Source organism: Netta rufina (genome assembly GCF_964035555.1).
Source record: "Netta rufina genome assembly, chromosome: 23".
NCBI classification, from domain to species: Eukaryota; Metazoa; Chordata; class Aves; order Anseriformes; family Anatidae; genus Netta; species Netta rufina.
The window spans coordinates 3,168,746-3,238,413 of NC_140147.1; the positions used below are offsets into that span (position 1 = coordinate 3,168,746).

At 53.0% G+C, this 69,668-nt stretch overlaps 3 protein-coding genes across 6 annotated transcripts; 1 reads left to right on the plus strand and 2 right to left on the minus strand.

Annotated features, from left to right (window-relative positions):
- Positions 1-3,262: 3,262 nt before the first annotated feature.
- On the minus strand, positions 3,263-31,420 carry FHL3 (four and a half LIM domains 3). 4 transcript variants are annotated; one of them, XM_084300540.1, is made up of 6 exons: positions 31,289-31,420; positions 6,745-6,929; positions 6,490-6,664; positions 5,712-5,881; positions 5,204-5,390; positions 3,263-4,834 (listed from the first exon to the last, which is right to left on the minus strand). In XM_084300540.1, exons 2-6 carry the CDS (start codon positions 6,898-6,900, stop codon positions 4,683-4,685), a joined length of 840 nt encoding a protein of 279 aa, XP_084156666.1. In that variant the 5' UTR covers positions 6,901-6,929; positions 31,289-31,420; the 3' UTR covers positions 3,263-4,682. The 4 variants fall into 4 exon arrangements, with proteins under 4 accessions (XP_084156666.1, XP_084156667.1, XP_084156665.1 ...); XM_084300541.1 differs by having other exon boundaries at positions 6,745-6,926; positions 31,289-31,398; XM_084300539.1 differs by lacking the exon at positions 31,289-31,420 and adding an exon at positions 18,301-18,467 and having other exon boundaries at positions 6,745-6,926.
- A 722-nt stretch (positions 31,421-32,142) lies between these two features.
- On the plus strand, positions 32,143-36,672 carry UTP11 (UTP11 small subunit processome component). Its single transcript, XM_084300463.1, has 8 exons — positions 32,143-32,280; positions 32,382-32,443; positions 32,877-32,979; positions 33,119-33,232; positions 33,946-34,039; positions 34,326-34,456; positions 35,698-35,808; positions 36,400-36,672. Exons 1-8 carry the CDS (start codon positions 32,218-32,220, stop codon positions 36,481-36,483), a joined length of 762 nt encoding a protein of 253 aa, XP_084156589.1. The 5' UTR covers positions 32,143-32,217; the 3' UTR covers positions 36,484-36,672.
- A 23,255-nt stretch (positions 36,673-59,927) lies between these two features.
- On the minus strand, positions 59,928-61,097 carry POU3F1 (POU class 3 homeobox 1; the record flags this gene model as incomplete). The annotated part of the gene is made up of 1 exon (XM_084300701.1): positions 59,928-61,097. One exon carries the CDS (start codon positions 61,095-61,097, stop codon positions 59,928-59,930), a length of 1,170 nt encoding a protein of 389 aa, XP_084156827.1.
- Positions 61,098-69,668: the final 8,571 nt, after the last annotated feature.

Below are 69,668 nucleotides of genomic sequence, written 5' to 3' on the forward strand. Positions count from 1 at the left end.
AGCTTCGTAGCCCTTCTCTGGACGTACTCCAGGGCCTTGATGGCCTTCTTGTACTGTAATGTAGTGAACCCCTTCTTGTAGGGGTTCAAAGCTGAACACAGTGCTTGAGGGAGGGCTGAGCACCAAAAAATCCTGCCCCAAATGCTGCCAGCAGGGCTGCTTTCCTCGTATTGTGCACACAGGTGCAGCCTTGAAGCCTCTTAGAAGCTCAGCACAGGTGTAAGCACCATGTCCACCCTGGCAGGACACCTGCACGAAGTCCCTTTGACCAGAGACACCCACTGCTGAGCCCGCTGGTGTCCCCACACGAAGAGGCAGCACACACAGCCCCCATCCCTGAGCCCACCCAACATCTCCGCCACCACAGCATCTGTCAGCCCCACATCCACGCACTGCCCTCTACGTATCCACCCTGCCACCATGCTGTGGAGCCCACGCCACAGAGAAGGCAGGAAAGAGCACTTGGAGAAGTCATGGCTTGAATTACCCTCCTCAAAATCACTGTGAGTGCTCCGAAGCTCTGCCCCTGCCTGTCTCTGGAGGCAGGAGGCAGCTCCTGGGCAGCGTCAGGGCTCGCCTGGGGATGGGATGAGCACCATGGGTGCCCCCAGGCAGGTGCAAGCCAATCCCTGCCCGCGGCCGGGACGAAAGCCTCCAACCTGAGAGCAGCTGGGGCAGCGTTACACAGCTGTGAATCACAGTCCGAACGAGAACAGGCCTGAAGGAATGAAACGTGTCCGGTCCGGTATGCAGCCTCCCTCCCCATCTGCTTTGGGTCACAGTTCTTTCTCTTACTACCTGGCGAACACGGGCTTGTAAGCCCGGCAGGCTTTCAGCAGCGTGACTGCACCCAAGTGACATGATCCTGGAGGAAGTTCTCCCATAGAGGCCTCGGCTGTGACCTTCCACTTTTACTTGGATTTTAATTACCCCCTTCAGATCCACCCTAAATGCCAAGGAGAGAGCATGCCAGTGCTTTGTCCCCACTGCCAAATGCAAAGTTATAATTAAATTTTAACTTATAAATAAATTATTCATATTTTTTTCTACCATGCATAATAAATTACTTTAAGCCAAAAGAAACAACAAAAAATCGGGCTTAATTATGACAGACAAACATGATCCTGCCCTGGGAACAGTCAATTCGCTGAGGCGAGAATGATCCTGGTGGTAGGAATATTGTCTTTAATTACTCTCTTGCACTACAGGCTGCCCCTAAGTACGTCACTTCTTCCTCATGAATGCCTATCTAAAAATAAAAACGGAGATAAGATTCCGAACTTAGAGTTCTTCCCTTTCCCTTTGCATGAAACTTCATTCCGGGAAAGGTAAGGAGCTGAAATCTAGAAAGATTCCCCCCAGCCACATGGGTCTTTGTCGGGGGCTGTTGCACTGGGTGGGAGGGTGCAGAGATGCCTGGCCCCTTCTCCTTGACCCTCAGTAGCAGCACCCTTGGGAGAAGGCAGGCTCTGGGATGAGCTGTGCTGGTGCTGGGAAGGCAGAGTCAGAGCAGCCGCTGCGCCTGGCGCTGATGGGGGGACAGAGCAGGGGCGATTTTCCTGCAAGGAGAGGTGGGACGGCGGGAGCAAACCTGGCTCTGCAAGCTCCTGCTGCCTCCCTACCTCCCCAGCCCTGCGCTGCGTGCCTGGAAGAAGGGATGGGAGCTGGGGAAGCACGCAGGATGCCTGCAGGGTCCAGCCCCACTGCAGCCACATCCCCACCCTCCAGCAACAGAGACAAAGGAGACCGAGACCAGCTCGCCCTTTAGCACCAGCTCTGCTGCTACCCCAGGACCTGCAGCAGTGGTGAGGCCGTGCTGGCGCCATGACCCGACGCTGCCCGAACATGCACGAGGCTGGGAGAGGGGTGAACGCCAGCAGGCAGCCGGGAGCCGAAAAGTCTGCTTGGAAAGGGAGAGAACCAGCCCAAGGGCAGGGAAAAATGAAGCTTGCAGCGAGCCTGAGCGGGAACACGGAGCAGGAGCCGCTGTGTGCCTCTCTGGGGTGGCTGTGCCCATCAGGATGGTGCAGGAAAGCCCAGCTCCGGCACATGGTTGGTGCCAGGGGCACCTCCTGCACCCCCAGCGCTGCCTTGGGTTCCCAGCGAGGTTCCCTGCTCCCCCCCACAGCCCCAGCACTGCTCGCCTGGCTGAATAATATTTTCATGCCTGTTTCAGACCCGCGCTCTGGGCGTCCCGGGGGACGTTTGTGCATGACATCACCCTCCCCCTCCCGTAAATCAGGCACGGGGCCGTGCACAGCCATGACCCATTCATGACAGGGATAAAATCCAGATGTTCCAGCGCTACGTGCAGCTGGGTCATTTCCTTTTTTGGCTAAAAACGTGAGGCTCTTGAGGCTGACTGAAAGAGGAGCCCGGGGGCCCTTTGTACAGAAACCTTTTGTGGTTAATCCCTGGAAACAGCGCTGCAGAAACAAGGAGTTGCGGTGCTGCTGCTGCAGGACAGGCTCAGCTGGAAACCTCCAGGGCCTGAGCTGCTCGCTCCTTGTTTGAGGCCGAGCGGCAGCAAAACCAGAGCCCGGCGCAGGTCGCAGGGCAGCAACAGCTACAAAAATCTTACGTGAAAAAAAAAAAAAAATTAAAAAAAAAAACAACACAAGCTGCCAGAGGTGATGTTTGCAGGAGCCAGGAGAACGCACACGCAGAACCAGTGCTGTGGTCCCGTTGCAGCACCCATGGGAGCTGCCGGCGCTGTGCTGGGGGATGGAGAGGGGTACAGGGGGCCATTGAGTGCGGAGGAAGCTGTGGCAGCTGTTAGTAAATGAAAAGGAATCTGCGGAAAATAGTTTCAGATGTTCGGGGAATAACTGGCTCCCCAGCTGATAAAAAGTGAGTAATGAGCACACAGCGCTGCGGGGCAGGCTGCCAGGAGGAGACCGCTCACCCCAGCTGGAGACCGCAGCCACATCCCCAGCAAAGCCCCCCCTGAACCGGGAGCGTGGGGCGCGGGATGGGGAAGCTGCTCGGTGTAGTGGGGTACGAGCCCGTGTCCTGGCTGCTGCTGAGCCCCAAAGCCAGCCCCAAAACAGGACAGCCTGCCTGGACAGACAGACAGGCACCCCAGCGGGGTGAGGGAGCTGCCATTCCTCTGTCCTGGCCCCAAAGGACCCGTACAGCCAATGTGTTTTGGGGAAGGGGAAGCAGGAGGATGGGGAGGAAGCAGCCCCGTCCCTCTGTGGGGTTTGGGATAAGGACAAGGCCGTCAGGCGGCCCTGCCGCTCGAGAAACACACGGGAGCGAGTGTCACTAAAACAGTTTATTATAGAAAGCCGTAGGAAACGTACAGGAGGCTGAGGTTGAGGACACTTCCTTCTAGAGACTGCTCCAAGCACCTCAAAATAGCAAACACACAAACTCTGATTTGCCTGCATCAAAGCTTTCAAACGAGGGTTCAACGGGGATCAGAATACACTTTATAGAGTTAATAACACTTCAACATGCATAACTTCTTTTTTTTTTACTCCTACGTGAATCCTGGGCAGGGGGGCTAGCCCCTTCATCCCGCAGCTGGTTACAAAATGACAGATATTCATGACAAAAGAGTACAAAAGGAGAAAAAAAAAAAAAAAACACAAAGAAAAACACAAGAAGATGCCTTCAGAGAAGCATGTGGCGGTCTAAGCAGAAAAGCAGGGCTGGGACAAATACCCCGAGCAGGACAGAGCGGAGGGGATGGAGACAAGGCAGGCACAAGCACCCCCCTGCAGAGGGGCTCTGGGGGGGCCCAGGGCCAGCCCAGCACCAGGCAAGGATGGCAGAAGCCCTTGGGTGAGCTCAGGGCGTCCTGTTGTATGCAGTTAGGACGAAGCAGGGCCTTGGAGACGCAAAGCCCCTCGCCAGGAGCCCCATGCACACCACGGATGCTCAGTACTGGCAGGAACAGGCTGGGGACACCGGGACAGAGCCCTGAGGGTCCCTGGGGCTCGGGACAGAGTGCTCCAGACCTGTGAGCACTGCCAGCTCCCTCTCTGCTCCTAAATGAGCGCTCTACCACTGAGCCATGCTGAGAAAAGGGCCTGGCACGCAGGCAGCGAGGTGGCTAGGGACATCCGGAGGTGGATTTCATCGGGTGACATGCTCTGCTCCTGGCCATGCTCCAGCCTTGGTGTCCCCAAACCTCCCAAAATAGGGCAGAGAGCCCTGCATGCATGGGCCGTGCAGGGGTGAGGGGAAGGCCGTGCTGCAAAGCCACCCAGGGCACGGGCTGAAGGGCCAAGCTGTGTGGACAGGGAGCTGCAGCCTTACAGCACGCAGAGCGAGGGGAGCACCCGGGGAAAAGAGAAGGCTCGGTGCTGTGCCAAGGGGAGCGAATGCATGCTGCCAGCGTGCAGACCCAGCAGCCCAGCGCTGAAGCTGCTGCTACCGCCCTTTGCTCAGCTCGTGCCCGGTCAGACAGGAAGCAAAAGGAAAGAGTAAATAATGGGGGGATCTCGAAGCTCCTTTTTATCGACTTTATTTAGCTTTGGCTCCGCACAGAGCCTTAGCGTAGCATACTCTAGCCTTCAGGGAGGGGCACAAGGAACCTCCTGAACACACCGCGGTTCGGGGGCAGCCCTCATCTCCTACGCCTCGTGCCCGGCCCTTGAAATGCTGTCAGGGGGATCTGGCACAAAGACCCTGAAGAATAGAGAAAGCCCCTGCCCCACGGTGTCGTCAGAGGCTCATAGGTCGCTGCTGCAGTCGCGGCACAGGATCTCATCATTGTCAGGGATAAAGCCCTTCCCGACCAGCGAGGTGTTACAGCGGGCGCAGTTAAAGCAATTATGGTGCCAGTGACGGTCCTCGAAGGAGACGTATTTACCTCCACCGAAGCCTGTGGGAAGGACAGAGCACAGCGTTAAAACCCCTGGGACACTCGGACAAGCTGTCTGCACAGACGTGGGGTTTGGTTCATCTCCAGGCCAGCTGCCAGGGTACCAAACACCCTGCAGAACTGAACACATCTGAAATACGGATCTCCACTCTCAGAAGGTGAAAAGGAGCGAAATGATTTTACTGCAGATTCTGCTGGGCTGCAGAAGCGCCTAGAAGCACTTGAACAAGCTTGTGGGGTGGAGATGGGTGAGCATCACATGGACCCGGGTGAGCTGCAGAGGGCAGCTTCGCCCCGAGGAGTTTCCCTGGGAACTCGACCACGTCCTGCCTGGAGGAAGCGCCCTGTCACCAGGGCCGTCCCGCTCACCTGTGATGGGCTTTGTGCAGGCACTGCACTTCTTGGCATAGAGGTTTCCAAAGCACTTGATGCAGTAGGGGTTGTCATCCTGGGAGGTGAACTGCTGGCCAGCCAGGGGGGTCTTGCAGCCCGTGCAGACGAAGCACTCTTTGTGCCACGGCTCGTCCCGGTAGGTCACCCCTCCCTTGGTCAGGGTCTGCAGGAAGAGAGAGCACACGGGTGACACACGGGCATGGCCATGCAGGAGGTGCTGTCACCCAGGGTTATGGCACCCAAATCTTTTTCTGATGGGGCTTGGAGAGGGCTGGAGCACAGCCCGCACGTCCCTGGCACTGTTGGAGCAGAGCAGCCACTGACAGGCAGCAGCTGCGCCATCCATGAATCCCCTGTCCTCTCCTCCCAGCCAGGGGTGATGGGGGCCCACCCCAGCACCATCCCACCACCCCTTCGTGGCAGGAGCAGGGAACGCAGCCCTGGACCACGGGACGAGGGTTTCGGGCTGCCAGGCCAGCCGTACCTTTTTGCAGCGAGTGCAGCGAGGAGCAAACTTGCTCTCGTAGCAGGGGACACAGTAATAATCCTTCTGGTCTGGGATGAAGGACCGCGACCCGATGGGCTGCTGGCAGCTGCTGCATATGAAGCAGTGCTCGTGCCAGGTTTGTCCGTTGTACTCCAGCTTGCGGGACCCTGCGAGAAGAGCTGTGCTTCAGAGAGGCAGGAGGGGGCACACGCACTCACACAGGAGGCTGTGCAGGACAAAACGGGGTCCTGCACACCGTGGCACGGGCAAACGGGGCCACGCAGATGGCTGGGGAGGAGTCCCCAGGTCCAGCTGGCAGCCACGAGCAGAGGGAGGGCTGTGGCAACATGCCCCCTGCACCAGCACAGGCCACGGCAGAGAAGCCTGTTGTAACCCATAGCTGAAGAGGGTGCCAAAATGGCCAAGCAAAGACACTCCTTTGCCTCGGGCTATCGGCAGAGACGCACCTTCAGCCATTCCTTCCTTTCTTGTCAGCACACATCAGAAAATGCCCAGGAAACCCTTTGTTATTTCCTCCCCGGCTCACTTCCCCCCAAAAAAAAAAAAGGGTAACAGACAGACAGGGCTGTGCTGATCGCATCTCGGCATCCTGCTGTCCTGCCAGACGGCGCTCAGCCCGTGCTGTGCTCTGACAGTGCAGCAGGAGGGCAGAAATCCACCTCTCCCTTGCTGCCCCAGCGCTGGAGCCTGCAGCCCCGTCCAGTGCTGCCGGAACCGGGAGCAAACCGCAGCCCTGGCACCTTCCTGCTCCTACCTGGCATGACCGTCTTCTCGCAGGCGATGCACTTGGAGGAGAACTCGCTGCAGTAGCAGTCGTTGCACAGCAGCTCCTCATCCTGGCAGGTGAAGGGCTCGTCGGCCAGCGAGCGGTCGCAGCGGAAGCAGCGGAAGCAGTGCTCGTGGTAGTGGCGATCCTCGTAGTACAGCTCCTGGGGAGGACAGCGAGGTGAGGGGGGGTTGGGGACGAGCACCCGGAGCCCGCGATGCTCAGCACGGGGCCTGTACTCACTCTGCAGTCGTGGCCGATGAGCTCTTTGCACTCGTCGCAGGTGTTGGCGAAGTGGGCGTCGTAGCAGGGGATGCAGTACGGGCCGTTGTCCATCTGGATGTACTTGCGCCCGTACAGGGACTCCTTGCAGTTGTCGCAGTCGAAGCACTCCGTCATGGTGCCGGTCTGGGGGCCTCCTTCACCTGCTGGGAGAAGGAGCAGAGGCGCTCGCTCAGCACCGCCTCACCCTGCCGAGATAAGCCCTGATATCCCTACGGGACAAGGACCTCAAACCCTGCTTGTGGCTGACGACCGGCCGCTGTCGGGACAGGTCAGAGGCATTTCCAAAAACGCCCGCAGGCGGTCAGGGCTGAGGCTGAATCTGGCCCCAGTTTTCCGCTCGCACTCGGCACCCGGAGCACGTAGGCACCCAGGCACCGCCCGGAGAAACCCAGACACGTGGGCATGGGGTGAGCTTCCCGCTGCCCCGCTCCTTGCTGGGAAGCACAGGGTAAAGGATGACTGAAACCAGAAGAATTTTTCTGCAGAAGTTCTGATTTAGCACCCGGAACGGCCCCATGTACACGCCAGGCACCGCTGTCACACCCGAGCCAGGCACCGTGAGGGAGAGCCGCCTCCCGGCCCCCTTTGGAGACCCCCGTGAGCTGCCAACACGGCCCCGCACCACGAGCAGGATTCCTGGGGATGGCTCGTGGGCCGATGCTCCGCCTGATCCAGCTGTCAGCGTTTCCAGTGCTGGAACTTCTCCAGGACTTTTTACAGCTGCTCCGTGGGGAAGCAGAAATCGGGCACCCCGTGCCGTGCCCGGCTACAAAGCCACGTCCCAGCAAAGCTCTTTGCACGTGTTGCTCCAGCTACAAACGCTCTTCAGGGAGCAGGCACTGAGGAGGACGGGTGGTTTATGAGCCGGGGAGGTGCTCGGGCTTTGCCGGCAGCTCAGACCCCGCGTGCTGCCCCTCTCTCCCCCTCGGATGAGCGGCACACAGAACAACCACACGCTCCTCGGAACCCCGATTCCGGAGCGCGAGCACCTTCCTGCTGCTTGCTTTAACCTGGTTATTCCTAAATATGGAATTCTCCGCTTGCAAATTCACACCCTTCTGCAATACCAGCTCGCTGTCAAGTGTAGACAAGCCCAGGGAATTACATCTGAGCAGTCAGCGGCGGAGCCGCACGCTGCAGCTTCCTCCAGGACCCCCCCTGCTCCAGGAGGAGCTGCATGGCCCCGTCTGCAGCCCCGAGCTCGGTGGGGCCGGCAGCTCCCCACCACCCCGTGGCCCCCTCCCCAAGGTCTCCCCCGTGGCAGCGGCCGTCCCTTGATGCTGGGAGGCCCCCGCGGGGCAGGAGCTGATCCAGACAGCTCTGACTCAGGCAGCGAGCTCCCCAGCGCTATTCTTGGGCAAGTTCCACGGCTCCCAGCTGTTGTCAAGCCTGGTATGTGCTGATAGCGCTGCCGGGGAATAAATCGAGTGTTCCCACATGGCTACGTGACCGGCGGACGGGGAACAAAGTCCCCCTTCAGATGCTCTCGCTGCCCAGCTGCCGCCTGCCGTGGGAGCAGCTCCACGGCCCCCAGCCCACCCGGGCAGCTCCCAGTTTGGGACTGGGGACGGGGCAGGCGCTCGGGGAGGTTTTCCCGAAGGAGCCCGGTGAGTGCCGGTGCCGGGGGTGGCCCCGTTGTCCCAGCTCTGCCCTCCCAGCACCCTCCCATCACAGTGCCCACGGTGCCTGCGCCCCCCATCCACGTCTCACCGCCGCCCCGCTTGCCTTGGCTCCCTGCAGCCACCCGGGACCTCTCTTTGCTGGCGAAGAATGAAAACTGAATTACCACCCTCCTCCTCCCAGCCCTTCCGAGGAGAGGAACTTTCCAAGGTGTGTCTGTAATAAAAGGGCCTCTAATAAGCACTCCTGCCCTGGGAGCCACGATACCGTCGAGGCTAGGAGGTACCGTGTTTGCTCAATGGGCTGTGCTATCTCCGTGGTCCTAAAACACGGGGGCAGAGGGCAGCAAAAAACACACGGGGAGGAAAAACAACTGGGTGGGAGAAGCCTTGGGTTCTACTGGTGAGATCGACTCAGCCCCTGAGCGCTGCTGTCCCCAACCTGGAGGCTGCCCTTCCCCGTCCCCAACCTCAAAGCAAGGCACAGCATTTTGCTAAGGGCAGCGGGGGCTCCCCCAGCCCCGACCCGCTGTGCTGAGGCAGGTGCTGCTGCCCCAAAAGTGTCCTGGCCCCCAGCCCCACACGTACCCTCAGCACCCAGTGCCACCCAGTGCCACCCAGCAAGCCCCAGGCGAGCAGCGGGTGCACCAACAGCGGCCCTGCAGCACGACCCCGTTCCCCCCTGGCAGCTGAGCGAGTGCTGTGACCAAAAGAGGGCTTAAAAACAAAAGTGACAGGACAGGAACATTTCAATCCCAAATGCTGTTTGTCATCCCGGCTGCTCTCAGTGCCAGCCCCTGCTCTGCCACCGCCAGCTGGCACCCACCACGAGCACTGGGGCAGCACCGTGGGTGCCACCGGGTGCTGCCTTTGCTGCAGGGTACCGAGCAGACATAGAGGATTGAGAGAAAACCAGACGAACCCTCTGAAAATGATATTCCTGGTTAGCCCCTAAAGCATTGTCTGAAGCCACACCGTGCTGGCAGGACGCCTGCTGAAGCCCCTGAACTGGGAGAACTGGGTGCACTGGGAGCAAAGGGCTGCTCCGCAGGGTATTGCTGCCATCCAGCTCCTCCTGGGCTGTGCTCGCCCCTGCTTTGAGCGGATTTTCCCCCAAATCAGACTGTCCCTGTCGGTCCCAGCTGGCCCAGCCCCAGAGCCTGAGCAGGCTGCGGGTGCAGGGACTGTCACGAGCCAGCACTGAGCATCTCGTGGCTGGGGCTGCCGTGAGAGCACACAGGATCGGACTTCACGATGCCCTTTCCAGAGAATAAAGACCAGCCCCAGGAAGTTTGATTGGAGTTATTTGCATTAGATAAGCTGCGAGGAAGCAATCTGTTTGCTCCCTTTGTTCTGGTTGCGCATGCACTGTCAAACCCCTGCCCCACGCCAAAGCAAACTGCATCTTCACCCCCGCAGGCACAGCACCGTGGGGACCAAGTTCATGGCGAAGGGGAGAGGAAAGAAAGAGAGCAAAGGAGTTGTAAAAAGCCCATAATTCTTACGAATTGGGGACTTGGAAATTGTCTCCTTTCACGAAGAAAAGAGGTGGAGTTTTTAAAACTGTCGTTTAAAAACAAAAACTTTAATTGATGCTCAGATTTAGCAGGCACTTCTAAATATAGGCAGTCACTATGCGTGCTAATTAGCGTGTGCTCATACTCTGCAGCCTGCACCACCCTGTAAACACCAGGAGCTAGGCTGACTACGTGATGCCTTCCACTGCTAGCCAAGGAGTTGCCCGAAACGAGGGGATTCCAGCTGCAAAGGGAGCTTTTGTTCGCCCGTCGCAGGACAAGCGCGGTGCCTGCAGGACCAGGTCCGTCACAAGCAGGGACGGTGGAGCTGGACACGGGGTGTTCTCGCAGCTGTCTCACTGTCCAAGGGCAAAAATACCACCAAATATCTGCTTGCCAGCTGCCTGCCCGTTCCTCCTGACCGATATAGCCGTGCTCACGGAGGGAAGGAAGTTCGGTTCCTCTCCTGTGCCCAGGAACAAACAGCTTTGGCAACAAGAGCTCCTCTCGCAAACAACATTCAGAGTGCTCCGGGATGCAAACCTGATCAGTCTGGAACAGGGCTCAGAATAACTTCACGTCTGAGAAAGGTCAGCGATCCGCCAAGGACACGCAGCAGAGGCCACTTTCTAATTAGAGAGCAGCGTGCCCGTAACGCCGCGGCGGGACAGCAGTGGCTTAGCGACAGCCCCGGGATATCGTGACATTAAAATCTACGAACCGGGGTCCTGTTATGCAAAGAATAGGGCCAGGGCCAGGCTTTCTGCAAACCCTTCAGAGTTTGATCAGCCTTCGGAGGCAGTTCCCACTACCAGGAGCTCCTTCAGCCCGAAGGCTCCTGCGGTCGGCAAAGCGAGCGCCCCGCGGTCGCTGTCAGGTCACGTCCACGAAGCCACCCGAGCGCACGAGGCTATTCCAAAGGAAACACTTAATCTTTCCAGGGCACAGGAATAGACCTGTCTTTGGCTCTGCGTGCCAGGCTCCTGCCTATCCTCGCCTCCCCCTTGTGCAGTCTCACTTCACACCTAAACAGACACGCGGCCGGCGAGGCGCGGCGCTGCGGGCCAGGCTCCCCATGTAAGGACGAAACTGTCCAGGGAGGAGGCTTTGAAAGACGGTCCTGGGCGTGCTTCAAGGTCAGAAGAGGGGAAGAACGCTTTTTGTTCCTGCTGGCTTTCCAGAACCATTCCGGGTCCTGGAATCCGTGCGAAATTGTTTCTGCCTCTCGCCGGCCCTAAAAGGGAAACCAGCTGCTCGCTCAGGGGAGCGGCGCTGGCCCCTGCGTTCTGCTGCGAACCAAAAACCTTCCCCTGCCCTGACACCGCTTCTGCCGCTTTATGGGGCCGCGTGGGGCCAGCTCCCCTGCCCCTCCTCACACTACAACCTCCCCATTTGCCCCCTCGCCCTGCTCCCAACCCCACGAGCTGCAAGCCTGGCACGGCAGGCACAGCATCCCCGCCTGCAGCTTTCAGGTGAGAGGTTGGGGGAAGCTTGCCAGGACGCTGCCGAGCGTTTTGCCAGGGTAAGGCAGCCGGATCCAGCCTGCCCGTTGGCAGTGCTGTTGCACCAAGCCTTCCCCGCCTGCTCCGAGCACCCCTGAGTCATTTCCTGCCTGCGGCTGCACCTCCGAGCTCCCTTCCAGCCCCACAGACAGCCCAAGGGCACGGCGGCGAGGAGCAGCGTGCCTGCAGGGAGGCAGGAGACAAAAGGCTCAGCCGGGCGTATGGCACACGGCTGTGCCCTGGTGCGTGTCTGTGCCAGACAGAGCTGCAGTGTCGTCGCTTCCCCTGGCACGGGGGGGACCCATCGCCTGCCCTGGGCTCTCGTGGGCTGCTCTGGGCTCTGCTGCAGGTCGATGGAGACGGCTGCACCCTGTGCTGCACGTGGAAAAGTGTTGGCAGAATCCTTTGCTCGGCACGGCACGCAGCTTCTGAGACTTGGAGAGGAAGCAGCAGCAGAAACTGCGAAGGCAGCTGAGAAGGCACGAGGCTGGCTTCAATTGTTGCGTTTTACTACAGCCTTAGGAGGGCAAACTGAGGTTTCTGAGCGTTCAGAAAATATCTGAGGTGCCCTCCATTCAAAGTGCCAAACCACAGCCCACGGGCTCGCTCCAACACATCGAGATACAGATTAAGATAAGAGCTAGAAGCAAAACCATCCCCAACCCAGTTTGATCTTACCAGAAACTCTCAGGCACCAGCAGCCCCCACTGCCCAGAGGATCCCACTGCACAGCCGTGGCTGGGACATCGCGCCCAGCCCCAGCTCAGCAGTGGCAATGACCCCATGGTGCAGGGGACGGCCACCACCGCTGTGCCACGCTGCCTACAGGCAGCAGGAGGGTGCCAGGAGGGTGCACGGGGCCTGATCCTGCCTAAACACAGCCTCCCAAAAAGACAGGAGGCTGAAAAGAGTGAGGTTAGGCATGCAATGTGAGGAGCAGACCTTGGAGAGTGAAAGCCCGATGCTGGTAGACACAACAAGAGGTGCCCCTGCCTCCAACACCAGAAAGGAAGCACCTGTGTCATTTTACACGTTACTGACGTGGCACGCTGTGCATGCCAATTTTTATGGTCCTTATCAGCATCGTTCCACGGAAGCGGAGGAGAAGGGACACAGGAGGTCACCTCGCAGCCAGCTACAGCAGAGGCATCTCCGCAGCTTGCAGGAGCTTGGCACTGTCTCCAGGAGGCCAGGCTCCCTCCTGTGTTTTTACACTTTCTTGCAACACCAGCCAGAAGCAAATTCTGGGAGCAAAATGACCTGTCTAAGTATTTGCCAGTATCTGCCCAACCAGATACACTCAAAAGACCTGGAAAGCAGCAATGATTTCTTAAAGTTTACATTAAATTTCTGAATTGCCCAGTCAACAAACTTTAGAGAGACTGCACGCCGAGTCAGCAACCTGCACACTGGGATAGTTTTGGCCCTGAGGTGCTTCCAGACTTTCCAGTAGACCTGGCCAGGTCTGCCAAAACCTCGGTACCCCCAGAAGCGAGCTGCCGTGCCCATGGATGGGATGTGGTGGGGCTGTCAGGAAGAGCAGGGTCCTAAGGAACTCCAAAACTCTTGTTTCAAAACACTGACGAGTTCGTAGACCTTTATCCCCTGGTAGTAAATTCCTCGTTCTTTCTCCAAAGATAAGGACACAGAAAACAAAACTTTTCCTGTGTGAAAGGAAACCTGCTGCTAGCAAGTCAGGCTCTCACAAAGCAGCATCCCCATACAAGGTAATGGGACAAAGCTCCGAGCTAGTGTTTGTACACACTGGGACATTTGTCCTTTAAAGAAAGAACCTCTTTAACGAGGCCACATTTGCAAGGGATTCCAACTTTCCATACCACGGTGGAAAAGCAGGCGGGATTGCCCATCTGAGATTCAAACTAATTTCTCAGGGCCGGGACCTTGTTTTGCACTTGTTTTTGAGCTACTTCTGTCCCTCTCCTCCCCAGCTCGTTCCTATCAGCGCAGATCCACTCAGCCCAGCCACGAGGGGAAGCAACCACAGGGCTGAGCACGGAGACCTGGGCTTTGGGGTCAGGGAAAGAGAAGATCCATCCCAGTGAGAAACACCAGGCTTCCCGGGGGTGCCCACCCTCACTGTCCCTACCCACCTTCCAAAACCTGAGCAGGGAGAGCAGAGCAGGCTGACGAGGCGACAGGTAACACCCCGTTCAGCCTTTCCTCCAGGCTTATTTTCTTCAGGGGAAGTTAATTCTACCAGGGTTGAAGAGGCTTGAGAGTGCCTTTTACACAACCAGAAAATGAGAAATTCTGCCCAGGAAGAAAGAAGAGAACAATTTCAGAGCTAGAAGTGTATTACTAAACACCTGTAAGGATTAATTAATGGTCATTAATAGTTAATTAATCCTTACAGGTGTTTAGTAGTACAGTTCTAATTGTATTAGAACAAACTAATGGCCCTGAAAATGGTCCTGAACAAAATCCTGCCTCTTCAGATGGTTTGGGCTGAGGGCACAGCTACCAGAGCAGAGCTGTTGGGCTGCGTTCACAACAATCATGCCGTGTCACTCTGCTGACATGAAGACTGAGTTTTGTTTAAGAGATTGGCTGTTAATTTGATTTAAAGTCATATACAAAGTAAGCAAATTCTGCACAGGCAGCAGGAAGTCAGGAGTGGAAAGCACTTGGGCAGCTCGGACCCGTCGCGCTTCAGGCTGGCCACTTCACTCCAGGAAAGGAGTCCAAGAGCAGAGGAGCTTGATAGGAACACAAACTTCTCCCCAGCCAAATCGAGTCTCGTTTACTAGATGGTGGCTTCAGAAAGTGCCAGAAGAGATTCTGGCAGGTCTCCCAAGAGGTGTGAGAGATGAGAGCCTGGCCCGAGCTCCCCGCCGCAGGTACCTTCCCCTGCCCTGCGCAACGCCGACCGAGCAGGAGGAGCTGCTGGCAGCAGCAGCTTGTAACAAACCAAACACCGCTGCTGAAGCTGGTGACCGGCTGCAGGGCAGCAGCTGCAGACATGGCCAGGGTGACCATAATTGGAAGAAAGGTGCCGGAGCCAAGTTTTAGGGAGCGTGACCGAGCGCGGGAGCTTTGGTGCGGTCAGAGCAGCGCAGACTCGTGCCCTGGGGAAGTGGCAGCGGCTCGCAGCAGGTCTTCAAACGGAGCAAGGAGCAAGCGTGCAACTGGTTTCAGCACTCCTGCTCCCTTCTCCCCTCGTTGCATTTAAGGGAAGGATATGTTACGGTAACTGATATCAAAAATGTGCATATTGAGCTTTGGGATTTCCTTGTTTGTGGCACAGCCGGTGCACATCGCACCAGCTCAGCAGCAGCACTGCCAGCATTGGGCTTCATCATGCAAAAAAATTCCCAGCACAGGAGCAGTCACAACTCCTATCTGCCCGGGGAGCCTCAGCCTCAACAGCACCAGCAAAAACACCATCAGCAAGAGGGTGCCTGACAAATCCCATCTGCAGTCTGCCAGTGGCAAATCCACAAGTTTCCTTGTTTTCCCTTTTTCAACTAGAAAGCCGGACGAGAGTAAGGAACGCGTTTATTGCGCAGGGCTGAATAAACCTTCCAGATATATTGAGGACACCATACGTTCATAGCCATCATCCTACTGGCAACAAACAGTAATGCAAGGAAGCAAACAAACCCTAAAGATAGCCATCGACCATACAAAACAAATTAATGGGCAGTGGCTGGCCTCCAGGGCCCAGGTTTCATACCAGGTCTCGGCAGGAGCTAATCTGGAAAGTGCGTGTTGCTTAGAGGTGGATTAGTTTATCTGTGAACCTTCTTTGCCCTTGTCACTAGAAAGTGATGGACAAGAAAAGGTGGTGGGAAGGGACCGTAACTGGATGAGGGTTCACCAAGAAAGTCATGAAGGGAGTATATATAAGTGCACGTGAAACTGCAAGCTGTGTGCACGGGGCCTCATGTTACCGCCCTGCTGCAGCGTGTTGTTCTTGCTCTGTGCTCTGCAGCCTCATCCCACCGCACATCGCCGTGATTACAGCCCTGCACGAGGAACAGGGCCCCCTCCACAAAGCAACCCTATAACAAACGTGCCCACAAAGAGCAAACAGGAAAACACGCTCACGCCACAAACCCCAGAGCGCTGCGCTGCTCGGAGCCCAGGACGTCCTAAATCTTCCAAATGCGGCAACCCGGGGAGATCTGTGCAATGCCCTGGCTGTGACAGAAACAAAAAGGGAGTCCCGGAGAGCAGGCATGTTGTTAGGATTATTATCTAAGCAATGAAAGTTTAATTTTGGACTGAGCTGATTTATGCCCAGAAACCCCAGCACTTGGTCTATGGCCGTACAAATGCCTGACGGCTCAGCCAGCTGCACGAGCCGAGGGCTCCGGCAATAAGGTTTCAAAATCCCTTTTCGCCCCATGAAATAAAGGTCATAGCCAGTACACGAGAATTCAAACATGAAAGCTTGGCAGGAAATGACTAAGTGCGCGCTGCAGCCAATTTACCTTCGTCTTAGATCTGCCCAGCACACAAGGATCTTGCAATTCAAACAGACATCGCAGCCTCCACGCAGAAAAAAGAATCTGACTGCTCGAGTTGCTAGCTTTGAGAGTCAGTGCATCTCAGCACAGATATCACTACGAAATAAAAGAATCCTGCTTTCTTTCCCTGAAGTTCTTACAATTCTAGCCTCATGCTGTAGTTTTTCCTTTTGCTTCCCTCAGAGACAGCTGCCTTTTTTTTTTTTTTTTTTTTAAATTGAGGCTTAAGCCACTGTTATTTCTGAGCAGATAAATCATTTAAATTGGTGTTCACAAAGCCGTTTGTAGTGCCTGACTAAAAGGTACTTACAGGATTACACCTCTGTTTTGCACACAGAGGCAATCGAGGGGCTGCTTCGAGCTTGCTTCTAAGCAAACACACTCAGGGGCTTGTGGACAGACTGCACGGGACACGTGCAGTCACGGTGCACACACACTGAAAAGCAAACTTGTGTGTGCTGAGCCCCATCCCCTATTAAGTGCCTCCTCCAGAAAGCCTGGCAGCTCTTTTCTTGATTAAGGGTCAGCTCAATTTCAATTTGTTTTGTGCTTTTTTTTTCTTGTTTTAGTAACAGAGTAACTTCGGCTTACAGGAGCAGGAAAAGACACGTAAAACAGACACGTTTTATTTAATGAGTGCCTATTACTTAAAGGGCAGTGTGAATTTTTTCACCAAATTTGGTCAAAATGTTCCCTTTTTCAGTCAAATCCTTGTCTCCCAAACCCCAGCATTTGTAGTTAACATCAGAGGAAGGTAGCCTGCACCGTGACCCCTGCAGTTTTGCCCTTTCAGGGCTCTCCACCTGCATGCAAAATCAACAGAGCGAAGCCAAAGTCAGCAAGGTGCCCGGGAGACATTGCCATGTCACTCGTGTGCCACGCAGCTGCCTTCCCGCTGTCTGATCACCAACCGTGGGCCCCTTTGCCTCTGCAGGATATTGTAATAAGAAATAAGGGCAGCCTCTGCCTGGAGCCCTTTTTACAGCTGCTGGTGTCCCTTGCAAAGCAAAGGCAATTACAGCCCTGTAACCCGCAGCATGTGAGCGCTTCTAAATCTGGGGAAGGACTGAATCCTGGCAAAGGCAAATTGTCTCAGGTTACCGTCCCGAGAACTGCTCGCTCGTGGCCCGAAACACAACTAGGATCCCCTGTTGCCTGGGAGATGCTGCGTGAGCCAGCTGCAGCCGTCCAGCAAAAAGGCAGAGCTCTCCAAGGACAGCAGCTGAGCCCTCAAGAGAGGAGTCAGGCAGGGGCCATAGGAAGAGGAAGATCTCGTTGAGCCACTGTCTTGCCAACGCAGACGTGAACCAAGTTTCTGTCTTCTGGGGCTAACGACTTCTCTGCTAGGTGATCTGCTCCTCGGGTGCCACTTGGGTTTAGCACACAGCCCTGGTCATGCAATCAAGTCTCCTTGGTAAATTCTCGCTGAAACCTTTACAAATTTCTCTTAATTATTGCACATCTTAAATTACAGAAACCATCGCTTGTAATTATCATGTATTTTACATAAAATCTCCAAGGAACGTGTCATTGCACGCACCAGAAGGAAATCTGCAGAAAGCAACAAGCTTTCCAGCTTCTGCCCTGCTGCAATAGTTGGAGGTACAGATGAAAGGGAAAACTTGCCACGTCCAGAAGACTTTGTGGGCACAAATGCTCACAAAATCAGGTGTGAGTGCCTTTGTGTCACGCAGCTAAACACCGAGTGTCCAATATCTGGATGACCCCAACTCAGAACTAGTGCCCACCACACTGGCTTCAGCCTGCACAACCCTGAGCACTGCTGCTGGCAAGTGGCAGGGCAAAGCACACGTGCTGACCACCCGAAAACTCAAGAAGAGATGAGGAGTGCTCCTTCACACACAAAAGCACCCATGAACAGTAAATAACAACAGCAGAAAGCCCCTGCTCCAGGCCTGTGGCTCATTCACAGAACCTCATCCTCCAATTTAAGTCTGAGATATATGAGGAGAACAAGGTGGAACAGATCTGCCACAGATAACAACAGAACAGAAAGGTCAGAAGTGTAACTCTCAGAAGCCCCTCTCACCAAGAATTTCATGCAAAGACCAAGAAGAGTTGTTTCAGCCCCTGAAGCAGAGGACACGAAGCAACTCCCCATTTCTTAGCTGCAGAGGCGATGCCCCACACTCATTCACCGAAGGAAGCAACAGCAAACCTCTGCCTAGATTTAAGGAGTTTCCAAAGCTCTTTGCACATTCCTACAGCTTGGAGATCCCGGGCTTCCCTGCAACAAGAAAACACCAACACGCAAACACCCCTCCTCTGCTCCCCCAACCCACCAGACCCAACCCGATCTATTCACCAACTATTTGCCCCAAACTGGCGAACGCAGGGAAGCGAATCCTCAGAGCGGTTCTGTTACCTTGCATTGCTGGCCGCGATGGATCAGCCCAAATCCCAGCCCAGGAGGAGCAGCAGCAGCGTGAGGGCGGCTCTGCGGCTGACTCCCACCGCAGACAGCCAGAGCAGGTGCGGCGAGCGAGGGGCTCTCGCTAGTAAATCAGCGCTTCGCCAGCAAAACGCTCGAGTGCTTGCCCAGAAACAAAAGCAGTCACATCATAAACCAGAGGGTGACATCAGCACAGGGATTGCATTTCCTACGCGGGTTCAAATTTCATTGCTTGTGACTGGAAATTGGACTCTTACGATCTGAGTTACTCCAACTTTTCACGAGAGGCGCAGGAATCCCTGATTCCAGTTTGTTGGATAAAACTCACTTCCAAACTCTCTTTATTTCTCAATGACCTGACAACAGAAAAGAACAACCAAGCAACACTCCTAACAGAAAGTCAAATGCTAACAAACACCATTATTAGCCTGATTTCCCAAGCCAGGTGCTAACGAAGCGAGCAGCCAAACTTCCACTGGAAAGGGTCGGTGTTATTCCAACAGCCCAGTCTGGGGCACAATTATTCAAAACGTCTAAACTGCCCTTTTCCCTACTTATTCAGAGTTCTGCTCTGCCTCTTCTTCTAAAATTAAAGCTATCAAGGATTTGAAAACACACATTTCATCATTCCTTGGTTGAGTCATTGTTTCGGAGCATGAAGCACGATGCATTCTGCTTACGGTCCGACTCCTTCCCCAACCTGAAGTGCGTTTGTGATTTTCCTCATACAGCTCTTCAGGCTCTCCAAAAGCAACACATCCAAGCCTTCTATACATGCCCAATGGGCCAGAATTAATCTTCCCGTGAGTTACACCATGTTTGCACGGGGTTGAGAAATACTAGAAATAAAAGTTCCCTTGGCTGAGTTAGATGCAACACCGCGTACTTTCTGCTACTAATGACTCTTTAGTAAGTACCTCTATTACCCCACACAGTCCAGATCCCTCTGATTTAGCCATCACAGCAATGTTCTTGGTAGAAAAGTGTTTACTGAGTTAAAGGTAGCCACTGACATGCCTTAAAATTTAATAGCTTCCATTTCTCTCTGAAAATTTCTACGTGCTTGGAAAAGAGGCAGGTAATAAATAATACTCACCCAGGACACGAACTGAAGATTAGCTTGCTTTCTTTAGAAAGTACTTTAGCTCCTTGACTCCCTATTGCCAACAACACAAATATATATATGATGATCCAGTGCAAGACCATAAACATAGAGTGTTCAGTTTCCACAGACCTGACATCCCGTACATCTCACAGGATTTTTGCTTCATCGATTCCCTAACAGCTGCCACCAGCAGAAACACTACTTACCCTTACAACACCTGCAGGGCAGGGAGTTATTTCATCTCCCTCCTGGGATTTGCACCTTGGAGGATTTTGGCACAGGGCAAACCTGGCAGAGCTAAAAATGGAACCAAGATCCGTGTCCCTGGCCAGCACTGAAGCCAGAAAGCTTCTTTCTCCTTCTGAGATGCAGCAGCCTGGAAACTTTGACGCCCACTCATGCATGCTACAGCCCTATGTCCAAACAGATCTCACAAACTGAACCCTTTGTGAGAAGCTGGGGAGAAAGAAAAGAAGAGGCGGACAGACCCAGTACTGTGCAGTTGCAATGTACAGTTCATCTGGACCCTAGATCTTTTGCCCAAGTAACACCGTGCCTTTGCTAGTTGCTCCTGGTGTTGAAACTTCGGGCTTTCGAGGTGAAAAGCTGGAGGGCAACACTGCAGTGGAGCACCCAGAGCTACGTCCCAGTTCAAATTGTTAATTCTTAAGAACAGAAAAAGCCATTTCTGCCTTAAATGAGGGCAGTGGAATTCCAAGGAAGTCAAAAGGCTGGCAAAAGCCAGCAGTTTAAGCTAGTACTTGGGATCACGACTCTGACAACAGTGCTTGGTCACAGAGACAGTTCAGGATCTGCTGCTGCTTGATTTTTCACCATCCTCACACCCTAAGCACTGTCTAGGAATACTGCCATCAGCTGCAGACCTCAAAGAGGAATTTTTTGCCGTCAGCCATGCTGGTTATGCCTTCCAGATAGACATTTGTATTATTATACAATTTCTTTTGTTTCATTAGAAGAGCTAAAACAAAACCGACATTTATCCCCAGCAGTACTGAGTTAGTACATACACCATTTTCGTGGAAAAGGGCATGATTTGCAGCCACCATCTGAACAGCAGCAGAAATTACCTAACCTCTAATATACTCACACGAGGGAAATCCTGTGAGATTGGATCACTCGAGAAATAAGGTTGCCTTAGAGTTACAGGAACAACACATGTCCAGAGTGGGCTACAATCTGGTAAAATACGGTTTGAAAAATCAACTGCTAATTGTTTCTACAATTTGCATTTTATGTTAAAAATTCTCCCAGAGACTTCTGGAGCCAGAGCTCAGTCTGGAAAGGATTTTTACGGTCACACTGTAAACCCACAGAAGCAGGGATCTAGAACGGAAACAGGTCATTACAGCTAAAATACTGATCCTGGGTTCTGCCTGAGACAGCTGGGATGATTTCTCCAGTTAAGCAAATTACTGTAACTAAAACCCACTCTGATATTTAAAGACATTTGGAGAGATGCTGAGTAGCCACTCTTCTTCCCGGATAACAAGATAAGAACCATATTAATTGAGGAGTTTCTAAGTAAGCACTTGAAATTTAGGTAAGCAAATTCAAAATATCAAGACCATATTTACATTCCAGGGTAATAATTAAATATTTAATATCTTGTGGTTCCAGTATTCTAGGTTTTTCTATGCACCAAAATATTTAGTCATGTAAAAAACATCTGTAGCAGCTGGAAGACATTCGTTTGGCCTGCTAAGATTCATTAGTTTAAAAACACATAAATAAAGTGCTCATTTTATTTCCAAAACTCTAACACTGCTTCTTTCAGTTCTCTTAGGGTGCTTGGTGAATAATGCTTAAGCAATCTTCTCTGCAGGAGGTATTAGATACCAGTTTCACAAATGCATAGAAATATCTGTTAAGTAAAACAAGTCTTGAATTTAGGTTAATGCTATTCTGTATTGACTAACCCAAGTCATTCAGAGCAATATGAAAACCAGCTTGCAAATAGCTTAATCCCTACTTTTATATATTTTTTTCTCCTAGGCTCCTAAGTTTCCAGTGCCGAAATCTACTTTTAAAAATCACCGATGAAAGGAAACTTCTCTTCAGAACTGGAATTCAGATACCCGTGTTATGGAATTACAGGACACAAGCCTTCATGCATGCCTTTTCTCCCCAAAAAGCTCCCGCATAATCTTAATGCTTTAAAAAAAAAAAATCAAGTAAACAAGGGCACTGCTGAGATCTTAAAAGAGAGATGAATTCGGCTTAGTACACACAGGGATCACTTTTCTGGGCAACAGTTTGCAAAGGGTTATGTATTGGCCAGCCAAGTTTCTTTTGCTGGAAGATGCTGAGGTTTTAGTGAAGTTTCTGCAGAGTATGCAACAGTATTCAGCATTTGCTCAGCTAATGAGTTAAATCATTGCAGCTCTCCGATGACTTGAAGATTATGGGTGTAGGAAAGGGTACTGCTCAGCGAGGGGAACTTTCAGCAACCACCACCAAACTGCGGTTAAAACAGACACCAATGACTCTATTCAGCTCCCAAACCTCAGACAGTTTCCATTTTCTCAATAACAAAGCATTTTTGTGGAGTGAGGTAAGAGGCCTCCATCTGCCAGGTCTAACTCCGCTAAGATTGCTTCAGAGCCCGGCCGAGCGAGGGCTGGCCGGCATGCAGAAGGCGGGCGTCCCTCACACCAGGACAAAGGGACAGCAGGACAGACGTGGAGAGCAGCCTCCTCGGGTCCGTCCCACAAATTCTGCTGGGATTTGGTATCAAAAGGAGCCTCAAGTGAGCTCCTAGCAGCACACAGCTGGCGAGTTCAAGAGGCTGAGGAAAGAGCAAGGCTTTTCACTGAGGATGGGCTGAAAGAGGCAGGAGGGAGCCGAAGACAAACGGCTGCTGGTGTTTTAGTGCTCGGCAATCCATCACAAAGTGTCAGAAGCATAGAGAATTGGGATTTAGAAGCGAACGCAGGCCTCTGAGCACGCAGTGCAGGACGTGGCCTCCCCACGGGATAGCACAGCCTGAGGGCCCGTCCACACCTGAGCGACTGCTTGTCCAAGCCAGAGCACTTAAAGCTTCAGAACAGAGGTCAGGAGGCATTTGGGGTTTGTTGTTGTCTTGTTTTGGTATTTGGCAGCCTGTGGGTGTCTTGGCATCTCAGCTGCAGGAACACCAAGCACCTTTTGTTTGAAAGTCAGCTCTCAGCTCCTCTGAAAATCGGACCATTTATGTAGACGCAGATAAAGACACTGCCTCCTGCCAGGACCCCCCCAGCTCTCCCCTCTCTTGAATTGGCCACTTGTTAGTCATCTTCATTGCCATTTTGAGACTCAGCTCCAGGTTCAGCACATCCCAACCTCCCGCCCTGCCAAAGGATGAGAGAAAGAGAACACCACAGCCTCGGGCTCCCTCATGCAATAAAGGTAAAGCCCTTGGGACAGCACAGAGGTGAGGCCAGCTGGAAAGAGCTTGGAGAAGTGGCTACACAGCACGTAACATCAGGAAGGGATCCTCACGGAGCATGTGAATCTTCTGATCCGTTTTTTGTCCCTGCATAACAAAGCCTTTAAAAAGCAATGCTGGAAATTCTGCCAGACACGACAGCAACTGGTGCGAATGGACGACCTGTGACTTGGGCAGGTCAGAACATCCAGGACCCAACTGAGCTTCAACTTTGGTAAACAGCACTGCCAAAGGCTGTTATTCACACCTCTCGGAGCCCTCATTCTGCCATTGTGACAGAATGCATACAAGTTTTAAGAATCATAGTTCAGAGGGATTAGGAAACGCAGAGAATCCATTCCAATTGCATTATTTTAGTCTGGTACATCAGGTTTTATATTTATGAGGACAATAGTAAAGATTCCCAAGCAGAAACTGCCCCAGAGCCATTTTGCACAAATTTAATTGAAATTTGCAACCTCCAGATCTGTGCTATTACTGCAATACCGAACAAGAATCACTGGGGATAGAAACAAGCAACAAACATAAAAACACATGGAGCAACTGCAACTATTCTCTCAGCTCACCTGCAACCCAAATTGAGCAATGTGCTAACTTGAGAAATTTCACTCCCAAAGATGCCAATTTTCTAACCATTAAAGCTTATTTCTGCAGATCAGACACAGCCTCCCAGCCACGCACTGACACAAACCAAGGAGGAGCTTTTTAATGCCAGAAGATACGGTGCATGCTTCCAGCTCCGCTGCTACTTTCCTGACTGGCTCTGCAAAACTTCCTTCCCCCCTAGACGTCCAAGTTTTCTCACCATCTAAAGCAAAGAATACAACAGTTCAGTTGGAAGGGACCTTCAAGGATCATCCAGCCAACTGCAAAAAGGCAGTTCTTCAGTTGGTTTTGTGAAGAACTTTGCATTCCTGTAGCTGTTTCTCCTGTAGTTTTGAAAACATTAACGTTTATCTCCTCACTATCTAGTTTAATGCCAGGTACCCAGCTGGATACCTGGAGAGCCCAGCTGGCAAGCAGCACACCATCCTTTCCCAGCCGTGACAAAACATCTCCCAAGCCAGCTTTCTTCCTACGAAGAATGCTGATGTCACATCTCAAAAATCCACACTGCTAATGCGAGCCCCAGCGCAAGGTCAGCCAAAGAGGACTTCCATCAGAGATGAGCTCTGCTGGAGAAGGCTCCCTGGAGATCGTAAGAATAGCAACTCAAACCCAGATGGCAACAACGCGCAGTGCACGTCTCCAGCAGACGCAGGCACGGGGCAGAGGACTACACAAACCGACCAAAGGCCACCCCAATTTCTGCCATCTGCTAGCTAGATGCAGAAGCCTGGGCTGAAGGCCTTTGGGAAAGGTCAGGATAGGCTTAAAGGCTCTCAAGATATTGCTTTTGTTCTCACTATTAGCTTCTCAATTCCTTTGTTAAAAGATACGAATCTCTCTGTAAGGCGGTTATTTGGAGCCAAGAGTTTAGATATTATTGCAAAACACATGCTTAAAAGAGACTGGAAATGATGTTGGCAGTGTTACAGAGGGGAGTGAAGCGCAGCTTTGGGTCAAAACAAAAAAAAATAAATCTAAGCTAGTAAGCAATTCCCATGTGATAGTTTGGAAGAGCCAGCAAAAGCTTCTTCTAGAAAAAAAACAATACTGTGAGAACGAAGCTAACAAGAGCTGGCTCTTGGAAAAATAAAAAGGCCAGTAATAAGCCCGAGTATTGCCAACAGCACATATTCAAGAGAATCTTTCTGGGAAACCAGCTCAAGTCATTACGCTGGAAAGCCCTTAGGGACTAGGGACCTTGAGGCTAAATGCTGGCAAATTGCTTCATCAGTTAAGCTGGTCCCAGTGTTTTCTACTGCGTAAGAATAATTTGTTTTAGCCTACAGGTCTCTACAGAGCAACGGGTAAATTCAGGCTGCTTCCTCTGGGAAGGGAAACTAAGCACTCAGCGAAGCCCTGCCCATGCAGGCCGTTTTTAGGTTTCCCACCATCACTGACATCCCTTCAGCCCAACAGCCGACCCAACACACGCAGGCTGTTGGCTTTGCTTTAGTCCCTGCGCCCTTTGGTGACACTTACCTGGGGGGAAAATCACCTGAGCTGCTCCTGCCAGCTCGCCACCAGTGAGCTGTCGCCACAAAAATGCGATGACTGTGCCTCCACAAAAGCATCTTCTGGAGACTCATTCACCCAAAATGGATGTTGTCAGAGCGATTATTCTGATGTAGCTTGTTTTCCAGAGGAATAAGGAGACCTTGCTTTATCTCTCCATTTCAGAGAGAGATTAGTTAATACATCAGGAAAGAGATACACTGATGCAGAGAGATAAAGGCAAGGCTTTTGTTTGAGGTCTTCTATTTCCAGCCCAGTTACTCACAGTTGCAGGAGCATACAGAGAGCACGGAAGACAACAAATGCGATCTCTAACACCAGCAGAGAAAAATCCTGCATTGGCAGGGGAAGTCAAGGCACTACCTAATGACCTCCCTCCTTTTCCAACCCCTTTTCTGATTCACATTGCCATCTTCCTTCCAATTGACCTAAATAACATGTTCAGGCAGCACTGGAAGTATTTCCGCCCCAGACTTCAATAGCAGCAAGATCTCCACATCTGGAAAGGGTATTTCTCAGGAAAGTCACCCCACAGGTGGCTTAGGAGTGCTTTTCCCAGGAGAGGAAAAGAAGCACCCTGGCTGCTCTCATTTCAGCAGTAAGACTTCCTTGCTGCAGGAGAACAAAGGTTGCCCAGGAGCACAGCAAACACACACTGTGCCTGTGCCCAAGCCCCAGCTAATCTGAACAATGTGGGCAGAGGATTCAATTACCTCATTTCCAGGTGTGCTGTCAGCATGAGCCATGACTGGCTTGGGATGAAAGAGGAAAAGCTGCTCCTAGCTCTGGACTTGTCTGCATCATTTACGGTAATTATTGCCCAGCAGCCTGTAATCCTTTAATGTCATATCACTCTCACAGCCCTCAGTCTCTCTAGAACCTTTTGATCACCACTGCAGAAGAGGCTGAAGGCCAGAGCACGGGGCCCACCACAGCAGAAGGCATGCCAACCCAGGCCGCAGAAAGAGGAAGGCAAAGAAAAGCCATGGAAAAAGGACTTGGGTGATTCAGTCAGCTTCAGACACAAAGCGATTACGTATGCTAGCAGCATCCAAGCACTTAAAACAGATGCATGTCCAAACAATTAGTCTACCTGTCCAGCTGTTCACTTCAGCACACCACCTTTGGTAACATCACAGAGCATTCAACAGGAATCACAGGAATTCAACGGGGGAGAATCCAACCCCTAGCACTACATGGCTGTTTCACACAGAGAGGTTTTTTTGATCCTCTCCAAAACTCATTCTTTATCACAAGTTCAGGCACTTGTGATAGCCACGCAGATACCTCACCTCTTTGCAGCCCCCCCCGCAGACTACTAATCTCAATGTTATCTCACAGCAATGGCCCCCACAGGCTGTGCACCGAGTAAATGAACAAGTAAAAAGTCAATTGAAAATGGACTCGTTGTCAACAAAGAAATGTACTGTGGGGGAATACAAAAAAGGGCTCCCAAGCTGGACGGACTGCCCCACAGATCCTTGGCAGCCTGAGAGATTGCTTTCTTCTTTAAAGCATACGCATACGTACTGTTCTTCTATACAGGAGGTTGTACTTGATCTGCACAACCTCATTTTCAGGTAATTGAGCTTCAAAAGCTAAAGTAGAAAACAAGCAAGAAAAACCCACATGCCTTTGTGCTACAGCACGACTGTTTAGTCCATAACAGCTAGTCTGTATCTGTTATCTCTACATTTTTTATTAGCTCATGTTTACCTTGGCTGCACATCCAAGCAGTCATTTAGCCAGGGTGAGAGAGGAAAATCTTGGACTCTCAACAATGGCCAAGCAGTTTAATCTGCCACTGGGGACAATGACTTGACTCCTATTGGTGTTTAGCACTGGCAGGGTCAAGTGTAACATGTGGTGAAGGAAGCACTAGGGAAGCAGATCTACGGCCATTCCATCAACACTGAGCGTTTCCTTGAGCTATTCAGAGGTCCCTTTCCCCCCCGAGAGCAGAGTATGGCTCCAGCTGCCCAGTCACCTGCACCAGCTTCTCCCCTTGCTGGATTTATGACTTCAGGGGCTGCCAACAGCTCCAGGTTGGATGCAGCACATTCCCCTGGCTTACGGCTTAGATGCTCAAGACTCAATTAAGAAGCAGTTAAGATTACGTCCTTGGCATTGGCCACCAGGCTGGTGCTAGGAGCTGATTTATGTTCCTGAACAGAACTGACACTGGTCAGGCTGGGCACAAACATCACCCAACTTCTGTCCAGCGATGATTCCAATCAGAAAGGGCTAGAGTTAATATTTATCCATGGTGCTGATTTAAGATTTTTTTTTTTTAATTTGTATTTGAGAAGTTCAAAATACTTTATATATGAGAACTCTGTAATTTGCAAACCTGGAACCATCTACAGTAATATATTCAGAGCCATATCAGAAATGATAGGAGTTAACAGTCAGATTAACCCAGGCTAAATAAAGTCTAAGTGAGATTGCACTAAGCACAAGAACATAAAATCCAAGATCTTTATTGCATTGCTACTTGGATTCCGTGTTAAAACATTTTTAAATAACTCTTGATTAAGAGTTTAAACACGATTAGCTTAATCCTAACAGCCATGTCTTTCTGTTTCCTCCCAGAGTAACACTATCATCTCAACAGGCTCCTGTTGAGTAAGGGCAGAATCATTAGTTAAGACTGTTCTCCATTTAGCAACAGACACCAACAGACACCAAGTGAGTCACTCGGCAGAGGCAATTCTGCTAGGATGAAATACAGGAAGGTGGAAGCCATGTGGCATTCTTCAGTTTCCCCTTTCCTTTCACAACCAGACCCTTGATATTTTCTTCGACAGGAAAACTGACACTCCCCCTCCCTGTAAACTGCTGACAATCGCATTTTACACCTGGCAAAACCAGTGCAAAACGGAAGGAAGAGAAAAAACAAAGAGCAAGGACTTTCCTCAGCAGCTGCATCTCCCCAGAATGGCACATTTTTCTTTCCAACAGTAGCCAAAGACACACTCCTTCTTAATGGACAAAGTCTAGTAACTACATATCACATCAGTCATCGCAAGAAATGCCACTATCAAACTGTTCTATAACAAACTACAGGACGGAGTATGCTGCAGAGCTGCCAAATCTGGCTGTGGCAAGATCCCAACGGAACCAGCACAGCCCGTGCAGCTGAACCCCTTCGCTTGCAAACTCTCAGCACTCGCATTTGAATGTCCTGTCCTTTAAAAGCAATCCTAAACTTCTGGCAGTAATCTGAAGATTAAATACTGGTAAAGTTTCTCTGCCCCCCAACAATCGGCCTTTTCCCTTTCCTGGCTGCAGCTGGTAGCTATTGTTATAGCTGTTCTTTCTTTGTTGTCTTTTACATTTGTTCTGATGACTTCAACAGGCAAAACATGAAGATCACTCTTCATTTTTCCAGTTTGGGCCTCAAAATCGCACCTACATCAGCAGAAATAGTCAAAGTCCTGTAAGGAATGAGGGGACACGAGCTGCAGGTAGCAGCTCGCACCCTGGGCTGGAAAGCTGAGCACAAGAGCCAGTGCCACCCAAACTGCTTTCTTGCCCGACCACGCTGGGTGCTTGATAGTGGGCACAGGCAGGAGCAGTGGATGTTGACCAGGGATACCAAACACCGGAGGAGAAGTGGCTTCCTTATATGAGCAATTACCAGAAATTATGAAACTGTTTGTCCAGTTAAGAAGTTTGGCTTCTATTCAGACCAGGCAGCCAGTCAGTCCCCGGTTTTCTGTAAATATATATACTTGTCTATGGAAACTTTCTGACATGAAAGGTGAGGCAGAGGCAAAAAGGTTTACACTCACGTCTCTCCGGAGGCTCCTGATGCAATTAGGGTTCTTCAAGCATGACCTCATGCAAGCTGAGCACAGCAAAAATCCCGCAGACACGAGCAAGAACCCCAGCAGGCCACCATGAAAACCTTGTGCATCACTGCTGTGATTACCGTAAAAGTCCTCTTCTGGGGAGAGGGGAGCAGGAACCACTTGAGCACTAAGAATAACCAATTTATTCCATTTTCCTGCTGGTGCTGCAGAAAACAGCAGGCCGTGTAACGGCATCAGCCGAGCTACAACTGGGAACCCAGCAGAAAGCATCTCGCCTCATAGCACAAGCAATAGCGCGAGTCCTGGCTGTGAACTGAACCAAGTGCTCCCGAAAGTGGTGCGCTGGGAACTCCAGAAACTTGCCCACTGAGGAAATTTTCCTAACTCCATCATTTAATGTTTTAGACCTGGCAAAAGCAAACCCTATAAGAACATCACTGAGCTTGCTCCCCTCAGAAATCTATTGCCTATTGAACACTGTCCTCAGCCACACGAGGCTGTTACTCTACAGGAAAAAAAAAAAAAAAAGTGTGTGTGAGCAGGGCAACTGCAATGACATGGGCTAGGAAGGAGACTCCTGCCTTCCTTCCCCACAAGGACCTGGGAGAGCTGAGCCCCCCAGCTGCCGGCTGTGTCCTCAGCCAGCGTGGCTGCTTCAGAGCCTGTTCTAAAACGAACTGCAGTGTAAACAGGAAGCCGAGCTGACAGCAGACGTGCTGCAGATGGCTGCAAATCCTGCAGAGGGAACGGCAGTGACCTCCCATCCTCCCCAAGACCAAGGAACCAGCCTGATCCTTGCTGCACGAGTCACTGCTCAGCTCTCCGAGTGGTATTTCAAGGCAAGGGAGGTGCCCAGGTTTTCCATCGAGAGGCACCTCAAAAACATCCAGTATGGAGCAACGGTGGTGCCCCAGCAGCTGGGGCCATGGGACTGTTCACAGGGCATCCCAAATTCCATAGCAGAATATTTCCGAGCACCACCCTGCCTTCAGTTGTGGCAAGGCTATGTCACCAGCCTTAAAAGTATATAAAATTACAGTCCTAGCTGGGTAAGAACTAAAGTACAATTCTGTGCCTATTAAAAAACTTCTAAGGAAGAAGCTAGCAAGAGAAGGAGGAAACCCTGTGGTCTGCATCCTTGGAGCAATGGAAAAAATGGCACAAAAATAGGACAGAAGAAGTGGCAGACTTCCCCTTTTCTGCCATCCTGCTGATGGCCTGCCCATCAGGAAATAAAACCACATTTTGATAAAGCAAACTGGGGCAATTAAGCAGATTCAATGCCTTTGTGAACATCATAAAAATATTACTTGTTTCAAAAGGCAGATTTTTAAATTCTGGAGACTCCCGAGGAAATATCCAAGAAAATCCTTCTCAAAAGTGAACAGTAAGGGATCATTTGACAATCACACATTCACGGCAGCCGGGAGAGCTACAGATTTCTACCACCTAGTAGAGGGGTCAGAGAAGTACCTGTAAAAGCTATCTTACACAACTTCTAAAATGTCCACGGGTGGCCGGTGCTGCCACCAGGTCATCAGACCTAAGGTCTGGTCCAGAGTGGCCTTCCCTATGCTTCTGTGATAGGTTTTCTGATTTGGAAACATTTCTTTATGGTTTTCAAAACAGAAACAGTGAATGTATTGAATTCAAATCCAAGTAGAGCAATCTCAGTATCAAAGCCTGCGCTAAGGAGATAAGTAACCGCCAGCATATGCCATCTATTTCAGCTTTGAGTCGGCGCAGAGCAATTCCTCCCAACAGGCTTTAACCAGGCGAACTGTGAAGTACCTCCAGCATTTCCATGCATTCTCATGAAAGAGACAAAGCAATTAATGTAACCGCAGGTGCAAAATACCTACAAAGCTCAAAACCAAAAGAGAAAACCTTACCTGCAAGAGAGCACAGAGCCATCTGAAACCAAACTGCGTTCAGTAAAACACATTTTGCAGCGATGCTGAGCTATTTTTCAAAGCCACAAGATGCCAGCTGTGACGTTTGAGCTTTTGTTTAAGAAGAAAAAAAGCAAAGGCTGGAGGAGCCTTACCCCATACCTACCCTGGGACTCCCTGGACACACAGCAACCCGCTAGGGCGTGCTGAACGCTTCTCTGCACTAAGTTTGCGCATTTGGTTTAACTTTACTTCAGAGTTTATTGGGCGGGTAAAGTTTCAGAGCTTTAATAAAACACAGCTTAAGCACTGCAGCTTCACAGTCTGGGAAAGAGGCACGGCAGAAAGGCAGAAAAATGTTTTTTTTTTTTTTTTTTTTTTTCTTTCTTTAATTTCTTTTAGGAAACGACACTCGCTGCGCTTCCTCGAGCAAAACCCGGTGAAGATCTCCGAGCAGGACCCACCTCGGGCAGGGGCAAACCCAGCGGGGGTCCCGCGGGGATGCTCGGTCCCCCTCTTACCCCCCAGCCCTCCCCCGGTGCCCCGGAGCCCCTCGGAGCCCCCCAGTCCCGGTTCTCCCCACCTGCTCGGCGCCCCGGGGCCGCGCTCGCTGCTCGCCCCGGCGATGGGCAGGCTGGGCACGGCTCGGCACAGCTCGGCACGGCTCCGTATGCCTCGGCACGGCTCGGCACCGCTCCCCAACCGGCGGCGGAGCCCAGCACGGCCCCGCCTGGCTCGGGGCGGAGCGGAGCCGAGGGGCGGTGAGCCGAGCCGAGCCGAGCCGTGCTGGGGGGCGGTGGGCTCAGCAGCACGGAGCCGCCCTGCCCCCGGTTGAAACCGGCGGGGAGCACCCATGGGTGCGCCCTACGGAACCTATAGGAGCCCCCCGGGGAGGCAGAGGATGGGGAGAGCACGGGAGGTCCCAGCACCGGGGGGATGCCCCGCGGAGCCCCCCCCCTGCCCCGGGCCAGGCTCGGCTCCTCCACGGGGGTCGCCCCCATGGCACCGATCGCCTGCGGGGCACCGGGGATGGCGGCGGCGGTGATGAGTGGGGAAGCAAAGCTCGGTGCCCTGGCAGCGGGGAGTTAGAACCGGGGGGGCTGCGGCCATCACAGCCCGAGGGCGAGGAGTTCAGGACGGGCAATAAACGAGCCCCGGGACCGGGCTGGGCCGGGGAAGTGGTGGAGTCACCATCCCTGGGGGTCTTTAAAAGACGTTTAGGTGTAGAGCTTAGGGATATGGTTTAGTGGGGACTGTTAGCGTTAGGTCAGAGGTTGGACTCGATGAGCTTGAGGTCTCTTCCAACCTAGAAATTCTGTGATTCTGTGAGGCCGCGGGGCCCGGGCAGGCGCCGCTGTCTCCATGGAGACGGCGCCAGCGGCCGCCATTACGTGACGCGTGGAGCCTACGGCCTAGGCCCTGCCCCGCCCGCTCCGGCTCCGGTTCCTCACGCGGCCGCCACCGCCACCAACACCACCGTCCCCCCGGTACCGTCCCCGTCCCCTCTCCGCCATGTCGGCCGCCTTCAAGAAGGCCGCCAAGTCCCGGCAGCGGCAGCACCGCGAGCGGGCCCAGGTGAGCGCCATCCCCCCGCTGCGGGCCGCCGGGCCCCGGTGCGGCCCCTCCGGCCTCGCTGCCGGCGGCTCCTTCACCTTCTGCCCTGTTTTTCCCCGCAGCCCGCCTCTCGGAAGAAGCTGGGGCTGCTGGAGAAGAAGAAGGACTACAAGCTGCGAGCGGAGTGAGTCGGGGAGAGCCGGGAGGGAGCCCCCCAGGGTAGCAGCCCCCCGTGGGCTGCACGGTGGCCGGAGCCTCCACACAGTCAGTGAGACGTGTGGCAAGTCCTCACGTCGTTATCCCTGCAAATGATAAAGGAATTACAAGTTTTGTCTTCTGTTTTTAATGGCTGACCCCACAGAAGGCCCAGGAGGGCTAAGCTGGACAGTTGGGCAGCATGTGCTCTTGTTATTCCCCCACCACTTGCTGCTCAACACCATTTGTCTCCAGCTTTGTTGAGGAATAAGTTGTGAGGTTGAAGGCTGTTGGTGTCCAGCTTGGTACAGGGAGCCTTTTCTGCTGTATCACAGTGCTGAGCATTGCTCTGAGGGACTCAGCATCTCCTCAGGGAACGTGGACATGGGGAAACACTGAACTGCTCTTGCTTTTTTTTCCAGGGACTATCACAAGAAGCAAAATGCCCTCAGAGCGCTTCAGAAGAAAGCTCTGGACAAGAATCCTGATGAGTTTTATTTTAAGATGATAAACACACGGCTCAAGGTAAGAAAGTACCTTCAGGTGGGATTACACTGTGGCTCCAAGGGACAAGTTATGTTTTTTAAATTACAAATTAGTAAACAAAATACAGACTTACCTTGGTGCCATGGAAGTTTAAGTACTGTGTTCCATTTGTTTTTAGGATGGAGTTCATGTAATTAAGCAGCCAAAGGATGAAGTGACTCCTGAACAGGCAAAATTGATGAAGACACAGGATATTAAGTATGTGGAAATGAAAAGAGTGGCAGAAGCCAAGGTAATACTTCACTTTTTCAATGTTTTCAATTTTGCCCAGAATTGTTTTCACTATTTTTTCCTTCCTTTGGGGAGGGGTTGCTGATGGTGATATATATTGTGTTTATGTTCAGAGAAATCTGGGTTATGTAATACTTGAAATTATAGATGGAAATGTCAGTGGAGCTTGGTGTGTAGAACCTACAGAAAACTACTAAGAACTATACTGTAAGTTATTATAAAACATGGCATTTTTTATGTAAATTTCAGACACTAAACATGTACCTTGCTTCTCATCTATATAGAGCTGAGGATTATTGTTGCTGAAGTGGGTAAACAGTAGAAATCTGACTTCTGTTTCATGCTCTAATGTTGATTCATACACTATCACTACAAATAAAGAATGAAAGTCAGCTTGGGATATTCCTTCATATCTTCTCTAGTAATTTCAAAGTAATCCTTGAATTGAAAACCTTTCAATTTTGTCTGCCATGCAGATAACATACTGTTGTTTTGAAAATTGGTGTGTACATATTTGGTTGGGCAATATCAGAAATTACCTTGACTTGAAAAGAGGACATGTATATAATTTTTTTTTAAATGCATCTTGTTTAAGTATTAAAGTATTCAGATGCTCATAAACTTGAGAAGCAAACAGGAATTCACTTCAAGGAGACATCATTCACCTTGTTACAAATGTTTGGCAAAACTGAGGTTACCTTTTCTTTCCTGCAGAAAATCGAAAGGCTGAAGTCCGAGCTCCATCTGCTGGATGCTGAGGGGAAGCAGCCCAACAAGCACGTGTTCTTTTTTGATACTAAAAAAGAAGGTAAGATTTAAATAGGCTCTATTGGATTTTTGTTTGTTTCAGGCTGTGTAAAAAGTATAAAGCAGTAAGGTGCTTTCTTTATGCTATTATTATAAAAGATTTTTTTATTTCAGGATTAATATTTCAGGTGCTCTGTAAATTGATACCTAGAGAAGACCTCAGTTCTGCAGGAGCTATGTTGCTGGGGTTCTCTCTGCTGCTGACTGTACATATGCTACATGCTGGGAAGGTTTGCTGAGCATCAGTCCAAAAAGTGTTGAGTTTATTCCTTTTTTATTATTTATAGTTGAAGAGTTTGATATTGCAACTCATCTGAACACTGTTCCAGAACTAGTAGATAGAGTCTACAACCGACCGACCATTGCAACATTGCAGAAAGAGACACTGAAAGGAGCTACTGATCCTGTCCATTTAAAGGTAGTTTGTACTACCCACTATTTTACTGTAGACATCTTACTTTTTTTTTTAATATATACAATAAGCACTAAGAAGGGTTCTTTGGACCACTGTGCAAGAGAAAAAAACATGTTGTCTTTCACCAATTTTTATTGGTGAAACAAGGCTGTAGTGGACATCACTTAACCATCAAGTACCTGGTGACTGCAGTCGAATCTTCTCTTGGACCAACATGGAGAACTTGTTCAGTTGTATCCCAGCTCACTGTGGATTATAAGTCAAGAGTTGCGAAGGTTGGGCCAGAACAGCATGGTATATGCCTGATGAGGTAGTTCCCTACCTCCTGCTTACACAATCAGCTTTGGTTTTAATGTTTTAATATCACAGCACCTCTGTCCTAGAAGTAGCTAAGCTTGGCTTTAACACCATAAATACATCTTAATTAGTTTAGATATTGGGCAGTTCTGTAAGCTGAAGTCAGTGTGTGTAAGGTAAAAATAAACTTGTCTTAAACTGCCGATTGGTAAATTTGTAACCTGTTGTTTTCTGAATCAGATGTCAGATAACAAACACCCTGTGGTCCCTTCCATTTTGCCAACTTTCTTGGTTTGGCTTGTCAGTAAAGCAGTTGGACGAGTTGTAGGCTGACGAGTTTTCTCTTCTAAATGTCTGAGTCATATTGTAAGCATGTTGGGATCTGTTCTCCTTAATTTAATTACTTAAATCACACCTGCAATAATACCATTTTTTGTGCTGGGAAAACCATCAGCTCTTAGTAGGTAAACATGATCAAACAAGCTGCATTTTGGGAGGCCTCTGTGCAATTTCTAAGCACTTCAGGAATTGGTCTCTGGTCTTTTTTTCCTCTGAATAAACATTTGTGGCTTTTCCTTATGGAGCTAAGTGCTGTCTTGCACTCAACACTGAAATTAAGAGGAGTTATGAAACTGAAATTCCAGCTGCTTACTAAACAGAGTTCCAAAGCTAAGTTAAAAGATGTGTGGTGGGTTTTCTTTGCTTGCTTTTTTCTTTAGTTTGGACTTAGGAGATTAAAAGAAGTATGAAGAATGAAGTCCTAACTAGAAAACATCTAGTATGAGAATCAAGATGTTACATGGTTTGCTGAAATCTGACCACAGAACTAAAGCAGAATTGTTTTATATGGCTGAAATGTAAAAAATGTTTGTGAGGTCTCAGAATAGGTCAGCTGTAAACTGTAGCGTCTTGTTCCTCTCTCTTAAAAATGCTTTTTTCTTCTCCAGAAATTAGACCAGCAAAGGAAGAACCAGTACGACCTCCTGAAGCAGCGCATTGAGCGAGAAAAGAGCATGTTCGTTATTGCACAGAAAATCCAGACGCGTAAAGATCTTTTGGTGAGGGATTTAACTGGTTCTTTGGATCTTTTGTTAAAGTTGCTAGGTCTAGCTCTATACCTGAGTTTCTTTTATTTATACTGACACTTTTAGGTAACTCCTAAAAATAAGCAATCTTCTTTTAGCATGGAGAAAGCAAGGAGATGATTCCATGAAGCATTCCAGTTGTGACATGTCTGATGTATTTGCTAGTCCAGCTCTATCACATCAGCAAGAACAAAGATTCAACTCTTGAAATGATGTACAGTCTCTTCTAAAATACTGTTGTTGTTGTCACCTCTCAAGTATTAAAAAGCAGCAGAGGGAAGAAAGCAGTTCTCTAGGTTACAAGATCTTAAAAACCCAGTGACCAAAAAAATTATTTGTCTCAATGGGGCTTGCTGTTCACTGGTGCTTGTGAACAAAACAGATTGTGCCTGACAGACTAGAGACAGAAAGAGCAGATGGAAATAAAATTCCCACCTAAACAGTGGGAAGTGACCATTTTTCACTAATGACTTGTCAGTCCCAGACAGGGACTTCAGGATTTTTTTTTCCCTTGTTATATGACAGCAGATCGAGTAATTTTTTTCCCTTTTTTTTTTCTTCCAGGACAAAACTCATAAAGTAAAGGTGAAGAAAGAGACAACGAATAGTCCAGCTATTTACAAATTCAAATATCAACGGAAACGTTAACCATTTCATTGAAAAATTACAGTTTCTGGTTAGAAAGAGGACTCTCCGTAAGAAGAAGTACTGATATACTGCCAGTATCAGTTTGGTTTTCATTGCAGCCTAGTGCTTTGTTAAAATAAATTACTGTGGGCCTGCAGTAGCCATAAATATATTTTATCTAATTAATTGATTAATAAATCAAGGAGTTTGTTCTCGTGGTATTTACAATGGGAAGCCACAAGAGGTGCCTAACTGTTCTAGTAATACTTACCATAAACAATATTTGAAAAGTCAAGGTCAAAATGAAGAGACCAGGAAATTGGCTGCACATGAACAGGAACGGTGTGCCAGGATTTCTGTTACTTTCACATCTTGGGCCAGTGGACCATGGCATGGCCAAAACCACAAGATCTCAGAACAGCTTTTTTCTTAAAGCTATCTTTTCAAACAGGTTAAAGTTCAATTATCTTTTTAATCACTATTTTTGCCCCACATCCTGCTTTGATTTGTTTTGCTTTATCTACCTGCACAAAGTATTTCATTTAGGAGGTGAAAGGCACTGCTAATTTTAGGCACCATTATCAGCCAAAGACTTCTGGAATGATGCTAGAAGCAGGGAATTGCTTCTTGCACTGTAGAGAAAACAAATCATCCTCTATGAACAATTTCTGTAGCTGAGTGCACATTTACCCGTAGCTGTGATCATCTCTGGTACCTTACAAGAGGGCAGTGCCCGCACACCGCCAGATTTCAAGTGTGACTACTAAGTTTGAACAGAGAAGCAATACTGAGATTTATACACAGGGAGAGACAATACAAGAGCCAAATGTAGGACAAAAGTTTGTCCTGTTTGTTTATGTTACACTTATTGCAGTGCTGGTAGTTAGAAGGGGGGTTCAGCTGAGAACAATGAAGACACAGCCTTGAGTGTCCTGGAGCAGTTCAGGCAAGTTAAGAGAGCCTGGGCGTAAACATTCCTTTTCTTATCTCTCTCACTTGTGGTACAGCTGCCAATAATAAGCACATGCCCATGCAAGATGGTCAGAAAAAAAGTTCTTCTCAAGCCCTTCCTATTCAGGAGTTCTCCTATCTTCCCTTAGCTAACCATGACTAGTTTTTAGGTGCTGAAATACAGCCTCGGTGTGGCAGCAGCAGATGTTGTTGCTGCCATTGCAAAGATTCCAAAGCTAGTGAGAAGCGTGGGGTAATATTCTTTTTCCCCAGGGAAGCAGTCTGGGAAGGGCTACGCTTTGCTCTTTAAAAGCAGCTAGGACACTTCCGTACAGAACATGAAGTTTCACTGATAACACCGTAACACGACTAGCATCGAGCAGGAAGAAAAACCACAAACACTACACCCCTAAAAGAAAAAAAAAAAAAAGAAAAAAAAAAAAGCTTTCTCCTTTTCCTTCCTCGTAAGAAATCGCACCCGTAGGAGAGCCGAGGAGCTTTTTTTCCCCCTTGAAAATTATGTCTCTTCGTTGGGGGAGAACGCGAAGGGAAGCAGGGGGAGCCCGGCAGAGGGCAGCAGCGCCCCGCGGCAGGGGCCGGGCTCCCCCCGGCCACCGATGCCTGCTCCAGCAGGTGCCCGCCCGGAGCTGCGAGTCCTGCTCCGGAGTTAAGGGAAACACCTTGTTCCAGCTGCTGCTGGCGAAAGAACAGCCGGGTTTCGTTATTTTAAGGTTTCCAGACTCCAAAAGGCTACTCAGAGCAGCTAACAGAAGAGCAGGCTTAGTTTCTTTATTATTTTTGGTAAATCTGAAGGTTTTATAAGCATAATTTCTTGACCTTGAAAATTTAAGTTTAAATTCAGAGGAATACAAAAAGCAAGAGGAATGAAAAGCATGATAAATTAAAAAAATAAAAAAGCTCACCTATAGCTTTGGGACCTTTTAGTTATTTTGAAAATGTACACCAGCATCCCCAGTACACTGGCTGGGGTCTTTGAAGTAAAATCTTTGAGATTTAAGTGAAGAACCATTTGATCCTTATCCCTGATTAATTTTACCTACATCGAGAGAGTTGCTGAAAAGGATGGGAAAGAAAAACAGCAATTCCATGGGAAGACACTGAAGGAACTGCTGCCAGGCAGGAGCTGAAAAGCAGCAAGGGGAACAGCTGATGCCCTGGTGCTCCAAGTGCCTGCTGTGCTCTGATCCCCTTGGTAGACCAAGTGTTGCAATGGGCACAAATGACCTAATCCCTGGAAGAGAGCCATCGCCTCCCAGTAAAGGAGAGAGATATTACAGGATACATCAGGTAGCTGTGAGGTTCTGAGCAGTCCTCACCATGGCAAATCCTAGGGCGAGTGCCATAACCCCAGTTCTGGTGCGAGTCCTCCTCTGCCTGCCAGCATGCAGGAGCTGCAAGCTTTAGGTAAAGATGCAATAACTTCATGGTCTCTACAGGATTTACAGAGTAAAAGTGGTGCCTGTTCTGAGTTCCTTTTCCCTGTGAAACTATGAAAGTCTTAAAAAGCGACTCCAGCACTGTCACATCCAAGCAGACTTCTTGATGGACCCTGAGTGCAAAAGCCTGGGTACAAACCCAGCCACTAGCAGAGCAGCTCATCATTGCGTGGTCACAGACTGAAAGGAGATGCTGGCTCCAGTGTATGAACAGATCACTGACTGCAGGACTTTGTGGGTGCTGACCAGAGAGCTTCCACCTCAACAGATAGGGCTGAGCTGCACCTACTGCCCCACAAAGCCTAACATCTTTTCCCACCAAAAAAATAAACTAATCTCAAAGAGCAAACCCTCTTATGATGGACATCCAACAGTTTTCTTTGTATTTCACAGCAGTGCTGTAGCTCAGTGTCCAGAGAAACATTCAGGCTGTTACTGCTGAAAATGGCATCGCAGATTAAATGCTATCTTTTGGTGCCAAGACCTTTTTTTTTTTTTTTTTCAGGCTGCCAGAGAAAAAAAAAAGAATCCATGTATCAGGCAGGCAATACTAGAAACATCTTATAGGCCTATCATGACACTTGGTTGGGGTCACAGTACGCAGGTTGTCCAGACTCAGGCAAGATTAACTCACACTGGGGTGGATGAAAGAGCTGCTAGGATGCAGGGGGGCAGTGGGTATGCCTTACAAACAAGGCTAGGGCTTGGCTCTTTCAGCCAAGCAAGGTAAAGGCAATACATGTGCCTTAAGAAGCAAACAGCATGAAGAAGTGTATGGCAGCAAGAAGACCTGTCACCGACACAAGCGTGTTGGAACTGCCCAGGAACAAATTTGGGCTGGAAATCATGTTTTCGCAGAGTTCTGGAAAAGCCTCTGGATAAGCAAGCACATCATTTGTGATGAGGGCTTATGGGACACTTGGGTCAGCCACAGGCCCAGCAGCTTGCCCTAGCGGACCAAGCCCTGCCCTACAGGGCACCCACCAGGATCTTGCTCCTGATGACACCCAAAGCCCTCCCCTTGGTCATCCTAAAGCACTGAAATCCTTCCGCAAGTGACTGGGAAGAGCCAGTACCTGACCCAAACCCAATACTTTACCCAAACTCTCTGCCCACGTGGCCACAACGTGAGACCTGAAGATCCCCACAGGTTCCCACCGTCCTCTAGCGGGGCCCCGGTGGGTGATGACCAGGACAGCCTGCAGCTATTTTCTGCTTGTGGTAATTACAGTATCAAAAGCCAAACCAACAGGTTCTTTAGCAAGGTGATTCCCCGCAGCTTGCAAGATACAGATATCAAAATACCCCACAGATTCACAGCCCAGGTTCCAGGTGACTCAGGATAATATTGTGCCGTATAATAATTTTATGTAATTCCTTGTTCATGCTGAAGAACTCAATTGATAATGACTGTCTATAAAAGTTAATAGCAGGCTACATTAAAATGCTTGTAGAATTATCTCTAGGCAGCTGCAACAGTATATTACTAGCAGGAGGCCTATCAGCAGCCCTTCAGCTTCAAGGTTTGTTTCCCGGAGGTCCCAATTTTGGGGTCTGGAGCAGACTGGGGAGCAGCACGGTGGGGTCTCACCCTTTTCAAGGTAGCAAAGCCAGCAGCCAACATGCTCGCGGGGCTACTGATGGCTCTGTGACAGCAGTGGTGCTCTGCAGCATCTGGAGGGCTGCTCGGACCCCAGGGCCCTACTCTGAGCTCCCAGCAAGGAGGTTCCTATCCCACCACCCCACCACCCACACCAACTGGTGCGTCCCACGCAGCATCACCCATCTTGTGCCCAGCCACCAGGCAGGATGGGGTCCCTCAAAGCTCCAACACTTCAAAGCTGCTTGGCCCCGTGCCCCATCTAGGTGCTGCTGCTGCAGGATGGTGCCCCAGGCGTGGGGACGTGGGCATCTCCAGCTGGCAGGACCGGCTGCCCCGACTGCCACCAGGCTCTGCTGTCCCACGGCGAGGTTCAGCTGAGGTGACTGGCCCAAGGGCACCGAGGAGAAGAGGGTGGTGGAGCTCCTCGCCCAGCAGGAGCAGCTTCACAGCAGGGAGTGGGAAGAGCAGGATGTAAATCAGGAAGGACTAATTGCTGCTCCACACAGCTTGCCTAAACCTCTCCTTTCCAGAGGCTCCTTGCCCACCCGGACCATCCCTGCCTGGTTGAGGCATTGCCCCAGAGCCTGCACGCAGCCCCCGCGTCCCTCCCCGAGTCCAATTACAGAGGGCATCACCTAAATACAAACCTGCTGCCTATCCTGGGAGAAGCCCAGCATAAGAACAGGCCAAGCCCTTCCAAGGTGAAAACAGCAAATATTTGCTTTGCCTTCTCTACGGTTACGTACCAAGAGCTTTCAGAGCCTCAAGAGAAGCCAGGTGAGCAGCACCGCTCTGAGCAGGAAGGAGCCCATTATTTAGTGAGAACATATTCCCAGGATGTCCCTGGCTTGGCAGACCTAAAGACTGAAATAGTAAGTTAGTGCATATAGATCATCATTTACCGAAGCACAAGCCCTGATGCACCTTTCTAGGGAAGCTCTAATTTATTATGCATTGTCATTAGCTGCAGCAGGCAGCAGGGCCTTCATTAGAGCTAGAGTTAAGGTCTGTTTTGGCTGCCTCATCAGCATCAGTGAACTGCGTCCCTGCGAGGTTTGATACAATTTAATTAACCTAATTAAAAGCTCTGATTGCAGAGATGATTGGGGTAGAGCCAGCAGCAACTGCATATTTATAACGAGCTGGAAGGTGTGGGACTGGAGCCAAATGATATGCATCTCTAATGAGCTGGTGCTATTGAAGTGTGGATTTGGAACACTAACATTTATTTTTGGCAACAATGGCCAGTTTATCTTCATGATAGAAACGATCACAGCTTGATCGCAGGGAGCAGGGAGCTCTGCACAGTGCTCCCTGGGCCTCCACAGCCGCGGGGAGCCCTCCCCCAGCACCCCCAGCACCCCCAGCTCCCCCTGGCCCCCAGCACGCTGCAGGCAGCCCCTTGGGGTGCACTAACCCCAAACCACAGCCCTAGATAAGGCAGGTGGGAGATACCAGCAGGATCCCCATCCCCAGCACAAGGGATCCAGCACCATTACACCAGGCACCCCACACCCAAATCCTCTGCAGAGCAACCAGACCTCAAGCACCACAAAAAAAATAAATAAATAAACCCCTTTCCCCTACACCTTACCTGATCCCAGCACCCAGGGCAGGGGCTTTGAAGCTTCTGCTGCCCTGGCTGATTGGGCTGCTGGGGCTCGTAGGTGCCAGCACCTGGCCCAGGAGGTCTGTGGGTTCCCTTTCTCCTCCTGTTTGAAGACAGAGATGGGGGATGCGTGTCCTGGTGGAGGCACCCTGCCTGTCCTTGTCCCCAGTGCAGGCAGCACCCGTTGTGCTCCCGGGCATTGCTGCTGAGCCAGAGCCCCTCTGCCCCTGTGGGACAGGCAGCGAGGTGGGGGCTGCACCCCATGGGTGCCCCCAGCACCCACATCCCCAGTGTGGGGTCAGGGTGCTGTGGGATCCTGGGGTCAGCACACCCCTGTGGCAGCAGCAGGCCGTCCCTGCAAGGCTGCCGAGCCACTTGGAAAATTTGATCCACGCTAATTATGCTGAAAGGAGCCCTTCTGATAACGAGGATGAAATGGAAGCATAGATAATACTCCTCTCTGAGTGCCATTAATCTTTAAAACTGGAACAATAAGTGAAAACACTGCGGGGCATATGAAGCAAGGTGTGATTCACATCTGCTCCTCCGTGGCCGCCGCCTGATTTATTGGCGCACGGCGATTTTCCTGCACAGTTTCAACAGCGCTGCATTACATAACACCACGGACTGTTTTGCTTGCCTTTATCAATCAAAATATCTCCTCCGTGTCCTTCTCCCCAGCCCAGCCTGGGAGACCTCTGGACAAGTCCCCCCCAGACACCTCCCTCAGCCCTCCCGATGCCCTCCTGGGACAACAGGGATGAGGTTCCTGCGCTCCCCCTGTCCCCTGCCACCTGGCCGTGCCACATCTATCTTCATGTTTGACGCCTTTCATTTTCAAATGGCTCTCTCTGGGATTTGCTTTCTTTTATTTAAATTGTGGATTTGCCGCAGTGACCTTTTTGCCGGCTCCGAGGAGAGGTGGGCAGCAGCTTCCCATGGCAGCCCCACGAAGTCTGCTGACCCGGGGCTTTGAGCAAGTTCAAAGCCTTGCTTGCCTCTGCCTTTTGGCCATAGCCCTCAACAGAGCCTTTAGATGGATTTTTCTTTCACCCGCTTGACTGGGAAGACATAATCAGAGACATTTCCCCTCTCAGGCTTTTTAATATTTACACTGACTTTGTGAACAGATAATATATTCCTCTCTCTTCTGCCTTGAAGAAGCCGGCGCTCCTCCTCGCAGCGCAGGCGGGGGAAGCGGTAGCTGCCGTGTGCAGGCTGCCCTGGGAGCCCAGGTGGAAAGGTCTGGGGGGAGGCAGAAGGCTCTGGGTCACTCCTGCAGCCCACGGCACCATCCCAGGGCAGCCCTGCTGAGCCCCCATCTCCTGCTGCACTGAGGGAACGATGCCATCAGCCAAACTGTGACCTCCAGGGTGGAGAAAGGAAAAGCCTCTCCAGTGCTTGGCATTTGCACTTGGGCATAGCCTCCTTCCTCGCCTCTCACCTGGTGAGCACCTCAACCACGGAGCCGCGTGAACAGCATCCAGGAGCGGTGGATGGAGGCTTCAGGGAACTGCTTCCCGGCACAGAAAGCCTCTGGGTGAGGTACAGCCTCCCATCCCACCAAAACCCAAGCTCACTGGGGCAAAAATCCATCCTCACTTGTGGAGACAACAGGACAGGGTCCCAGAGCAGGAGATGGGCTTACTCTGCCCTCCTGCTGCAGGCAAGGCAGAGGTCCCTGCTCCCTCGCAGTGCCACAGGGCTGCTCGATGAAGAATCATAGCCCAGGCAGCCACAGAGCCCGTGGCCAGGTGGGATGGCTGCAGAGGTCCCCACGGCGCTGCAGAAGGGACCTGGGGGCTTCTGCAGGTGGCCCGAGGTGGCCCTTAGGTGGGTTGGCGTGTGACAGGCGCGGTGAGGCGCACAGCTGCGCGGGGGGTCACATTTTTTCAGTCCTGTGTTGCCCCAGCAAACAAATGTCCCAGGATGCAGACAATAATGTTTTTATGAGACTCTAAATTCTAGCCTCAAACGCTCTTTGTAGTGGACTAATAGCCAACACGTGGCCCTTCGTCTCATGCTGAACTTTTGTGGTCCTGCAAGGGAAGAAAAGGCCCTGGTGAGCATTTACACTGAGCACTTTGTTCTCCCAGATTTGTAGAGCAGAGAGAATAATGTATTGAGACTCTCAGCCCGTGCCAGTTTGGCTTCATTTGTCCTTCTGAACTTGCCCTGAGAGATAATGTTTCCTTCTAATCTGCTGCCGTCCACCTACAGCAGGGACCCAGCGAATAATTCCCCCAAACAAGCCTTTATTCTTAAGGCCCTATCTGGCCCTAACCCCTTCTCCCCCTTACAGAGTAATTGTTGTGTTCATTACATGATAATAGCCCGAGCTGTATTCCAGCCCACACTCGCCATGGCCACACAAACGAGGTTCAGGCCGTGCGGCTTTCAGGGGAATGCTGCTCATTTGGCATTATTTGAAGGAATGTGCCGGGCAGCCGAGCACCAGGCACGCTCTCCTCGCCAGCCTGCCTGCGTCAAATCGCCCGTCAGATGTGGTGAGAAACCAGCACAGCTTCCAAAAAGCCAATTTTTTGTTTTTGTTTTGTACCCACACGTGATAATCAATGTCTGTTGTACTCCGGTGGGAAGGAGGCCCAAGGAAGAGGAAACGCCTCGTAAGTCTCCGGTTAATGGAACAAATCTTTTCTATTCTTTCCTGCGCAGGTACTTATGTCACCCTTTCACAATGATATTTTAATAAGCCTGTGTAAGCCTCACAAATTGCCCTTTATATCTGTAGGAGATGGGAAGCTCCAGGGGATGAGCAATGTACGCAGTGAACGCACAGGAAACCCATTACCCCGCCTGCTCCTCCAAGCTGCTCACTAGGTGCAGCTGAGAAGGGTGCCGGGGGTGCCCCTCTGAGCACCCCAGGGAAATGTCCTGGGAAATACCCTCTGCTGCAGGGGGATTTCAGCAACACCAGCCCTGGCTGCGTGGTGCCTCACTGGACAAAGCTAAGCCGGGGGCAGATCCTGTGGCCTTGGTCCTGGCTCTTCTCGTGGCTCAGGGTCACCCTCCAATACCTGCCTGGAAGGCTGGGGAAATGTCAGCCATCACGTCCTACTGGCCCTAAACCTTTTAGTGTGTCCTTATTGCGGGGAGCCTGCAAGCCCCAAGGACCGATTGCCATTTACTGCCACCTAACGAGCTGGTGGCACCAACACGTGCATGGATGCGAGTGTCACACCACGCGTCCCAGCTGCCCAGTTACCCGGGTGCAGGGTGAACACCTGCACTTGTGCCCATATGTGCATACACGTGTGTTTAGGAGCGTACAGGCAGGGGATGGGTGCTGGGCACAGCCCATGAGGGCTGCTCCCAGCCTGGGCTGTGCTGGGCGGGGGGCTTCTCACCATGAAGTGAAGGAAAAAACAGGTTAATGCACAACACGTGTGAGAAACCACACAGGGATCCATCACACGTGGCCATGCAGGATTTCTGACATTGCAAAGCAGTGGTAAAAAAGCAAAGAAAGGCACAGGCACAGCCTTGGCTTCCTCACTCCATGCTCAGCACCGCAGCCCCTGCAAAGCTCTGCCTTCCCCAAACCTTGCTTCTGCATGGCTAACCCCTGTCCCTGGGGATGAGCCCCTGCCCCACTGCTGGGGCTGCTTCCCAGCCACAAGCAGAGCCACCAGGGTGCTCAGGACAGCCTGTCCCAAGAGAGAGAGCGCTCCTAAAAACCTGAGCAGGATCGGCAGTGTCCTTTGTGTATCACGAGGCTGGGCTGCTGCCAAATTCCTCTGCACCCACTGCCTCCATTAAACGCGTCAATCATTTCTTGGCAGCCCGAGCCCCGGCGAAGAGTCGAGAGGCAACTTTAGACGGTTGGGCTGCTTTCATTAAAAGGTGAAAAACACACGCTGAGCACAAGCAGAGGCTGAGCTCTGCCCGCACGGAGAGCAGGGCTGCGGAGCCCTTCCTGCTGGGAAGGGGAAAAAAGCAGCAGAGGGCAGCCCTTGGTGTGGGCAGGGGCTCGCAGCATCCCCCGGGACCTGCTGTGGCATCCTCCCAGGTGGCAGCGCTGGCAGCGGGGCCCTTGGGAACAGAACAGGAAAGTCTGGGTGACTCAAAGGTTCCTGGCATGGGAGCAGTGGAACCCAGTGAGCGCAGCTGGAGGAGAGCCCGTGGGCAGGGACCCACTGGGGCAGTCGGGGACAAGGGGCTGGGAGCACCCGTGGGAAGCCAGGGGACTGGGGACAGGGCCACCGGGCAGCGATGGGTCCTGCAGAGGTGAGAGCAGGAGCTGCAGCTCTTCCTTGCAAAGCCCAACCACTGCAGGTGGGCTCAGCAAGCGTACAGCCCCCAGGACACCATGCTCTGCCCGAGGGTTGAGGTCCTTTGCAGCCACCAAGCCAGGGCCAGTGAAGTGCCCCCTACATGCCCACACTGCCTCCCGGGGCTCCCTGTGAGCCCCTTCCCCAAGGCTGAGCCCCCACACGTGGCTGAGCACCGTGCTGAGCCCACCCCAGCAGCTCTCATCTCCATGCCGGCTGCTCCTCGTCCTCCCTTTGCCTCTCCCCGCTCACACACTTGCTTTGATCTTCCCTCCAGGGGCTTGCTGCTAAAAATTAATGTTTTGTGGACGTTGCTGCCCGTGGCTTGAGCGATGGCTTTCCTCCCGCAGGCAGCAGCTCGCACAGCTCCCCAGGGACCCTCGTGCTGCGAGCTAAGCCCAGGGGCCAAAACCCTGCAGGCTCCTCACACCTCGGTTCGGGATGGGCTGGGACCTGTGCCTGCAGCGTGGAGCTGAAGCTGGGGAGCTGCGGCCGTGCCCCAGCCTCCTGGCTGTCCCAGGGCATGGGGCGTGAGGACAGGCTGGGAGCTGGGCGAGCCCAGCCTGGGAACTGTCCCCTCTCGGTCCCGCCGGGCGTTGGGGAGGGAAGGATGCAGCGCCCGGGGCCGCGGGGTGGGTGCAGCAGGAAGTCGGGCTTGCCGAGCTGGGTGTGGAGCATGTGGGGATGCTTGTCTGGGCTCCCGGAGCATTTTCCAAACACTTTAATTACAGTGATTTATATGGCAAAAGTGTGGGGGCGAGAGCTTGGGAAAGGCATTAGCAGGTTTGTTCCGAGGCTCTAATCAGAGGACGGTGATGTAGGGCGGCGCAGGGGGATCGCGCTGTGGCCATACGTTTACCTCTAGCTCTGCTGGCCTGAACTGTGGCATCGGGAGAAGTTTGGAGGATGCAGAGCCTTCCTGCTGTGCCAGGGGTTTGCTCGCTGCATCCCTGAGACCTCAGTACAACGCGTGCTCCTGCAGGGACCAGCACCAGGAGTGCCACTAGCGCCCTGCACTGCTCCCCAGCCAAGGTCTGCAAGGTCTTCCCCACCACCAGCTGGGCCAAACCCCCTTCTCTCAACCCTCCATCATGTTAAATAAGTTCACACACACCCCAACCCCCAGTTTGCTGCAGTGTGCTGGCGACAGAAACAGCAGCTCCCCAAGCCCAGCAGCCGGGAGAGCGCTGTGGGGCTGCAGAGCTCGCTCTGAAATCTCAGTCCCCCCAGCCTGGCTTGCTCCAAGGAGACTGTCACTCCTCCAGCATCCTAATTACTCCAGAGGAAGCACGAGAAACATCGGGCTGCTGTCCTGGCTGGTGGCAGCAGCGAACAGCCTGGCCCTGGGCGAGCCACGGCCATCAGCTGGGTGGCTCTGACCCCCTGAGCGGCCACCGGGCACGGCCCCGGCAGGGTAGCCTGAGCCCACGTCACCCCTGCTGCATCTCTGTTCCTTGGCTTGCTTTCTGATAAATAACCTTTCCCTGTCCTTTTTGACACTGATGTTTATTGATGGCTGAAATCCCTCGCAGCACCACGCATCCTGCGGTCACGGAGCCGGCTCTGCTCGCCCGAGCTGCCCACGGCCTCTCGGACACGCTCGCTCCCAGATGTGTCGGGGAGGCTGCCGGCAGCGTCTCCCAGCGAAACACAGCACCAGGGACAGGGTGAAAAAGAGAGTGCTTTAAATAACCCTACCCCTGCTTCCCGAGGCAGCGCTGGCTCTGCAAGCAGCGCTGAGCATCGCCAGCCTGGGCACGGCACCGCTGCTCCGCTCTGCCCAGCTGCACTCCGATGGCACGGGGCTCACCTCGGGGCCCAGCTCTGGTTGTCCTTAGGGGAAACAGCAGCTGAGCCTGTGTCATGCCACGGTGCCACCACCCATGGGGCAACCAGGGCAGGAGGCTGCAGGCCAGGGCTCTCCCAGCCCTAATTGCGCAGGTTCTGGGTGGCGAAGCACCCGGCCCCACCTGGGCAGGAGCTGCTGATTAAGGGCTAAGCAAGCACTCTCCTGCCCAAAGCTCACGTTCTCGCTTAATTGAATCCGATTGATTGAGAAGCTAAAAGCAGCCCTGGCTTAGAGCGCTGCAGATGGTGCCTGGGAGCAGGGCAGTGTGCTGAACCCTTAAAAGCATTGGCACCAAGGGCAGACTCAGCCTTGCTCCCTTAGAGTGCCTCCCGCGTCGTTATTAGGAACGGGAACCAGCAGCAGGGCAGCTCCAGGGGAATATTATTTATCGTCCTCGAAGGCTGCACAAACAACCTCTTATTCTTGCCCCCTCTGCCCTCGGTGGGCGGGCTGCGCTCCCACGGAGAGTTCAAGGGAAGGAAGTGTGCATCTGCGGGGCCGTGTGGGGGCAGCCGGCTCTGAAGTGCTCTGACCACGAGCCCCCGCGGTCGGGCACGGTGCCCGGCAGACCTGCAGCCCCAGCATGAGCTGCGTGCGAGCAGCTGCGTCCCCTGGTATTGCTGGAGCAGAGCGATGCAGGATCGATCCCACCACAACCAGCCCTCCAAGGGAAGGGGCAGGTGCTGAGGTCCTTCCAAGTGTAGGGGAAAAAGTCCCTGGGTGCTGCTGGCGTCCCAGGGCATCGGGATGCAGCCCTGGGGTGTTGCCACGCCGAGTGACAGCTCGTGCTCTGCCGGTGCAAACGCCAGGACCTGTGCACGCAGCGAGCCTGGCAGCAGGACACCACCAGGCACTTCTCCTGACACTGCCTGCCCCACCTCTGCCCAGCCTTTGCTCACCTTGTGCTTGTCTTTTTGGGTGCGTTTTTCAAGCATTCGGTGCTGGCACCTCCGCAAAAGGAGGTGCAGTACGTACTTTATTAACTCTGCTACTTTCTTCTCCGCTAATTAAAATCAAATTATAGCTGATGCGCGCTGCGTACTTTGCAGCTAGAGCCGCCTGCTTTCCTGCCCTGCTCTCTGAAATCTTTGGCACTGAAGAAATTTGTTTCACCTGCTGGGCTGAGCATGGTGCAGCCCCATGGAGCTGGGGGTGCCCAAGATCTGGGGACCCCATGCTCTGGGCTTTACTCCTTGGGGCCATGCTGGGCTGGGGCCAGGCTTCCCCAGCTGAGAGGAAGGGCATCAGTGCAGCACCCGCTCAGCTCACATCCCGTGGGCCTGGAAATCATGAGCCAGAGACTGTTTGCACCCATCCTGCACCCAGGGAGAGCCCTGGCCCATCAGGGTGCTGCTCACCCAGCGGTGGTGAGCACAGCAAGAAGCTCAGCTCAGCATGGCCCTTGCCGTATGGGACCTGGGGAGAGGAAGGGGTGCCCCAGGCCAGCTCCCACCCAGCATCCCCTTAACGAAGCCACTACACGGGATTTTTTTTCCTTGGGGAAGCGGTGGAGTTCCTGCAGAAAGCCAAGGCTTCCCCCGTGGCCCTTGTGCCGGTGCTGGCAGGAGCCATGTTTGGAGCCATACATCATCGATGGAAGGTACCTAATGATATATTGCCCTAATACATCGCCATGGCAACAGTGCTCTAATAATGTATTATTCTAATGTGTTACCCAAGCGCATGTTCTTCCCCGTGATGTATGGCTGGGATCTCTGTGCTCCGCCAAGCCCAGACGTGACAAAGCTCCCCTGACCGCCACGCGCTGTCCCCAGTGCCACCGCCGCAGGGGACACTCCGTCCGCCCCAGGGACGTCCTGGTGCTGTGCAGGGTGGTTTATATGGTGCATTGGGAAATAATGAGGTGCTTGCTCCCACCTCCACCGGTGTCCTCGGGCAGAGCTGGGACCATGGCATGGGCACAAGCACCCTCCTGGGCTGCCACCATCACCCCCCCGGGGCGGAGGCACAGCGCGGTGCTGGTGCAGCTGCAACGCATGGCCCGAAACGCATTCCTCTCCTGGCATTTGGAAAGTTCAGCAGGGGAAGTGACGGCTGGTTGTGCATTTCTCCAACCCCTTCCAAGGTAGCGAGGCCACCCAGCACCCCGGGTTCGCTCATTAACAATGAAAATACCAGCTGGAATTCTCCTGCTGCCCGCGACAGGGCCAGCATTGTTTCCAGTTCACACTATCTTTTTGACCATTCAAATGCCATTAATTCAGTCACCCCAACGCGTAGGACAGTTATCTGAAATGTTTTCCCAAACAGCTCCGTGACTATAGAGCACCGATTCATGGCATTGCTCGGGGACATCTGCGCGGAGCGAGGCGCGGCGGCGAGCTGAATGCGCCCTGTGTGGAGCCCGGATTCCACCGAGGAGCGGGGAAAGCCGGCGGACAGAAAGGCTGAATGAATGGCAGGAGAAATCATTTCATCTATGCAAATCCCTGCCAAGCTCCCCGCGCAGCTGCCGTCAGCGGGGAGCTCAGCCCCGCCACGCAGGAAGATTTTTTGTTGTGCACCGAGCGGCTGCGCGAGGGCCCGCGGCCCCACAGCCCCCCAGCTGCTGCCCCCTGCGTCCGCTGTGCCTGTGCTGAGACACCCGGCCCTGGCAGAAAACCCCTAGAGAGTGAAAGCTAATTACCGGCTTAAAGCTAATTACACCTTCCTTGGCCCTAAAAGGAGCAGCAGCGTTGCGTGGCTCAGTGCTGGCAGCAGTGATTGGAGAGGCAGAAGCGGCGGCGATGCTCTGGGGACCCGGAGCGAGCCCTGCAGGGGCCTGGCTGCCCCCCCAGGATGGTGACAGCTCCGTGCCCCCCCTGCCAGCAGCAGGGGTGGGAGGCAGAAAGGAAAGCACAAGTGGAGAGTGGGGGCTCTGCAGCCTCGGGTCCCGCACAGGAGGCTGAGGAGTCGTGATGCCTGCAGGGCTGGAGGCGATCCTGGTGAAGGGACAGCGAGCTCGGAGGCCGTGGGGTGCTGTGCTTGTCCTGCCTGCCACAAGGCAGCAGCCACCGGTCCCCAGCCTCAGGGTCAGCTGTGCTGTGGCTGCCCAAACCCACACCAGGACACGGGGACGGTGTTGGACCAGGCACTTTTTTTGGGGCCAGGCACTTTGGAGACCCAAACCCAGACACCCAGAGCAGGGTCCCCTGGCACAGAGCAGCCTGAGCATCCCACCCAGGGCTCTGCTGCACCCCCACCACCCCCAGCTTCTCCCCGCAGGGCTGAACCCTGCAGGAGCTGCCCTCCCTGCTCCACCTTTGTGCTGCTCCCGTGCTGTGCCTGGGCAGACCCCAGCCTCTGAGCACTTCGGGGGGGACAGCAGTGACAAATTACAGCATCAGCAGCAGAGAAACAGGGAAAGCGAGGGACCAAAGGAGGAATGATTGCATTATCAATAGCGTTTCCAATAGCTGATGGATGAGGGCACCCAAACGATTTTTAAGGTTTCAGGAGAAGCCTTTCCAAACGGCAGCGTGAAGGCAAAGCCTGCATTAATCCAGGGCCTCCTGAGGGATTCGTGCAGGGATGTGCACGGCAGTGCTGCCTGCAGGCAGCCCATGTGCTCGGCACCCTGCTGTGGGTGAGCAGGGACCCTCCCCTTGTCCCATGGGGACGGGAACAGCCCCAAGAGCTCGCAGAGGGATGAACACGCTGACAGGTGGCTCAGTGACCCTCTTCCAAACTTCTGAGCTTGTTCACCATCAGGTGAGTGAGTGCTCACTATGTGGGTTTTGGGGAAAAAACATTCTTTTTGGAAGGCATCTGAAGGCTGCCTACTTGCTGCAGAGAAAGCCTGCTGCTGTCACCAAGACTAAAAACCGGGAACATCAAGGAAAAGCTTGCTGAATTTGGGGAGCTGGAATTACACAGCAACAGCCAGCCTCTTCTAATGAAGTGGAAAGGTTTCCTCCCAGAGGCAGGGTGCAGCTGCCCACCCCATACGGCGATGTCCCAGCCCCACGGTGCTGTGGGTCGGGCAGAGCCGTGGGGGAAACAGCCCCACAACATCCTTCTGTGCTGAAAACTGGCAGGTCTCCAGGCTGGGGTTTCAGGGGATAATCTGTAGATTGAATATTAATGAATATTATTATTAGTTGGAAGGGCTGCGCTGGCTTCACTACACTGCCAATTGCGTGTCTTGATTTTTTTTTCCCCCATACCAAACACAAAGGGCAATTCCAGCCCAGCTGGTGATTCAGGAGAAGCAACCTAAGGTGTATGGGCACAGATGATCCTCACCACATCCAGCCCATGCCACTTGGCCTCAACTGCTTCAAACCCTTGCTCAGATACGGGATCTTTGTCTCACTTGGGTCCCTGCTGTCCTTCCTCCTGCAAACTCATTGTGCTTCGTAACCATTCCCAGCCCTGGTGCTCTGGAGGGCAGGAGCATCAACGGGATCTCTACTAGCATAAATCATTTTTTAGCTAAAAAAAAATAATGATTTTTTCCTTGGAGGAAAGGGGCAGGCCCAGGGAGCTGGGGCTCGGCTGGTGGGAGCCCATTTTGGGGGAGCACTGCTCGGGGAGCAGCAGCATCCAGAGGGGAGCCGAGCGAGGGTGCTGCAGCAGCACTGGCCGGGGCCCTGCAGCCCGGAGGGGCCCCTCGCCCTCCCCAGAGCTCAGCAACCCACCGTGATTTATGTGGCACTCGTGCAATTGATGTGCTTTGTGCCTGGGGACAGTTAAATGGTAGCTCTGTCATTAGTTTAAGCAGAGGTTAAAGGTGATCAATAACAAGGGTTTCATGCCCAATTGATCACCCCTCGCTATTTATTTCTGGCTTTTGCTTTCCATCCCGTGGTGCTTTTAGAAATAGTAATTAAAGACATAACAAGTGTTCCACTAAGCAGAATATCAAACGCTCCGGGGATCGATCCCGCACGCTTCCCTCGGTGCCGCCGAGCTGTCCCTGCCCCAGCAGCATCTGGGGGCCGTGAGCCCCAACCTGGGGGCACAGCGTGGTGGAGGGTGCCAGGATGGGGGGCATTTACCTGCAGAGCAGATCCGACCTTTTTGTTCCTGCAGCACCCAGCTGTGGCCCCAAATCTCAGCCCCACGCTGTGCCCCAACACCCCCAGCTCACCCCAAATGCAGCACCCAGATGTGACCCACGGAGAGGAGCCCATGGGTTGGCAAACATTCAGGGATTATTTCTGGTTTTGTCTTTCTGGTGACCACAGCCACTTTCTGGAGGTGGCAGATGTCCCTGGCTGTGCCTTCAGCAGGGACAGGGAGCTGCAGGCAGGTGGGACAAGGCTGCTGCCGACCCCACACGGCTCTTCATGACCCGGGGGTGGGAGAGGGCAGGGTGCTGTGCTACCAGAAGTGCCCAGCAGCCTGAAAACCGAGGGAGAGACAGCCAGCAGTGGGATCCTTCAGGAGCTGGGAAGGTTCACATCACAGCTCACCGCGTTAGGAGCTAAGCTGCTCCAAGGAGCTGCACGTTCTCACTGGAAAATGAAATTGAGTGCTGCTGTTGGGAATAAACAGTCATTTTAAGAAAAAAAAAAAAAAAAAAAAAAGAGCTCAGAAGCCTTCTGTCAGGAGCAAATCCCCTTTGTGTTTCCATGCCCAACAATGAGAGCACAGCTCTCACACCTACCTTGGGCCATGCAGGGCAGGAGGGCTGCAGGGCTGCAGATGTCTGCTGCTTCTTTTGGCCCTGTTTGCTGCAGGAGCATCCTTCACAGGGACAAGGATGATGATGTGCAGGCTGCTCTGCAGGCACTGGCGGGCTCAGCACGTGTCCTCCACACAGAGGAGCGCGGGTGACTCCAGCTCTGCTCCCTGAAGTGATAACGTTCAAAGGAAAAACCCCACAACACAACACCTCGTGTGGTTCACAGCCTGTGCCACGAGACACGAGGTTTGCCTGTGGTGGAGGTTGGCAGGGTCACGCAGCCTGCCACGTACCCAGCTTCTCCTCCGTGGCTGCAGGGACCGGCAGCAGCCGGGCTGAGGCACAGCAGAGCCCCGAGTGGCACCCAAGGGACCATCAGCACCCTGTCGGATCCTCCCAGGCTCTGCAGCACGAGTCGGTGCACCTGATCAGGAGAGAAGTGATCGTATGTGCCCACATCAGGAGAACAGAAGAGGAAAGAAGAGCAACAGGAGATCTGGGAGCAAAGTCTGGGAGCTCTGATACCCTGATCCTAGAGGAAAGTCTCTGCTGCAGGTCTGGCCACTGCCCTTGGGACTGCAGCTCCGTGACTGCCTGTGCTGCTCTCAATCTACTTGAAAAGCCATCACTTCAATTTTCAGGTTTAAAAAAATGACTGAACAAAACTTTTCCGCTTTATATATGTAATTAAAGACACCTGATGCAATGGCCTGACTCTTCAAAACCAAGCCTGCAAGTGACTGCAAAAGATGCAAACATGGCAATCTCTACTTCTCTATTTCCTAGAGTTTTTTGGCTGCAAATTTAAAGCCAGCACCATCTCAAAGCTGCACGAAGGGTGAGCAGGAGGCACTAATACACACTGAGCTCAAGGCACTGAAAAGCCATAGGATTAACACAACGAAATGAAAAACTGCCCATTGCCTTCCCCACACCTTGCAGCGATCCCCTGGCGAGGGGCAGGCACTTCCACGGAGCACCTGACAGCTCTGGTGCGTGCTCATGACATCTGCAAGGATTTGTGGGCGCTATTTTGTTCCCTTTCCAGGCACCCAGCTGTGCAGGATACGGCCCCCGGGACAGGGAGCTGCAGAGTTTCAGCTCCCCACAGCCCTTCCTAAACCCAGCGACAAAAAAGCCAGCTTGGAAGCACTGCAGAAGAAATACTGCTCTTCGGCATGCTGCCTGCTGTCCCTCCTGGCCTCACAGCAACCGCTGCAGGGATTAAAAAGCAAAAGGACCTGGGAGAGCAATAACCCAGCAGAGGGGTCGGGGTGTGCAGGGCTCTGCGGGGCTGCAAGAGTCAGCATGCCCACAAGGAAATCCAGCAGGGTGCTGGAGGTGTGACACAGCTTCATGGGGCAGGGTGCTCCAAAATAGAATAAAATTGATAAAAAAATACCTTTAAAGTTTGGCAGGGACAGCGCTCCCCTCTGTAGCAGGTGCTCTCAGGTGCAGGAGCCAGGGCGCCGCGCGCTAACACATCCCTGCTCTGCGCCGCTTCCAGCCGATAACATTCGTTTTGACCAACCCCCAAAATAATGCGATATCGAGGAGCATGAAACATTCATGAGGGCTGATCTAACGTGCACGTTAGATGTGGCACACAGCACCGCGCGCCCTAATGCTGCCTCTGCAGCCTCGTAATCCCCGTGCCCGGCGTGATAGGCTGCGCGCTGGAGCCAGCTCTCATTAGTCCTAATTGAAACGAGGGGGAACTTTTGCAGGCGAGTTTCCATGAATCACAAAGGCAAACATCTGCTGATTGCCCTTATTGGTATTTCTGTGCCCAGGTGAGAGCTGCGAGCACAGTTATGCTCAGCAGCAAATGACAAGCGGGAGCGATGCCGGGCGCCCGCACATCAGCGCTGCTCGGTGCCGTGGGGCTGTATGAAAGGTTTAAGGAGCTGCTGCCCCGTGCCTTCCCCAAACACCGTGGTGCTGAGCAGAGCCTGTGCCCTGCTCCTGCAGGTTGTTGGGGCTGCTTCTTCCATGAGGCTCTGCCCTGCCAGGTCTGAGCAGTGCTAAGGATGTCAGCGAGCCCAGACACTGTCCCCTGCGGGCACGTAGAGGACACTGGGGGCTTACAACAGCCCCCCAGGCCCTGCCCAGAGCTGATCAGCTCCTGGGCGCGCTCCCCTCCTGCACCCAAACCCAGTTTGTCAGCTGGGACGGGCTTCTCTCTGACACCCGGCTGCAAGGAGCAGCACGAGGCGGGCAGGGAGCTGCAGATCCCCTGTGGGCACAAACCCCTTTTCCTGCCGGTACCCACAAAGTAACAGCACCGACTGAGCCCTCCCGGGGCTGATCCAGCCCCAACCAAGCAGCGGCAGCATTAGTTAAAGCATCGAGTTAAAGCGCATGCAAACATCGGTGGCGTTAGCACAGAATTAAAATATACGCTCAGGCAGGCGGTGCTGAAATCCCTCCTTGCCGGAGAGCCAGCGAGCAGGGACGGGTCGAGGTAGGAACGAGCTTCCAGGGCACTCATGCTGATGCTCCACATTTACACGTAGAGACGAGCTCCTGAGCTGCTGCTTTAGCTGCTCGGGGACAGTCTGCACGGCCGGCTGCCATCGGGCTCTGAGCAGGTTGCAGTGAGCAGAGATTGGATTCAGCTGAAAGCATAAAATGAATACGGCATCAATAATTACACGAGACCGTGCCTAGCAAGGCAGAGTGCTGGGCTGAGTCCCTCCTGCACTTCTTACAGGACAAGCACTCCCTGCAAGTGGCAGCGGTGACAGTCTAAGACAAGAAATCTTAGAACCAAGGTGGATTTTGGCATGCCACAACCTTCTCCTAAGCACACAGGAAAACCGAGCAGCAGCTAAGCACCTTCTTTATATTTATATATCTTTCTTCTATATATAGCAACTAACTACCCCCCCTTATAAAAATAATAATAATAATAAAAAAAATAAACAGCAGTCTGCTGAATATTGCCTGCCTTAGAGAAAAATGCAGTTTCCTAAAATCGCGGATATCCAGCATAGGGCAGAGCAGCTCCTGCTGCTCCTCTGCAGTTCCTGCAGCTCCTGCTGCTCCACTGCCTCACCTCCACAGACCCCAGCCCTTGCTTCCTGGCCAGGAGCGGGACAGGGGAGCTCAGGACACTGCTGCTCATGCTGCAGGGGACGGCTTCAGCCCAGTGCCGAGCAAGCGAGGCCAAAGCAGAGCCCCCGTGCATGTGCAGAGCTCCCCACGGGGTTGCAGGCAGCAGTGCCCAGCACTCCCGGTCCTGGGTCACGGGACAGGGACGCACAGAGCTCCCCTGCCCTTTCCTTGTCCTGTTTGGAATATTTTGCACATCCTCCTTGGAATATTCTTCTGTTTTGTTTGTGCATCGCTAAGCAGCTCTTTATACGTCTGCTTTTCCTTCACGTACCAACATCACAGTCCTACCTTCATGCACTTGGCTCCTGGTCCAACCGTACAAGCTCATACCTTCACTTCAGCGAGAAAAAAAACAGAAGAAAAAAAAAAACAAAAACAAAAGAAGAAAATATATATAAAAAAGCAACTCTCCCTCCAGTAATTGCTATTTAATCCTTGACCAAGAAAACTAACAAGTTCTCCTAAGTGAGGCGAACCTTTGGGGCATTTGCTTCGCAGAGCAGCTGAGCACCGCGGCGCTGCACAAATCAGATATATGAAGTGTATTTTATTTTTGCTGCTCAACAGCACGAGAGAGCTAACGCAGCGGGGCCGCCGGCGCCTTATCCAATCTGACAAAGCGCACAACCCAAGGGTGCTCGTCCTCCCCGGCACTCACAGCGCATCTCATCCGTTACAGGAACGCGATGTGAAAACTGACCCTTCCCTCCCAAGTATGAGCGTGAATCCTCTTTGCCAGGCAGGTCGGTTCAGAGAGAGGCTACTGAAATCACTCCTAGCCTAGAAAAGCCGTGCACTTACTCATTCAATGCAAACAAGAGTTTGTTTCCTTGAAAAAGAATAAATATATAGAGCCTTTTGTTTGGTGGGTCTTCCTTACAGCCCGGCTGTCAGCGAGATTCTTAAGGAAAGGCTGCAGAGTTGCAGCGTTACCAAACATCGAGCACAATGGGCTGTGTGTGAAGCACACAAAAGAACAGCTAAGGGAAGATTTCACTGTTGATAATAAATTTAAATACTTTCTCGCCACATCAACTTGAACCCTTGTTTCCATGCATTTATCATCACGCTCCTGTACTTTTTTTTTTTTTAAGCAGAGTGTTTAATCTAAGCTACCGCATACACTCAGCAATTTAGAAATTAGAAAATATTCAGTAAACACAGAAAAACTTTTAGAACCCAGGACTTACTTTAACAGCCCTACAGTTCCGTGCTTTTATAGGAAAAAGTCACATCAGCAAGAAAAGGAATTGAAGCCTGAAACAAACCTGACAAAACACACAGTGCCCATCGAATCCTTCACGTGTGATTTCTGGCTACGCTCTGCGTGCCAAGGGAAGTTGTTAATGCACTGACCTGCAGCACCGGCCAGCTGATTTGTTCAAAGTGAGCCACAGCTCTCCGTACTTGCAAGCAAACAGGGGTTAACGAAATAACTGCTCAGAGCGACTTTATTTTAAAATCTCAAAAACAGTTTAGCAGAATTCTGAACGAGCAACACTTTGCATTTTTGAATGGTCCAATACGGAATACCTACAGTGAGAGATGTTGAGAACGCAATAATTCATTACATGATCCACTGCAAATGCGTTGCTGCTTAGGGAAATTTACACACAGATACACCCCAAAGGCACAGAATGCAACAAAACCAAGCTGTAGCAAACACAAGAATTTTCATGTGGAGATTTGAAAGCGTAAATTACATTTGATATGTAAAAAATACATTTATATCTGAATTTATACGCAGGGTTATCACTAGGAGATCCCTTTTCAGCCTGCTCTTTCACAGCACGTACTTCGTACCAAGGGTTGAGCAGGGAAACTAGTGAGTGCCAGACGTTCAAGACCATACGTTAAGTTCTCTGCTAAATAAAAAGAAAGCATTTGGTGCTTTACCACCGGATTTCTAAGTATTTCCCCAGTGCAAGAGCTCTGCATAGGCACGTTTCAAAAGTTCTCCCGACACACACAAAACACCGCCGGAATCAAAGGACCCGCAAAGGCAAACTCAATCCTCACGTGCGACTTTTCTTGGCGTCTGCTGCTGCAAGAGAAGAGGTTAAGGAGAGCTGCGAGCTGATCCTTCCACAAACAGAAGAGCACGGCAGCGACATTTTCAGCCTCTCCCGGCGTAACCACAAACCAGCGGGGCACGGAGCCACGGAGGGGGAAAGCGGTGGCATCGGAAAACCCTGGAGCGCGCTTGGGGCGAGGAGAGGGAGTCTTCCTTGCTACCCCGCGGGGCGTTATTTCGTTATTTCGGTGAGCAGCGGGGAGAAGTCACGCTTCCTGGACGGCAAAAAGTTGCGGTCGGGGCAGCGAAAAGCTCCGCACCCCCAGCACCGCGGCCGGCCGCTCGCACAAGCGCCCCGACGGAGCCCCCGGGGAGCTGGGGGGGGACAACGGGGGCAGCCTCAGGACAACGGCGACCCCTCGGGGGTCACCTCGGGAGCCCGGTCCCGTCCCCGCAGCCCGCAAAGACGACACGAGACCGGTTCCTGGGTAAATGGTTTATGTAAGTAATAAAATATTTACTATAACATAAATAGAAACGCACCCTCGCAGTCTACAGTGGTTTTTGCAATAAAGATACAAACAAAAAACCGAAACCAAAGGGGAAAGGGGGGGGGGGGAGACTGGGGTGGGGGACGAACCGAACCTACCAACGGGAGGGGCAGAGCTCCGCGCACGGTTAGAAAATAAATAGAAACGGGCCGGGAGCGCGGCGCGGTGCCCTCGGGGCGAGCCCGGCGGCCGCAGCGGGGGCTCCGGCGGCCCCGCGGGGGAGGGAATAAATTAGAGATCGCAAACCTTTGGCTACTTCTGCTGCGGCCGGCGCCCCCAATAAATAGCGCTGCGGGCGGGCGGCCGGGCCGGGCCAGTCCGAGGAATAAATTATAGGGGCGGCCGCTCCCGCTCCGCCGCCGCCGTCGGGGCTCGGCGGCGGGGCCGGGGCAGTCAGGGCACGGCGGCGGGGAGCCCGTGGTGCAGCGGCGAGGTGTCCGCCTGTGCGTAAACGTCCTCCATCGGGGGGTGCGGGCCCCCGGCCGGCGTCATGCGCTTCTCCTTCTGCCGCCGGTTGCAGAACCAGACCCGCACCACCTCCTTCTCCAGCTGCAGGGAGTCCGCCAGGGAGGTGATCTCGTGCGCCGAGGGCTTGGGGCACTTGAGGAAGTGGTTCTCCAGGGCGCCCTTGACGCCCACCTCGATGGAGGTGCGCTTCTTGCGCTTCCTGCCCTGCGCCGCGATCTTGTCCAGGTTGGTGGGGCTGCCCGTGCTGGAGTCCGTCTCCTCCAGCCACTTGTTGAGCAGCGGCTTCAGCTTGCACATGTTCTTGAAGCTCAGCTGCAGCGCCTCGAAGCGGCAGATGGTGGTCTGCGAGAAGACGTTCCCGTACAGGGTGCCCAGCGCCAGCCCCACGTCGGCCTGCGTGAAGCCCAGCTTGATCCGCCGCTGCTTGAACTGCTTGGCGAACTGCTCCAGGTCGTCGGAGCTGGGCGCGTCCTCGTCCGACGGCTCGGGCGGCCCCAGCGGCGGCGGCGAGGCCGCCAGCTCGTGGCCCCCGGCCTCCTCGGCTCCCAGCGGGTCCCGCAGCCCGTGGTGCAGCGCGGGGCCGGGCGGGCCCAGCATGCCGTTGAGCCCCCCGTAGGGCTGCGCGTACAGCAGCGGCTGCCCCGACGGCGGCGACATGGGCGGCAGGTGGTGCGCTCCGCCCTGCGCCCAGCCGCCCGCCGCGCCGCCCGCCGCCGCCTGGTGCACGAGGTGCGGCCGGTGATGGAAAGCGGCCGGCGGAGGAGGAGGAGGAGGAGGGGGGGGCAGCTCATCGCGGGGCCCCCCCGGGCCGCCCTTGCCGTGCTCGGCCGCCGCCAGGTGCGCCCCACCGGGGGGTCCCCCGCCGCCTCCTCCACCTCCTCCACCACCACCACCACCTCCTCCTCCGCTGCCCCAATCCGTGCCGGCGCTGGGCAGCCACTGGTGGTGCGGCAGCGCGGCGGGGGCCAGCCCCTGCAGGTAGTCGTGGTGCATCATCTTCTGCACGTCGCGGTACGTGGCGGCCTGCGGCAGCCGCTCCCCGTCGGGGTGCAGCAGCGCGGCGCCGCGCGGCAGGTACTGGGCGGCGGCGGCCATGGCCGTGTGCGCCGCGCCGCCCCGCGCCCCGCTTTAGAGCCCCGCGCCGCGCCGCCGCGCCGCCGCGCGCCGGCCACGCCCCCCGCGCCCCATTGGCCCGCCGCCGGCGCGCGCCGCTCGCCTATAGGCGGGGAGGCGGCAGGGGGGCGCGCCCCCCGCGGGCCCGGCTGCTATTGGTGGCAGGGAGGGGAGGCGGCGGGTGGGATTGGTGAAGGGGGCGTGGTCTGAATGGGGCGGGGGGAGGGAGGAGGGCGGGGATTGGAGGAGGGGCGTTCATTCATGCCGGGCGGCTCGCGGCCACGTGGGGTGGTGGGGGGCGAAGGGCGCGGGGCTGGGGAGGGGCAGGGGGGTGCGGGGCGGGGATGGGATGGGATGGGATGGGATGGGATGGGATGGGATGGGATGGGATGGGATGGGATGGGATGGGATGGGATGGGATGGGATGGGATGGGACAGGACGAGACGGTACTGGACGGGATGGGGCAGGGTGTGCTTTGTGGGACGGTGCTGGACGGGGTGGTGCTGGGCAGGATGGTGCGGGGCGGTGCGGGGAGGTGCGGGATGTGGTGCTTTGCGGGACGGGGCGGTGCAGCACTTATCGAACAGCACGGCGTGGTGTGGTAAAGTACGGTGAGATATGGTACGGTACAGCATGGTGCTGTATGGTACGGTGCTGTATGGTGCAGTGTGGTACAGCACAGCACGGGGCAATATAGCACGGTGCAGCACAGCACGGTGCAATATAGCATGGTGCAGCACAGCACGGTGCAATATAGCACCGTATGGCATGGTCCAGAACGGTACAGCAGAGTACAGGTCAGTACCGCACAACATGGTGCAGTACAGCACAGTGCAGCACTGCGTGGTGCTGTATGGTATGCCTGGTATGGTGCCATCCTGTACGGTGTTGTATGGCACTGGTGCAGCATGTTAAGGTACAGCACAGCCTGGTACGGTACAGCACAGTATGGTACAGTACAGCTTGGGGCCACACAGCACCCATGGTCTGACACAGCCCAGTCCAGCACGCTGCAGAGCCCGCCTGATGCCCCAGCTCACATCCATGTCTGTCACCTGCAGTGTCCCCGCTCCCCCCAGCCCCTTTTCCAGCCCCCAAGCTGGGAAGAGAGCCTCATTCTGGAGACATGTTGCTGCCCTCTGCCTTGAAGCCTCCTCATCCCAGTGCACAAAGCGTCATTTGGCCCAGCACCGGCAGGTATCTGTGGCTGGGAGAACATCCCCAGCGCGGCTGCCTGCTGGTTAACGCCTGGATCGTGGTGCTGAGAGCAGTGCCCAGGCTCCAGGCAGGTGGGGGGGCTCCTTCTGAAGCTCCCTCCCCATCCCATAAAGCTCCAAGGGCCAAGGGGAGAGGATCTGAGACCGTTTGGGTGTCATGGGAAACGTGGGGCTTGGGGAGGAGAAAGGAGCAGCCTCAGAGGCAAGTCCCTGAGCCGGTTTGCGGGTTGGCACGGGATAAAGGGTGGAGGAGTTTGTGGGAAAAGACAAGGACAACAAGCAACGGACGTGTCTGGCGGTGCTGGGAGAGGGGCAAGGGACACCTTAATTAACCCAGCTCCAGACTTCGTTTGGGGCTCGAGGCCTGAAGTGAATCAGGATGGGCACCGGGAACATTAATCACTTCTGAAAATTAATCTCTTCGCCTCCGTGCTCCCATTTGTAACATGGGAGCAGAGCCGGTGACCTTTGCCAAGGGCTTGGGCGAGCAACGAACCTCCGGATCAATACGAGTACGAGCGCCACATGTCAATGGCCACACGCTGACGGCCGGCTCCCTGCCGGGGGGACACCTGGGCACGGTGGTCCCCGGGGCTGCCAGACCTGGCAGGCTCCGTTTCGCGCCATCCTTGCCAAATTGGACAAGTTTGGGTTTGAACGTGGGCATTTTTTGGCTGTGATGTGCAATCGGTTCCTTTCGCTGAGCCCGGTACCTCCCTTCAGGTGTACGGCCCTGGGAAGAGGCAGGACCTTGCAGGACAGATGGCTTCCATAGATCACAGAGCACATTTCACTAGGAAAATAATGCTTTTTTTTTTTTTTTTCATCTTTTCCCAAGGAATCCTTTGCAAACGCTGCCTATGTCTGTAATGAATATAACCCTTTCTGATGATTCAGTGACGTGCTGTAAAATATCATACTTGGATAAGCATTTTCTGTGTGTTTTTTTCTGACCCAGACTCATATTCATGTCAGCTCTGCATGATGCAGTGCCGTAATATTCAAATTTTTGGTAGCCAATTGCTCTTGATATTTATATCCATTTTTAAGGGAATCACAATGAATAAATGTGCCCAGCTCTAACTTTATGCAAAATAAGCTGTGTGTAAATCAGTAAATCATTAGTAGGAATTAATCACTTCCAAAGGCTGAGGACTGGATCTCCTTTCAAACTCCTGTTTACGTGTTTCAGAACTCACCAGAGGAGAAAACACAACATGTGATAACTTGGGTCCCCATCGCAGCCCATTCAGGCAGTAACACAGGTTTGTGCCCGATCAAATGATCTTTTCAAACCAAGGTGTCGGGCACAGACTGTGCTCTGGGCTTGTTTTGCTAAATAAAAGTTGAATTCAGAGGCTGGAAACAGCAAAGAACAGAGGATGAGAAAATCCCATTTAACGCTTCCCTCTGTAACTCCACCTCCAGAACTGAGAGCCAGGTGGCAAAGTCTCTCTTTCGTAAAACAACGGGAAGGAGGCGAAGGCACAGGAGAGACGTGACCCTAAGTCGAGCAGCAAGGGAAGGGGTGAGAGGTGGCCTCATAAACACCAACTTCTAGGGCTGGATGTGCCTCTCGGTGTGCCACGTGGCCCCTTCCCCACGCTGCTATGGAGGCAATGCTGCCTGAGAGGCTCCGTCGGTATTTGAGGAGGTTGAAAGAGCCTGTGCTTTTTCATTATTACATTTTTTTTACAGAGCTTTTCCACAGCTGTATCATCCAGCAAATCCCTGCAGGAGGGCGTCCAAGTTTTCTAGCAAAAGGCAGCTCCTTCATTATGCCTTACCAGGAATATTGGCATGCAGTCCCTTCCCTGTTCAAGGAATAAACAACCCCATGGGCGATGTTCGATATTATTCATTCTCTGTGTGACTGTGACAGCATCAGAAGGCGCCTACCTAATGCAGCTGGAGCTGCGCAGGGGGAGGACGGATCGGGGCGAGCTGGGTGTATGGGGAAGGGGGGCTGGGGGTGCTGGTAGCAGCACCCCAACCCCATCTGGATCCAAGTGATGGGGGTGTTTGGGCTTGCTGCTGCTCAAGGATGCTCTGTGATGAGGGACTGTGTTGCACCAGGACACTGCTGGGAGCCTGTCCCCAGGGAGCCGGAGGAATTCTCCCCATGGGATTTGTGCAGGAGGTGCTGGTTCCCCCTCCGCTCTCCTCCCCGTTTAGGTTCAGCTCCCATGCGGTGCCAATGGGATCTATGAGTTTTGGTGGTGCAGGGCCAGTGAGTGATAACTTATTAAGTGGTAACTTAGAAATTAGTGGCTGAGATGACAGTGATTTTAATTACAAAACTAGTGAGGAAGGGAAACAGGGACTCCTGGAGAATGGTTGATGCAGACGTGCAAGGTCTGCTCACCATGGTTAGCATGAAGTGTATATGGTCCTGTAACCATCTGAAAACTGTCCGCAAAGAATTGTTCTCACACGGCCAAGATAAACGCAAAAGATGCTGTTGTGATCTTTTATTGAATCAATGAAACTTAGATTAAGCAGTCACTAAATTCCTATTTACACAACAGACCTTAATGGCTCCAAAGGAAGCACTCAAATGTATTCGACAAATAATCCCTATTTATGAAAGCCCCGTAATATGCATTTACATAATCCCCACTTTAAAAAGCTGTATCAGCTCTAAAGTTCCTCAGCTCAGAGATATGCCCCGGGGGATTAGAAGCACCAACCAAAACAAAGGCAAGCAGAATGCAGGATGCACACAGCCACACGAGCACCGAGAGCCCCGTGCCCAGCGGGGCACCGGGACGGCATCCCGGCCCCGTGCACACACCCAGGAGCGCACGCGTGGCTCTGTGGGGGGGCTTGGTGTGATTTTGGGCACACACGATGAGTCCCTTTTGGCTTCTTGAGCTGTCGTTTCCCCCCTTAATATCCCCTCGCTTAATCACGTGTGCCCGCTGCCCTAAAGAAACAGCTCGGCTGCATGAATGGTCTGGGAGGGCCGCGGCAGCTTTCGGAAGCGGTCGGCTTGGCGTGGAGCCAGCGGGCCCCGGGTTTTATTCATCCTCGAGAGGACCGGACGCTTGCTAATATTCCCACGTGATGGATGGGGCATTTTGCTGTCGGAGGTGCTGTCCTTGAGATAAGAAGTATGACAGGGCAGAGATCCGCACCGAGCATGTTAATGCCGCTGGAGGGTTTGAATAAAGAAGAGCCGTGCCTCGCTGTGGCAAACAAGCCAGCCCTGAAATGCTGATTGTCCAAAAGCAGTGCGGCTTTGGGATATTGATTTGTTACCTTCTTTAATTTTAGTCTGATGAGCAGCCGTCCGTTGTGTAGGAGTGAAATGCCATGGGGGTCGTTTGGTGACACGGGAACGTCACAGTCCTGGTGGCTGGTGAAGTACAGACCGGGTTCAGTCGGGCTAAGAAAGGGAAAAACACAGAGCAGAATTCATTTCCAGCTTCAGAGAGATGCGAGCACTGCCAGTACGTTAACCATGTGTGCGTGCCTTTTGTTTCAAACTCTGCCATTAGCATTTATAATACAAATAAAACTCAGGGAAATATTGGGATTTACCTGCAGTGAACGCCAGCGTGCCAGCAATGGGGTTTTATCTGCAAAAAACTCCCCCCTTCCCAAGGCTCCCAGCTTGTCAGCCAGCTCCTAAGGTGCTGCAAGCCCCGTGCCCAGAGCAATTGCCCAGGTTGCCCTCACCCGTGCCCAGTCCTTCTCCAGTAGCCAAATGGGCTTCTCTGGGTTCGCCAGGGCAGGTCAGGTCCCAAGCTCCCCTTTCTCATTCAGCAGGGGCCGTTCCTGCCCTCCTGGCCCCAAAGCTGCCTGCACTCAGCCCTCGGGGAGCCTCCTGCAGGCAGTGGGGGTAACGGGAGGGCTCGGCACCTGACTGCAGGGCACCAAGCATTTCTCCTCTAAATAACACAAAAAGCTTGGGGATTCTGCTCGGCGGGTCCCGAGCGCCGTTCCACCTTAATAATGGAGCTCGTGAGCGAAGGTTTCCATTTAATGAGGCTCTTTGCAGTTTACATAAAACAACCACATGAATAAATACTCAGTTTAGAAAAGATAAGACCTGGGGATGAGTTTGGCGGGGGTTCAGCGCGGAGGATTATGCATACAGCAGATAAAGGTGCCTACAGTCGTGCCGTCACTTGATCTTGTCAATCTGAAACCACCTCCAACTCGGAGAAGCAGCCCGTGCTCACCGGCGTGCGACGGGTAACGGGAGCTGGGGAATGCCCACGCCTGGACCTGGTCAACCCCAGGAGCTCTCGTGTCCCCCTGCCTCCCCGGCAGCTGTGAGCACAGCCCCTGCAGCAACCTGCACAGAGCCTGCCGAGGCAGGAGAATCGCACGGGGACCGCTCACTTGCCACCTTCCAGACAGATTCAGCGTCGGACTCGTGGTGTCGTGGTGTCCCTTTTGTCTTCCCACCCTGTGCTGATTACCCCAACGCTGTGTGTTTCCACAGCTTGCCTTCCTGGGCTGGCTACCCAAACCGTGGTGTTTTTAAAAATGTTCAAGATGTTTTGAGAAATGCTCAGCTGCAGAGGAACGGGGAGGCAGATATTTTCTTTGTGGCGAGGCTGAGGTGTGAGGGTTGGGAGCTGAAGTGATGAAACCCTGCAATTTTGTTGTTACTACAAATTATGCCTTGTTTAAACCCTCCTCCTCAGGTTTTGATCTGTTGTACCGGTACTAATCCATATATTTATGCTGTGCCAGTCTGGATTCAAAGTGGTATAAATTCAGCTCATTGCCAAGACCGCAAGCCCTCCCTCGCTGCTGCCGGTACCGCCACTCTGCCACCGTGTTGGCTCTCTCCGTGACTCATCACTGGCCCTGTTTTGGTAACTGAGGAGGGGGACAAGGGTTCAGCAGGAAGGAAAGCATCCATTTTTAATGAAATTCAGTTCATGTGCCCCTGGAGAACAGCAGCCAGCCCTCAGACCATGCTTCCCCTGCCCGTGTCCATCAGTGACACTCAGCAGCCAGGAGGGGACCCTGCCCAGCTCCTCGCTGGGCTCTCCCTCTCCAGAGGGAGGGAAATGGTGAGTGACTGAGGCAGAGGATCACACCCGGGACAGCGTGGTGCTGAGCACAGGCTGTTTGGTAAGCAGGATGCCACCACCAAATTTCATCGCTCCATGCTTCTTTTTTAGCCAAGCTCAACGGTGAAAGCACCAAAATCGGTCAGTTCCAAGGCTCATCGTCCAGTAACTCACCCAGACAACCTGCTTCAGTCCTCCCTTTGGCCTTTTCCTTACCCGTTTAAATTATTCTGTTAACCTCTATCTTCTTCACTCCTGTAGAGAGCCCTAATGAGATTACCAGGGGTTGCACCACGGGACCAACGTAACACAGCCAGACATGCAAGGTCTCACCTGGCAGACAATGCAAGGAGGTTTCTTAAGCAAGCAGAGTATCGAACTGAGTGGGAAGAGCAGGTGCTGCAAGAGACAAACCTTCCTAGCCATGATGCTGGACCAATTCACACTATTATGTTTGGAGAGGAGGATCTGAGGATGAGGAGCTCGCTGGGTGCTTTGGCAGGATGCTCTATCGGTGAGTCACTGCTCTGCTGGAGCCGCACCAGCCCCTTGGCCAGACAAGCTCTGCTTTCATTAACTCTTTCCTGCAGGAGAAGCAGAAGCCAATTAATTACAACGTAGACTTTATTCCATTAAACTCCTCCAAGCTCCAGGGGAAGAGCCTTAAGACTCCACTCTGATCCTGTTGCCACTGACGCCAGTAAAAAGCTCTCCACAGACGTGGATGGGAGGAGGCGTTAATTCCACGTCTGCGTTCAGCCTGGAGCACGGCCACACTCGGTGCTGGTGCCGGGGGGAAGCCCTCCGAACACGATCCCCCTGCCCCCAGCCCCGGGGAGATGTGCTGCCTGCAGAGCCACCGCTGCTGCTCCCAGCAACAAGGGGCCGAGCGGCCGTCCTCCCCGCGGCCGTCACCAGCAAAACCCCACTCCCGGATCTTATCGTAAGCGTTCCTCCTTCTGCTCCCCATAAAGACAGAAATCAAAGCTCTCCACCTTCCAGTTTGAATGGACTCTAATTAATTGGATTTTGAAAGAGGGATTACCAGATCCGCAATGACAGATCCCGGCTCGGTCCTGGCGCTCGCTGCTGTGTTCCCAGAAATCTCCCCGAGCAGGGACTGTCCCAGCTCCACAAGGCTGCCTGTAAGCAGTCAAATCTGAGGCAAGAACTGCTCCTCAACCTCCCCTTAAGGACCTATTTGTTTCAAAGAAGTCGGAGGACCAAAAGCAGGCTGGCCGTGTTGTGCGGCACTCCACAACCGATGGGGCAGGAGCAGATCCTGCTTGTTTCCAGAACAAGTGAAATGCCATTAAATGGCATCAAACGAGGTCTGATGCCACAATGCCATGCACCCTACAGTGCACACACACCTGTTTTCTTAATTCACAGGTAGATAACCCAGGTATTTGGTGGGGAATAGGCACAGTGATACAAGCAGTGCATTATTTGTACAGCACACAAAAAAGCGCAACAGTTCTTCTGGATATAGGACAGCCTAGTTCAAAGTCAAATTTCTCTTTGTTCCTCGTGTGTTGCAAGTAGCTCACTGGCGAGGGCCCAGCACTCCTCAGACTGGTTACAGGACCGTCTCATCTGAGCTACGATCTGTGCCACAGCTCGTATTTCTTGTATTTTGTTTAGCTGCACCGTGGGCCAACAAACTCCCACTGCAGTCAACAGGCCCTCAGGACCTGGCCTTTCTCCTGAGTCACGGCGCGGTGATGTGTCACCTCCTCGCTCCGACTCCTGCTCTGAACACTTCTCGTCCCGTTCCTTCTTATTAGGGTCACCGCTTCCCAGCGCCCTGCTGAAGCTGCTCCCAGCCACGTCTGTGCTTCCCAGTTGAAGGGCAGCAGGGTGGGAAGGGGGAGAGCCCGCAGCAGACGGTGCTCTGGTCACTTAGGGACACAAAACCAGAGAAGAGGTCTCATTAAGGGGCTGGTTAAAGAGCTCAGGATACGTGATGGGGTATGGAAGTGAAGAAAAATAGGTTAGGCAGACATCACATTTCATCTTTATTCCTTTCTCTGTCAATCCCTTTCCTATTGTCTAGTAAATTCTCTTTCAGGGGACGGTGGTTTGGCAATTCAAAATTGCTTAAATCCCCTGGATGAATACGACCTCACACGGGGCTTGTTTAATATTCAGGGTCAGATTTTCAATGGCTTCAGTGCCTCAGCTCAGCTTCAGTTGTTTCTGCAAAGTTACAAGCTCATGGGAAAAAAAAATATGCAAAAAAAAAAAAAAAAAAAAAAGCCCCTGATCTATGCTCAATTTGTAGTTTTGCCATTTGTAGGTG

Coding starts and splice junctions, on each gene's coding strand:
- FHL3 (XM_084300538.1), bottom strand. Junction 5,391..5,711: donor GCTGCACTCGCTGCAAAAAG/GTACGGCTGGCC, acceptor CTCTTCCTGCAG/ACCCTGACCAAGGGAGGGGT. Junction 4,835..5,203: donor CTGCACAAAGCCCATCACAG/GTGAGCGGGACG, acceptor TCCTTCCCACAG/GCTTCGGTGGAGGTAAATAC.
- UTP11 (XM_084300463.1), top strand. CDS start 32,218: ATGTCGGCCGCCTTCAAGAAGGCCGCCAAGTCCCGGCAGCGGCAGCAC. Junction 33,233..33,945: donor AAAGAGTGGCAGAAGCCAAG/GTAATACTTCAC, acceptor TCTTTCCTGCAG/AAAATCGAAAGGCTGAAGTC. Junction 34,457..35,697: donor CTGATCCTGTCCATTTAAAG/GTAGTTTGTACT, acceptor TTTCTTCTCCAG/AAATTAGACCAGCAAAGGAA.